Source organism: Eleginops maclovinus, chromosome 19 (genome assembly GCF_036324505.1).
Source record: "Eleginops maclovinus isolate JMC-PN-2008 ecotype Puerto Natales chromosome 19, JC_Emac_rtc_rv5, whole genome shotgun sequence".
NCBI lineage: Eukaryota > Metazoa > Chordata > Actinopteri > Perciformes > Eleginopidae > Eleginops > Eleginops maclovinus.
Genome location: NC_086367.1, coordinates 642684 through 714772, shown reverse-complemented (window position 1 = coordinate 714772; position 72089 = coordinate 642684). Strand labels below are relative to the sequence as shown.

At 43.0% G+C, this 72089-nt stretch overlaps 2 protein-coding genes across 4 annotated transcripts; one reads left to right on the top strand and one right to left on the bottom strand.

Moving 5' to 3' along the window:
* Nucleotides 1-25897: 25897 nt before the first annotated feature.
* Nucleotides 25898-57474, bottom strand: setd3 (SET domain containing 3, actin histidine methyltransferase). Of its 3 annotated transcripts, none has more exons than XM_063909077.1 (13): nucleotides 57349-57474; nucleotides 54630-54749; nucleotides 43060-43152; nucleotides 41504-41652; nucleotides 41321-41393; nucleotides 38083-38339; nucleotides 34665-34723; nucleotides 34075-34189; nucleotides 33893-33967; nucleotides 31383-31549; nucleotides 29569-29654; nucleotides 27462-27622; nucleotides 25898-27146 (listed from the first exon to the last, which is right to left on the bottom strand). In XM_063909077.1, exons 2-13 carry the CDS (start codon nucleotides 54730-54732, stop codon nucleotides 26691-26693), a joined length of 1794 nt encoding a protein of 597 aa, XP_063765147.1. In that variant the 5' UTR covers nucleotides 54733-54749; nucleotides 57349-57474; the 3' UTR covers nucleotides 25898-26690. The 3 variants fall into 3 exon arrangements, with proteins under 3 accessions (XP_063765147.1, XP_063765148.1, XP_063765149.1); XM_063909078.1 differs by lacking the exon at nucleotides 57349-57474 and adding an exon at nucleotides 56812-57333; XM_063909079.1 differs by lacking the exon at nucleotides 57349-57474 and adding an exon at nucleotides 54999-55022.
* Nucleotides 57475-57685: 211 nt separating this feature from the next.
* On the top strand, nucleotides 57686-62700 carry LOC134881092 (cyclin-K-like). The gene is given in 10 exon segments (XM_063908223.1): nucleotides 57686-59508; nucleotides 59603-59734; nucleotides 60219-60324; nucleotides 60535-60592; nucleotides 60896-61065; nucleotides 61138-61310; nucleotides 61390-61417; nucleotides 61511-61576; nucleotides 61915-62150; nucleotides 62152-62700. Coding segments are annotated over 10 exon segments (1212 nt in total). The 5' UTR covers nucleotides 57686-59475; the 3' UTR covers nucleotides 62362-62700.
* The last annotated feature ends 9389 nt before the right edge of the window (nucleotides 62701-72089 follow it).

Here is a 72089-nt window from a genome sequence, read left to right as displayed (position 1 = left end):
ATAGTGGCTATCTTCTACATGATTGTGGTTAGCAACATATTCGCTGACTCTCTCTTGCACACTCTGTTCTTTGGGTAATGACTCAAAATCTGCGAAGCTGGCACGAGCTTACTTCACCAGCAGCGGCTTCCATGACGAGTGCTTTAGCGATAGCTGCGTCTGCGTCTCTGTCTTGACGGAGTGCATCCAATTCAGCTTCAAGGCGAGCTTTCTCAATTTTTAGTTCCTTTTCTTTCCTGGTGTAGGCTGCTCTAGCCTTAGCTGCTTCAGCATTTGCTCGTGCCTGCGTAGCTGCCATGCTAATTGCTGAAGTCCGTGAGCCTTTGGTTCGGTGAGAGCCGAATACATGGGATCTTACCTCCAATGACTGTTCATTAGTGTCCTTTTGTTGCACTTCTTGCGCAGAAAGCTCTTGCTGAACCTCTTTATCTTCCTCCATCTTCTGATGAGAGGCTGCCATTTTACTGTACTGTTCTTAAAGCTAACAGCCAGCTAAACTCATCTCTTCAACAAATCCCCCAAGGAAGAGGCAGGTCTTGTAGTTAGCAAGGTTTATTGAAAAGAAGGTAAAACTGAAATAAATACAAATACAGCAGGTAAGTGTAAATAATAAGGTAAGTATTACAAAATATCCATACAGATAGATAGGACAGATAAGTAACGAAATGCTACACTTAGCTTAGCTTCCATGCTAATAAAGTCAATGGTAAATCACACAAAGGAATTGCTAACATTAGCTGAGTCATACATCATTTAGTACAATAACTGCATTACTGTGTCCACATGAATAAACTTATTTTCTAATGAAAAGTTTGCCTAAACTATTTATTTACTCATTAACTTCTTCTTTCTACAGGTTAATCAACACAAATGTACTTACTGGCAATGCCACACCAAAATAGAAAGATAATGTTCAGAGGAGCTGAGCTGACATGTGACCTTCACCTTGAACAACTGAAAATTACTATTCCCAGAACAGGAAGTGACATCATACCCCAATCTGAGAAATTACTGTGTCAAAATAAAAGTCACTATCAAAAATATATTTCCTGTGACATCACAGATACTAATACATTAAATGAACTACTAGAACACGTGCATCCCTCTTTTCACTTTAATCGTGTCACCATAAATCATTGCAGAAAGCAACCAGTCCATACAAAAGAAGTAGGAAAGCTATGGTTACAAGGCTTGACAAAAAAGTGCACAATGTTGCATCTTTACAACTATCAAGACATGAGGTTCCATGTCCACTAATGTACAAAACAAGATAAACATAATAAAATGGTACTCATCACATCAACAGTAAGTAGCTCTGTTTATAATATCTTCAACACTTCCAAGCATACATAAGGTGCTTTGAAAACAACACACATCCATAAAATGTAATGCTAAATGCAAGTAGAACATAGGAAAACAATAGCCGTAGTGAGTAAGCTTGTTTGAATGACCATAACATGAATGACCATGAAAACAGATCTGCATACCATACATCAGACTTCTTTCATGTTTAGCCTGTTTGAGTCAGTGAGAGAAATTACACTGCCTTGATTTAGCTATTTCAGCATAGTTTGGCTCGTAAGTGGTAAGAGCAATCCTGGGACACTCATGCAACTTCTCATTGGCATGGAGAAACGTGCTTTTGTTTTGATGGCATTCATATGGGAAAAGCTAGACTCACAGGTATAGGTAGATCCAAACATTGTCAGTATAACAAGGCCACCTTCCTCATTGTGGGGTACTGATACTGGCTAACATGGTTAGACCAAAAGTCTACCACACCCTCAGACTGCAGGAGCTGTTTTAAATCAAAGGAAGACTGCACACCAACCAGCTCCATCTGAAAGAGGCTCTCATCAATGCAAGACAGTACCTTGTTTACTTTTACACAGTCTGGATTAGACTTGGGGCAAAATGGGTCACGAGCAAACGGCAATACCTCAATTGGAATGCTGAAGCCGTGGAATCTGTCAGTAAAGTTTTCAATCAATTTTGTCATGAAGTCTGACATGACTGGTGTTATGTTTGCCCTGGGTGATGTGGTCATAAATGCACGGAGTTGTGGGAAATGCAGCAGTTTTGTTGTCATTGGGTCTGTTTTGAAGATCGTTAGCTTTGTCTTGAAGGCACAACGTCTTTCAACCAAATCAGCGATAGACTTTTCGCGGCCCTGCAGTTCGCAATTCAAAGTGTTCAAGTGTCCAAAAATGTCACACAGAAAGTTAACATCTGCCATAAACTGTTCACCCAACATGGCCTGCACTCTGCCGATCATAGCTGGAGCGCCATCAGTGACCAACAGGCACACTTTTTTAATATCCAGTTGACGTTCGTTAAAAAACGAGAATATCTTTTGAAAAGTAACCTCACCTGTGTCCCTCCAACGGAATAAGCCCCAGAAGTTCTTCCCTAAAGCGATCTCCATCAAAAAACCTCTCATATATGCATAGCTGGACCATGTCAGTACAGTCAGTTGATTCGTCCACAGCGATTGATATAAACTCCGCTTTTCGAAGGTTTCCAAAAGCTTCCTTACTTTTTTAATGGCTGAAGTGACGCTGTCTTACTTTTTGGTCAATAACCACTTCATCAATGACAGCAAGCATGCACTCTTTAATGGTCTCCGCGCCTCTTCTGTCTGGATAGTGTCCAGGCTACTCACAGGCAGGGCCGGTTCTTCCTACAGGCCATCAAGGCGACCGCCTAGGGCGCCAAATTGGCGGGGGGGTGCCCCCTAGTGGCGCCCTTAAGCACACATCTTTGTTTTAACAACATTGATTAACTTTTTTTTTTTTTTTTTAAAGCATGGGATATAAAACCCTCATTGAATTAAATGAACATGCCCCAACCCATATTTCGAGATTTTGCGCCCTGATTTGAGTGATAGTGTCGCTTTACGTTGCATTCTTTCATCACGGATACATTCGTTGCACAATAAACACACCGGTTTATTACTTGTTGCGGCTGGTGTAGGAAATGTTCATTTATTCGAGGCCCAGGAGTCGATTCAAAAGAAACGAAGTGAAGCCCCTCATATAAGTTTTAAAAGGAGTATTTAATAAAAGGATGCAGCAGTAGGTTTTACAAAAGTTTCACAGCTGTGGCTCAATAGCCGGTTCACGCGTCCACAGGCCGCTGACTGAGTGTAGCTCATCAGTAGTTACTGTCTGGCGGTCCGGAACTAAAGAGAGCTCGATTTCACAATACAAATATGTTTTATAGAACCACCCCTTTCCGACCATAAAATAAACAACTTCAAAATAAGACGTGCTCCGGTCTCGTGCTTTCATTGGTTGGTAGCGGGGACTGGATCCTGTTGGCCGCTTGTCACATGGGTTTCTCCGGGTTCTTCTATAGGCTGACGTCGTCGGGGGCGGGTCCTCTTATGACGTCACCGTCGCCATCTTGTTAGTGATGTCCTGAAGCTCTCATCTACGATATTCTATTATGCAATCCTTCTGAAGTTTATCAGTTATTAAACACGCAATATTATCATTGCAGCATCAATGAGTGAGAGGTAGAGGCGGTTTGTTTAGTATGTAACTCCACGCGTCCTTCTCCCTCTACTCATATATACAACACAATATTAGCTATATGCTATCTGAGGCTAAAACAACATCCGGTAATACTACCGGAATTGGACAAATACGATCCGTCCAGAAACAGTGACTTATCTTTTAATGTTCCGCTCTAATATATTGATTATTTCTAACACTGGCAAAGTAAATAAATATTTGTCAGTTCATTCATTCTGGAATTGGCGATTCTCCGAATCAACTTTACGTTTCGTTGGCTTGGAGAGAGACATCTTGAAGTTGTTGTTAGTTCAAGTACTGTCTCTGTGGCCCGCGAACCTTCCAGACGCATTTGTTATTTTGCCTGCTATGCTCTGTGCCGCAGGCAAAACAAGCTGAATTTTGCACGAGGACTGTAATTTGCCTGAGGCTCAGAGCGCAGCAGGTAAAACAATGGGCCTCATTCAAATGAATGGGGAAACCTGCGTTTTCGCCGCATCGCTGGATTTAGTGTGATTCAGACATTAGTTTTATTTATGCTATTACACAAATGCAATTTCGATTTGCAGGCAACCTCTTGTGGGCCAGAAAAAAGTTCAGAAGGGCCGGATTCAGGGCCGATAGTTCAATAGGCCTGCTGTAGCATCTTGCTGGAGTGGGTGCGTGATGCTTTCACATGACCAGCGGGAGACGTCAAGGCCACGCTGCCTCATGAAAGCCCTGTTTAGTAGAGGGCTCATGAATGACTAAACACCCAAAGTGACTAACCCCTCACCCGAAATAAATGGACCCTCCCCACACCGTGTCCCTCACGTATACCTGCTGACTTATGTGCATCTCTTCAGTGCCTGAGACTGAGCCCCAAATGGATCAACATAGAGGGAGCGTTTGTCTTGCGGATAGATGGCCTAGACAATAGCAACAGATATATAAGGAACAATTACCTCAACATGAGTTATGTGTAATCTCATCTAAATATAGCCAAGGCCCTTTACTGTGAGTGTCCAGTGGTTCTCATCACAAACCGCTCCCACCATGACATCATAATCCATCCACCTGCAATTATGCAATACAGTGCAATGACACTGACTACCTCCTTATTGTCCACAGTGTGATTACATTTATTATCACTTACCCTCCTCTGGCCTTTGTATTTTCTTTGCCAAATGGCTCTCATTTGGAATGAGTCTATTAAACATGCCCGTTTGCCTGATCTGTTCAAATCCCTCACCGTTGTGGAGAGGTACGCATTTATGATCTGTAATGAAATGGAATGGAATGTTAAATGTTCAATATGGGAAATGCCAATTTCCAAACACCAAACTTTTGCTCACCTCACTTTCCACAAGGGTCCAAGGACCATGGGGCTCCCGCATGTTTCAGGAGAACCATTTATATGGGTCTATCTTGCTCCACAAAATGTCCTCCTTTCCCCAGTCCAAATTTTATGAACCACTGTGGTGAGAAATGTTGGCAAATGACTTGCAGTAATAGACAACATCAACAATCGACAAAATAAGTCCATCATTACCAGTTTCCAGAGTGTCGGCTTGTATTTCTTGTACTTGTGGAAATGTAGGGCTGGACTGAGGTGGGGATGGGGACTGAGGTGGGAATGGGAACAGAGGTGGGGATGGGGACTGAGGTGGGGATGGGTCAGTAATGGTGGACGGGGAACCAGTTTGCCATTTGTGCGGAACACGTGGTGTTGGCTCTATGTATCGGCCGAGTTGGTCTATATTTACTTTATGCAAGGTCTTGCCATTCTTTGACATTATGTCAGCACTTTTTCCATCCATGCTGACGATTATAAATGGCCCGAGCATTGACGACGCCCTTTCATTGTTCCTGCCTTATATTTCGTTGTTCCTGCCTTATATTTTGCCGCAACACTTTATCGCCAACTTTGAAGTAGTCATCATGGCCCTGCTCCTCTCTCTTCCACTTCACTTTCGCCCTTACCTTTTTCTGTGTTCTCCTGGGCAGTAGTCCCAGTAGTGCCCAGGTAAGTTTTGAACACCTGGTGACAGGGATTCCTGACCAGCAAGGTGTTCCAAATGCTCATCAGTTATCTGTGGCAACAACGAATACACATGGCACAATTTCAGCACATCAGATTGGCATCCATGCAGTCAAACTTCATAATCTCATACACACAACACATATATGGAGCCCTTTACTACACACCTCGTACGCTTCGGGAACCTCAGTGGGATACCTGGCCTCCCGACCAAACATCAGAAAGTTAGGTGAAACCTTGTTGTCAGCTGCTTTTTGGTTCTGAGTGCAAAGAGTGTGGCCGGGAGGTGGCTGTCCCAACTATTAGGTTTCTCCGCCACCAACTTTGTCAAGGTCCTGTAAGGTCATACACAGAGCCGGTTCAGACCTCCATGGGGCCCTAGGCAAAATTCTACTAAGGGGCCCTCTTAACTGAACAGTCGCACCTGACACCCAGCGCTTCCATTCATCCCCCCTTTAAACATATTGCACTAGTGTCGCCACCTGTTAGTCTAACTCAAAATAAATACAGACCAAATCAGACCAAATTAAATCAAACTAAATGTGTAACAAATTACTCACCATTAAAAGTGTCCCTTTCTGTACTTTCTGGATGCAAAATCATCAATAATGTCATCATATGATATTTGCTTCCCCACATCATGGTTGATGCTCATGATGGCCAAACCACTCAGACGTTCCTGGGACATGGAAGATCTCAGATAGTTTTTGATCATTTTTAACTTGCTGAAGCTCCTCTCAGCTGAGGCAACTGTCACAGGCAGAGTGACAGCAATTCTCAGGGCTATCCAAAGGTTAGGATAGAGTTCCTCCAGACTTTTCTCACAAAGGAAAGAAAGCAGCTCAAAGGCAGTCATATTAGCTGATGGTAGGTCAGGTAAATTCTTGATTTCGTTTGCCAGATCAACTCCACTGATGTCACAGTCTTGGTTGAAAGTCAAGAGTTTTCTCAATTTCCATACACTGAGCCTTTAAGGAGTCACTGGACATCTGACATGCAGTGCTGAAGTTCAGCACTACTCCATATTTAGTCTTCCCCGGGTTCAGAGTTTCAAATCGTTCATCAATGGATGCTATTGTGGAGTCAACCACAATGTTGAAGAAGTTGACCTCAAGATTCCGCAGTGCATCAGCCACTGGCTCATCAGGTGCTTCGTAGCTAAAATGCTTTTTGCTGGTTCTCAGCCTCTTGTCCTTCAAAACAGCTTCCACATTCATTTCCTCACAAATGCTTCTGGCTGTTGTCTGGGCATCTGAGAATCCAGTGTCCCGGTATTGAGTGAGAAAGACTTTTGCATTTGAGATTAACTGCACAGCTACGTCAAGCTGCATTGAAGCAGATTGGAGGAGCTTGTTCACTGTATTTGTTCTTGACAGTATCTCACACCACACTACACAGCAAATCAAGAAGCGGTAAGAACCAACTGCCTCTGCAAGTGACTGTCCCTCCACTTTCGCCACAGGATCATTAATCTTCTGCCTGGCTTCCAGTAAGGCTTCTCGAATCTCAGAGGCCTGATACCTGACTGCGTGGACACTTTGAAGCCTGCTCTCACATCTTGTTTCAGTCCATGACTTCACTATTATGTTCACATGTTGTTTCAAGATATCCCACCTTTGTGTGCCAGCAGAAAAAAAGGTGAACAGCTTTTGTACATAGCCAAAAAATACAACAGCATCTTTGGAGGATTTGGCAGCATCTGCAATGACGAGGTTTAATGTGTGTGCACCACATGGAACAAACACAGCTCTGGGATTCATTCTCAACAGTCTGGCTTGTACTCCTTGGTGTTTACCTTTCATATTGGCCCCATTGTCATAGGCTTGCCCTCTGCAATTGTCAAATGGAATTTTCAGATCAGTCAGCTTGTCCAAGGTGACTGTAGACAGACTTAAGCCAGTTGTAGCCTCAACATTCAGTTCAGGCTGTCCCTTTAAAGCCACACTTCTGAGGATAATGGACATCTGCTCCTGGTGACTAATGTTAGGTGTACAGTCTAAGATAATGGAGAAGTATTTTGAGTCTCTCACTTGAGTCACACTAGTTGTGAGAATCCTGTCACTCACAAGCTCATTCTGTATGTCCTTACTAAGGTAATGAGTATGTGTCTCTCCGTCTTTAATTCTGCTGACATGATTTTCCAAAACAGGGTCAAATTTAGCTAATAATTCAACCTCTTTTAGAAAGTTTCCATTATCTGGTTGGAAGAGCTTATCTGATGAACCTCTGAATGCTAGGTTTCTTTCAGCTAGAGACTGTGTGATACTTATGAGGCGTGTAAGGACATCTCCCCATCTCTTTCTTTCAGCCTCCAAAGCTGTCATTTCTATGTGGTCAAGTGTTTTTCCACGACTTAAGCGCAGATCAAGTTCTCTCCACTTAATCATATTGCTTGTGTGTTCAGGACTAGCCTCATGCTGCTTCAGAATGGCGTTGATATTTGACCAGTCATTAACACCGTCTCCTATTATTTTGTGTTTTTTTGTGGAAAACAGTTTACAGCAAAAACATTACACAGCGTGGTTTTTCACTGAGTATGAAAGCCAGCTCCTGGTAATCTTTTCACCATTTGACAGCCGTCTGTTTAATAATCCTGGATGGAACCCTCTTCTGGACTTGTCTTTGGGGTAAGAAAAATCCACTCCTGCCTTGAATGGACCTCTGCGCACTAACTCAGTCCGCATAGAGTCCGTTAACTGGGGGACCAGTCTGCTGGATCATTCGGTGGAGCAGAGACTGTTGCTTTAGGGTCTGAGCTAGCTTCTGATGCTTGCTGTACACACGTACTTAACGGTGGCTGTACTGGACCTGTGCTGCTGCTGGTTGAAGGTGGCTCATCTGTGCCTGTCTTATCTGGGTCTGTCCCTCCACTGGCTGACTGACTGGACTCTGTGCTGCTTGTTAGGAACTTAAGCATAAGCATAGCACCTGTAAAATAAAGATCAGGCTACCATTAATTCAGCTCCATCAAATTGACTGCACTTGTTTTACCTTCATATTCAAGGTTTCAAGGTTTTATTGATCATATGCACAGCAGATACAACGTATATGTTGGCAATGAAAATCTTATGTCCCATGATCCTCCAACAACTCAACATACATGGTGCAAATAAGATTAATAAAATAGTGCAAAAAGAGAGAACAATATTTACAATAACAACAATAAAATATAGTACAACAATATAGTTCCTCAATTTCCCTCGGGATAAATAAAGCTTCTTGAATCTTGAATCTTGAAAAAGATAAAGATTTGAGGATGTGAAATATATACATTATGTGGAATACATTGAAAGTATTTAAATACTTTCAATTATATACTTAAAATGTAGGTGATTTAGATTATTATTTAGCCTATTTAGCACCATTGTCATAATATTTCACGAGTTTTATTTATTCACTAATATATCTGCATCTATATTTGCCTGTGGGCTATCCAAGCAAACAAAATTCAATCTTAGTAAATATTTATCCATTACTTTCCATTTTGTATAAGTGCAGTTGTAACTACACTCAGAGCGATTGATATAACACTCAAATTACAGAAGCTAGCAAGACGCACACGGAGACCGTCCGGGGTTCACCCAGGGCTCACCGCCCTGTTATGTAGGTCAAACACGGACTAGCCCCGTCCCTCCCACTCCCCCACCCGGAGATGGGGAGTTACCTGACTGCTGTTGCTGCTGTTCATCTTCTTGCACTTTCTTTTTTCTCTTTTCACTCCCGGAGGGATAACTCCGCTTCATCTTGCTGATGCCGTTGATGCACATCATCTGACGTGCGCGAGCAGCGCGACGGACGGTCACGTCGTCACATTTTTTCCTTCTTTTTTTCCCCCATGGGGCCTCTATGAGTTTGCAGGGCCCTACGCACCGTGCGTAGTGTGCGTATTGGGTGAACCGGTACTGGTCATACATACACAACATAGTCACTTATAGGATTGGAAAGTGTATTAAAAAAACAAACCATATACATTTACAATACCTTTGAATAGTCCCATTCATCTTCTATACCAAACCATTCGTTTGGGTAGGTAGGGCGAGCACAAACTCCTGTTGATCCCCAGTTTGTCACATATTTGATAGTTGATCTGACAGAAAAGGTTGAAACGTGAATATAGACCCCATGAGAATGAAGACACAGATGGTATGAAAAGGTGTGCTTACCCGATTGACAAACACTCGTCCATTGTCGGTCAAAAACCTTTTGGGCGCACCGAATTTGTAAAAAAAAGTCTAGAATACATTCAGTGACCTCATTGGCATTTTTACTCTGCAGTGGATAAGCCTCTGTCCACTAAAATAATCAATCATCACGCAGATGTATTGGTGGCCCTTTGCTGTTGGGGTCAGTTTGCCCACCAGATCCATCCCCACTAGCTCTAGTGGCTCATTTATCTAAGGAAAGAGGGCACGTTATATGGAAATATGTCCTCACTCTTGGGCGAAAAAATAATATTTTTATTCAGTCACCTCAGTTGGGATATAAGCCTTCTTAATTTTCAAGACATTCCTTCTGACCTGGCATTCAGGACACTCAGATATCTAAACAAAGGAGTCTACAGTAAATATGAAGATGCATATAATTGTTGAGAAAGTAAATCATGCACAGAGATCACTTACAAATTCAGATAAAGCTCACCCATTTTCTTTTGTCCTTGTCCAACCCAGGCCAGTAGTACCGTGAGGCAAAGGCATCGACCGTTTTTTCCATGCCACAATAGCCTCCATGCTCGCTAGCATGGAAACCCACAAACACCTGGTTTGCCTCCTCTGGCGAGGTGACTACTTTGGCGAGATAGTCACCCTGCTTCCTTTTATGGCATATGTAGTGCAGTGTTGTGAATTATTATTTGAATCCAATAGTAAAATTGACATGATTATATTGTTTAGTTTAAAAACAGTTAGGAGAAAAGTATTTACATTATTTACAGTAGATATTTGGAGAATGTTACTTCCTGATGGTAAAATTATTAGTTTGAATGTGATAATGTGAGACCTTTATTTTGATGAACAGGAAGTAATGTGTAATGCGTATTCGTTGTATAAGGATTCCAGAGATGAAGTCGCAAGTCGCAACCTGCTTTAGTTTAAATAAATACTACTTCTTTGTAATACTGTAATAGTGCATTTGGAAGTAAAGTTCCGTTCAAAGAAAACGTTTGATCATCATTAGAAGCTTAAAACTACACAACATTTTGGTGCCGAAACCCGGGAATTGAAGATTGAATTGACTGTGTCGAAGTTGGAAGCTAACGCTAGCTACATTGGCAGCAGAGATGGCCGAGCATTTTGAACGGATGAAGAAGAAGAGAAAGACGGTACGCACATCTACAACGAAGTTGTTGAATCGCTTAGATGAGGAGGTGATCAATGAGGTGCCCGACTGTGATAAACTTCGTGAAATGCTGTCAGTATTGTCGACCAAGGAAGATATTTTAATGGACTTAAACAAAGGCATTGAAGATGAAACGTCGACAGACGACCTTGAGACGGAGATTGCTAGTACTCAGGAATACCAGGACCGCATTACCACGCTGAAGGTTCGTGCCACGAGGCTCATTCAGCCTGCACGTGATAACGTGAGTGTGCGGGTGAGCAATGCAAGTTCGAACTCCGTGAGACCAGTGAGTAGACAGACAGTTAAACTACCGAAGCTGGTGATAGAGAAATACAGTGGAGAAATTAGCCAGTGGCAAGAATTCTGGTCTCAGTATGAAACGGCTATTCATGAGAATGATGCACTGTGTAAGAGGGAGAAATTTACCTATCTGAGATCCTATTTGACTGGAGCAGCAGCAAGAGCTGTTGCAGGGCTTACTTTGAATGATAGCAATTATGACGCTGCAGTTGAATTGCTCCGCAATCGTTTTGGAAGGAAAGACATTGTAATTAGTGCACACATGTCCAAACTACTGAGCTTAACCCCTGTGAAAAGGTCATCAGATGTTGCAGCACTCAGGCACCTGTACGACGAATGTGAAATACAGATTCGCAGTCTAGAGTCCATGGGAGTTCACAGTGACACATATGGCTGCCTGCTATGTCCAGTACTGCTCCAGCTTCTGCCGGAAGACATAGCACTAGTCTACACGCGCAAGTCAGACCCCAATGACGAATGGAAGGTGCCAGAGCTCATCCAGTTCCTGCAAAAAGAGGTCCAAAGCAGAGAGAGAGCACTTCAGCTTACCAGACCAGGTAACACTCAAAGAGACATTCCACCAAGTAATAAACCATTCAGTAGGCCAGCACCCCCTTATGAAAACAAACCTAAAAAATGGAACGTGCCCTCAGCTACTGCGTTGCACACAGCAAGTAATGCACCACAGATCTGCATATATTGTGACAGTGCTAACCATAAACCAGAACATTGTACTGAGAATTCTGTGTCTACTCGCAAAGAAAAATTAAGAAAGCTTGGAAGATGCTACGTGTGCCTTGGCCCAAAACACATAGCAAAATTCTGCAAAGTTAAAGGTGTTTCATGCCCTCTGTGTGGTCGCAGACATCACCAGTCAGTTTGTGAGCAAGGTGAAGCAAAGGCAGATGTGGACAGTGGCAGCACAGAGGCTGTTGTGTCCTCTGTGTCCAGCACAGCGAAACAGAAAGCTAATTCACAGAACACAGTGTTGCTCCAGACAGTGAAAGCATGGACAGAGGGCCCAGCAGGGAGAAAAATCGTACGCTGTCTGTTAGATGGAGGCAGCCAGAGAAGCTTCATTCATGAGGGTGTGGTGAAAGCCTTAAGATTACCAGTGGTAAGACAAGAAACGCTGCATCTACACACCTTTGGATCTACAGCTCCTGTGAAGGCACAGCGTAACATTGTGAAGGTCTCTCTGGAAAATGTGTGGAACACACAGCAAAGGATTGAGATTGAAGCTGTGGAAACCCCTCAAGTGTGCTCGGCAGTGATAAAGGTCCCCAGTGAACCCATCCAAGAGGAGCTCAGGAGAAAAGGTCTGCAGCTTGCTGATTTTCCACTGGACGGCCCTGATGACCCAGAACTGTCGATGCTCATAGGGGCAGACTATTACTGGAAAGTGGTGTCAGGCAAAGTCCAGAGAATAACAGAATCACTAGTGGCCGTAGAAAGCAGCTTCGGGTGGGCTTTGCAGGGGCCAGTTTCAACATCCAGTGTAACTGATGCTACTTGTATGCACATCAGCCTAGAAGAGGACACACAGATCTCAAAACAGCTACATGCCTTTTGGGAGGTGGAGTCACTGGGCATTGTTAATGAGAAGGCCCAGAGTGCAGTGGAAACTGACGCTCTACAGAACTTTGAACAGACTGTGACACACAAAGATGACCGCTACCAAGTTGAGTTACCATGGCGACCTGACAAACCGACACTCCCAGACAACTTCCGAGTGGCTAAAGGACGGTTCGAAGGCCTCAAGAGGAGACTCAAAATGGATGCAACCCTGTACTCAAGGTACAATGATGTCATACAGGATTATCTGCAGCAAGGCATCTGTGAGGATGTACCTGAGGATGTGTCAGCGGCAGAGCAGCCAGAGGCTGTGAGATACTACATGCCACATCATGCTGTTCTTCGAGAAGATAAGGTAACAACTAAACTGAGAATTGTATTTGATGCATCATCACATGAGGAAGGTTGCCCCTCCCTAAATGACTGTTTACTGACCGGGCCAAACCTTAATCCAAACCTGTTAGATGTGCTAATCAAATTCAGATTACATGAGATAGCCTTTACTGCAGACATTACCAAGGCTTTCCTGCAGATAGCTCTAGCAGAGAAGGACAAAGATGCTGTTAGGTTCCTGTGGCTACATGGACCTCTGACCAAAGATGCTGAAGGTGAGCGGCGGATTATGAGGATGAGTAGAGTAGTTTTCGGAGTGTCGCCCAGCCCATTCCTGTTAGCTGCCACCATAAGAAACCACATCAAGCAGTATGACAGTGAGCAGCCCAGGGCAGTGGAGGCACTGAGAGAGTCTCTCTACGTGGATGATCTGATCTACAGCTCAATTAATGTGAATGAAGCCCTTTCAGTTTCCTCAACAGCAAAGGAGATCCTGTCCCATGCCGGCATGAACCTGTGCAAATGGGTAACCAACTCACCACATCTGAGAGCCAAGTGGGCAGAGAGTGGAGTGGAGCACGCGACAGAAACAGACACCTGTGGAAATGTGCTGAAAGTGTTGGGGTTAGTATGGAGATCAGAGAAAGATGAGTTTGTGTTTGATTTAAAGGGACTGTTGAACATTTTAAAGGGCAAAGAGAACACAAAGAGAAGTGTGCTACAGACATCAGCTCGTATCTTTGACCCTATTGGTTTCCTTACTCCATTCACCATACGGGTAAAGTGCCTGTTTCAAGAGCTGTGGGAGAGGGGAATCAGTTGGGATGAACAGTTGCCCACAGATTTGGCTGAAAAATGGAATCAGTGGTGTGCGGAGCTGCCGAAGCTACACCTTCTAGCCATTCCGAGATGGTACCACATTGACATTCAGCCAAACTCACAGACACTGAAACTGCACGTCTTCTGCGACGCCAGTGAGAAGGCATACGGTGCTGTTGCCTATCTACAAGGACCGAACAAGGAAGGGGAGATTGTGACAAGTTTTGTGGCATCCAAGGCAAAGGTAGCCCCATTAAAGAAATTGACTTTACCACGCTTAGAGCTTATGGGTGCACTGATTGGAGCAAGGTTAGGAAATAATCTTCTCAAGCCTCTGAACATGGAGAAAAATCAGCTGAGTATGAGAACAGATTCGATGATTGTTTTCCATTGGATACGCAGTGCAGCACAAAAATGGAAGCCGTTTGTGTCAAACCGAGTGACTGAGATACAAGGTCTCACCAATCCAGAACAGTGGTCTCACTGCCAGGGTAAAACCAATCCAGCTGATTTACCCACCAGAGGCCAGAGCGTCGAGAACCTCATCCAAAGCCGGCTGTGGTGGAGCGGCCCTCCGTCACTATCACCAACTGATGAGGCAGAGAACATTGATGAGGACCGTGTTGCGGATGAGGTGAGCACTGAGCTCAGATCCAAGTTCCAGACAGCAGTACAGCTCGCTAGCACTCAACAAGTTGAACCACTGTTAGACTTACACAAGTACAGCAGGTTAAAGACAGTGTTAAGAATAACTGCATGGGTGAAAAGGTTCATAGCTAATGCCCGCTCCAGTCTGAAAACGCAGGGAGAGCTAACTTCTGAGGAGCTCACTGCAGCAGAAGTCTACTGGGTGAAGATGACACAAGAGCAGAGCTTCAGCCAAGAAATTTGTCAGCTGACATCAGGTCAAGACATCAAGAGAGATTCGAAAATCAGAGACTTGAAATCAGCTCACAAGTGTGAGACACCTACACCCACTGTGCTGAAGGTGGGAGATGTCATCCTGATCGGAGAAGACAATGCACCCCGGCAGACCTGGAAAATAGGCAGAATAACAGAACTGTTTCCAGGAAGAGATGGACTCATTCGTTCCTGTACTGTTCGTACTTTTACGGGCAGTGTGTTAAGAAGACCTGTTCAGCTGATATATCCTTTGGAGATTAATTAAGTGGACTGAATAGTAATGAACAATTGTTCATTGGGCGGGAATGTTGTGAATTATTATTTGAATCCAATAGTAAAATTGACATGATTATATTGTTTAGTTTAAAAACAGTTAGGAGAAAAGTATTTACATTATTTACAGTAGATATTTGGAGAATGTTACTTCCTGATGGTAAAATTATTAGTTTGAATGTGATAATGTGAGACCTTTATTTTGATGAACAGGAAGTAATGTGTAATGCGTATTCGTTGTATAAGGATTCCAGAGATGAAGTCGCAAGTCGCAACCTGCTTTAGTTTAAATAAATACTACTTCTTTGTAATACTGTAATAGTGCATTTGGAAGTAAAGTTCCGTTCAAAGAAAACGTTTGATCATCATTAGAAGCTTAAAACTACACAACATGCAGCAACCCATCTGATGGGCCCTTCGTATTAGTAAATCTAAATGAGTGAAGCATAGTTTGAAATGACAAGGCCTATCACTTACCCTTAATGCGATAATTCTTGCATCTTCTCTTTATTACAAAGCGCTCCATGGACGTGGAGCCCACAGGATAGGCATAATGCCTCAGGAAGTCTTCTACCTCCCTCACCAACCGTGGGTCCATTTCAAAAACCTTTCACCACTCTTAACTTCACTTACCTCACCTCTCCTTACCTCACCTCACACCACACAACACACACTCACAGCACACAACACACTCTCTCTATCTATCGCTATCTCACTCTCTCTCTCTCTCTCTCTCTCTCTCTCTCTCTCTCTCTCTCTCTCTCTCTCTCTGTCTGTCTGTCTGTCTGTCTGTCTGTCTCTTTCTCTCTCTCTGTCTCTGAATCAGCAAATTCGCTACAAGTCAAAAGTGTCTAAACACTAACAGCTATATATATCCTTTGCCACCTAATTTGCTAATTGACTTCATCCAGTGATCAATTTCAATGTCATTGTTACTGTTTTTCCCAATTGTTGGGAACAGCTACAAGCAATTTCTTGTTCAACGTCCCTGCCACCTGGCAACCACAACATCTGGTGGAAAAGGTATACAAACGCCACCAGTTAAACCGGCCACCAGTTAAACTGGCATGAATATTTCAGGTGATCTGATCAGGCCAGCGTGATCGTCGATTTTTAAAAGCCATATTATGTTCCAAACCACATCAAGCATTATTTCTGAAACAGTATGGAGCTCAAACGTTTCTCTCTCTCGGGTTTACCACAAGGACAGGGCCTTTTATATTAGACATATTCTCTCCAGCACAGCGTTAGCTCTGCGTGTTAGCGGTGCATGCTAACTGAAACAAAAGCCACACTACCCAGCAAACAAAAAAACGTCCCCAGGACGTCCCCTAAAGGTCCTCTCCGAACGTCCGCTAAACGGAATGGTGTAGGATTCCCCTAAGGTTCTGGGGACGTTCAAAGAACGTCCCGAGGACGTTAAAGGGACTTTCCAGGGACGTTTGGGGAAAGTCCTCTAGACGTCTTTTATGTAGTAATAATAATAATAATAATAATAATAATAATAATAATAATAATAATAATAATAAAAAGCTACTATAATAACTTATTTTGGTTATTATTATTATTATTATTATTATTATTATTATTATTATTATTATAACAACTACTACTACCACCAGGGTTACTGCTAATGGTAATAGCCTGGTTTATATGCGTTTCTTGAAAGCTAAAAGAAATACATAGATTCCAGATAAAATGTTTCTTTCTTTTATAACATTTAATCAACTTTTTGATTATAAGGATGAAATGAAGGGGTGCGAGGGCGTTAATATTCTTCCTGGTCCTCCGATGCGTCTTCCTCCGATATTTCCTCTTCCTCCTCCTCCTCCTCCTCCTCCTCCTCCTCCTCCTCCTCCTCCTCCTCCTCATGTTGACCACGATCGACACCGCCCACACGTATTGGCATCTACACAAATGGAAAAGAGGGCACGTTCAGATCGAATCCATCGGAAAGGTAAGAATTACAGAATTGAAGAAGATGCCGTGGAGCAGATGTATAAAGTTACATAAAATGGAAATATTCAAGTAGGGGAAAAACACTTCAGTAGCCTAAATGTAACTTAAGCCTACTGAGTTGCATTCCACCACTGCTAATTAGCTAACGTTACGTTAGGAAGTTAACCAGCAAACGCTAGTTAGCTAGAAAGAAGAAGCTTTTTTTAAGTCCAACACAAGTCATTTTTATATTATATTATAGGTTGCACCCTTTTAAGGTATGGGTGACGAAGGGAAAACATTAGAAAACCAACAAAGTGTCTCAGGCCGCCATGAGCTTTCAGCTGTAACGTTACACCTGTATGGATGTATCGGCACTCGTTTTTTTATTCATTTATTCAGGTTTTTCTTTTCGTTTGTCACCAATCTGTAGGCTATGTGTGCTTGAGAAAGGTACCTGTGCACGACCTGTCCCACAGTGTGGGGCATGCTTCAGTGTTACCGCTATACACTCTTCCACGCACCAGCTTTTGGTGTTGGGGTAGGCCTTGTGGCATGCACCTGTAAGATGTATGATAGAAAACACTACAACTCAGTAAACTACATAAAGAAAGCAAATAACATAAAGGTGAATTTTGTGAAGATTGTTGAAGGGATTTAAAAAGTGACATGACCAACAACCTTTAATGTATATTATTATATTTTCCAACTATAATATTTTAAATACTGATGTAATGCTGTTGTTACTTTGCAAGTCCAGGGTGTCACCACTTGATGGAACAACTGCAAATCAAAGACAGTGGAAAACAAAATGGAAACATATATATTTCTCATCAAAGGTCAAATATACTGTATGCAAATATATTTTCTCCAATCTTGATATAGCTATACTCACATTGTGGAGCCATTGGCAAAATGGGGATGATTTTCAGGAGTTAATACCCAAGTCATTTTGCTTTAGCTGGTTGATAAAGAAGATGTTGATGGTATTACTACCAGGGTGCCAGCCACCGTCTGACTTTCAAGGTGAGTAAAATTATCTAAGGTCAAAGTTTCATGAGGATGAGTTAAGCCTTTCCGAGAACCAGCACCTTATCGTGGTGGAGAGGTTTGTGTGCCCCGATGAACCTGGGGGCTGTGTTGTCTGGAACCTTGTGTTCCTGGTAGGGTCTCCCATGGCAAATTGGTCTCAGGTAAGGGGCCAGACTAAGATTGGTTCAAAAAAGACTCCATGAATAACACAATTGGAAGCGAGGATACCCGGCCCGGAGGAAGCCCGGGGTCCCCTTCTGGAGCCAGGCACAGAAGGAGGACTCGTCAGCGAGCGTCTTTGCCACGGAGCCCGGCCGGGCACAGCCCGAAAACGCAACGTGGGCAACACCTCCGCTTCTCCGTCCCGCGGGCCCACCACCTACGGGAAACCACGATGGGGTCGGGTGCGCTGCCAGAAGGGTGGCAGTGAAAGCAGAGGGTCTCGACGGACCAGACTCAGGCGACAGAAGTTGGCTTTGGGGACGTGGAATGTCACCTCTCTGGGGGGGAAGGAGCCGGAGCTTGTGCGGGAGGTGGAGCGTTACCAGTTGGATCTGGTGGGGCTCACCTCTACGCACAGCGTCGGCTCTGGAACCTTACTTCTGGATAAGGGTTGGACTCTATTGTTCTCCGGAGTTGCCCAAGGTGTGAGGCGCCGAGCGGGTGTGGGGATACTCACAAGCCCCCGGTTGAGTGCCGCTTTGTTGGAGTTTACCCCAGTGGACGAGAGGGTCGCCTCCCTACGCCTGCGGGTCATGGGGGGGAAAACTCTGACTGTTGTGTGTGCTTATGCACCAAACAGCAGTTCAGAGTATTCGGCCTTCTTGGAGACCCTGAAAGAAGTCCTGTATGGGGCTCCTGAAGGGGACTCCTTAGTCTTGCTGGGAGACTTCAACGCACACGTGGGCAATGATGGAGACACTTGGAGGGGCGTGATTGGGAGGAACGGCCCCCCTGATCTGAACCGGAGTGGTGGTTTGCTACTGGACTTCTGTGCTAGTCATGGATTGGCCATAACAAACACCATGTTCGAACATAAGGATGCTCATAAGTGTACGTGGTACCAGAGCACCCTAGGCAGAAGGTCCATGATCGATTTTGTTATCGTATCATCGGACCTGAGGCCGCATGTTTTGGACACTCGGGTGAAGAGAGGGGCGGAGTTGTCAACTGATCACCATCTGGTGGTGAGTTGGGTCGAGTGGCGGGGGAAGCCTCTGGACAGACCTGGTAAGCCCAAACGTGTAGTGCGGGTGAAGTGGGAACGTCTGGAGGAGTCCCATGTCCAGGAGGCCTTCAACTCACACCTCCGGCGGAGCTTTTCAGGCATCCCTGTGGAGGCTGGGGACATTGAACCAGAGTGGGCGGTGTTCAAAGCCTCTATTGTCGAAACTGCGGCAGGGAACTGTGGTCTCAAGGTCTTAGGTGCCTCAACGGGCGGTAACCCTCAAACCTCCTGGTGGACACCGGTGGTCAGGGAAGCCGTCCGACTGAAGAAGGAGGCCTTCCGGGATATGTTATCCCTGGGTACTCCTGACGCAGTTGCAAGGTATCGACAGGCCCGAAGGGCAGCAGCCTCAGCCGTGGCCGAGGCAAAGCAGCGAGTGTGGGAGAAGTTCGGAGAAGCCATGGAGAAGGACTTTTGGTCGGCACCAAAGTTGTTCTGGAAAACCGTCCGACACCTTAGGAGGGGGAAGCAGGGTACCATCCAAGCTGTGTACAGTAAGGATGGGGCGCTGTTGACCTCAACTGATAGTGGAAGGAACACTTTGAGGAACTCCTGAATCCGACAACTCCGCACTCTATGTTAGAGGCGGAGCTGGAGTATGAAGGGGGATCAATTCCAATCTCACGGGGGGAAGTCACTCAGGTAGTTAAACAGCTCCACAGTGGCAAAGCCCCGGGGGTGGATGAGATCCGCCCAGAAATGCTGAAGGCTCTGGGTGTTGAGGGACTGTCATGGTTGACACCTCTCATCAACATTGCATGGAAGTCAATTACAGAGGCATCACATTACTCAGCCTCCCCGGGAAAGTTTACTCTAAGGTGCTGGAAAGGAGGGTCCGGTCGATTGTCGAACCTCAGATTGAAGAGGAACAATGCGGTTTTCGTCCTGGTCGTGGAACGACGGACCAGCTTTTCACTCTCGCAAGGATCCTGGAGGGGGCCTGGGAGTACGCTCATCCGGTCTACATGTGCTTTGTGGATTTGGAGAAGGCGTATGACCGGGTTCCCAGGGAGATACTGTGGGAGGTGCTGCGGGAGTATGGGGTGAGGGGGTCTCTGCTCAGGGCCATCCAATCTCTGTACTCTCGAAGCGAGAGCTGTGTCCGGGTCCTCGGCAGCACGTCGGACCGATTTCCGGTGAGGGTTGGCCTCCGCCAGGGCTGCGCTTTGTCACCAATCCTGTTTGTGATATTCATGGACAGGATTTTGAGGCGTAGTCGTGGGGGAGGGGGTCTGCAGTTCAGTGGGCTAAGGATTGCACCACTGCTTTTTGCAGATGATGTGGTCCTAATGGCTTCATCGGTCTGTGACCTTCAGCACTCACTGGATCGGTTCGCGGCCGAGTGTGAAGCGGCTGGGATGAGGATCAGCACCTCCAAATCTGAGGCCATGGTTCTCAGCAGGAAACCGATGGATTGTCCACTCCAGGTAGGGAATAAAGCCTTACCCCAAGTGAAGGAGTTCAAGTATCTCGGGGTGAGGGAACAATGGAGCGTGAGATGGGCCGGAGAATCGGAGCAGCGGGAGCGGTACTGCAGTCGCTTTACCGCACCGTTGTGACGAAAAGAGAGCTGAGTCAGAAGGCAAAGCTCTCTGTCTACCGGGCCATCTTCGTTCCTACCCTCACCTATGGTCAGAAAGACTCACAAAAAGCAACGGAAGCTTAATTTAGAGCTGCATAATTTTTAAATAAATAACAAGAAAATCCTTTTCGGACCAAGAGGTCTTGAAAGGTGTAATGATGCTTATTGCAAACACTGTTTTCAAAGACGAGAAGAATGGTTCCGATGTCATCTCCACTCTCTCCGATGTCCAACTGGGGGCAAGTACGAAGTACGATGGTTAGAAGAGTGTCGGCTATGTGCGGGAACTTGACAGAGCAGCTGGACCGGGATCTGGCTAAGTGCCGGTGGTTTAGCATCCAGTGCGACGAGTCAGAAGTGGTACATCGCAGCTGATGATATTTATCCGAATGGTGTTTGAGGATTTCTCCACAAAAGAAGACCTCCTGATACTACTGCCACTGAAGACAACAACGAAGGGAGTTGACATCGCGGTGAAGAAGTCCTTTGTAGAGAAAAAGGTACCATTAGTAAAGCTGGTGTCGGTGACTACAGACGGGGCTCCCGCCATGACGGGCCGACATGCAGGCTTCATTGCGCAATGCAAAGGTGACACAGACTTCCCGAAATTTCTGCATGCATCATTCACCAGCCGGCACTATGTGCAAAAGTGACCGGCTTTGATCATGTGATGACCCCAGTCTGAAGATCATAAATGGCATCCGCTCCAAAGCCAAACAACACAGGACATTCAAAGTGCTGTTGGAGGAGCTGTCAGCTGAATATGGTGACCTGTAATTACACACAGAGATCCGATGGCTCAGCAGGGGAAGAGCTTTGCAGCGTTTTTTGCCACTTTTGGGTGAAATCAAAAGTGTTCTTACAATCCAAAGGGGAAGATACCTCACTGCTCGAGGGCACTGAGCGGATACTTGACCTTGCATTTTTAACAGACATCACTGGGAAACTGAACCATTTGAACTGTGAACTGCAGGGCAAAGGCAATACTGTTGCTGACATGATAAGCGCTGTAAATGCATTTAAAGCTATGATGAGCAAATTCTCTGTACATTTACAGAGAAAAAAAGTGTTGCACTTTCCCTCTGTGCAGTCAGTGCTGCATGACAATGCTTCTGCATCTGGGGCTTTCGACAAAGCTGCAGAAAGGTACTCTCAAGTCATAAACAGACTTGGGCAAGAGTTTAAGAAGAGGTTTTGTGACTTGGATCAACTTGAGCCATGTGTGTCATTCATTTCAAATCCTTTCATGCAAGTGGACATGACATGCATTGCTGAGCAACTAAGTGCAACCTTCTACGTGGATGCTGGACAGGTGGAGATTGAAATCCTAACGTTGCAAAATGACCTCCACCTCAAAGCCCATCAGGATGCACCAACTTTTTGGTGCCTTGTGGACACAGAAACGTACAAAGGTGTATGCACAGCAGCTATGAAAGTTGCTTGCCTTTTTGGTTCCACCTATCTCTGTGAATCAGCCTTTTCTGTAGAACAAACACAGAACACGCCTTACTGATGTACATCTACAAGACTCACTCAGAGTTGCAGTGTCAAATTATACCCCAGATTACAGTACACTAGTGGACAGCATGCAATGCCAGACTTCCCACTAACAGACATTTACAGGAAAAGAAAGAGACAACAGATGTTATCAGTGAAACACCATGGCAACGGTAAACTCAAATATTGTACAAAAATGTGAAAAATAATTTGTTTAAAAAGTGTAACAGATGTGTTGTTTTGTTAAAAATGCTTCAGATTTTGTGATTAATACAAATGTGACCTGATTCATTCAAAAAATATGAAAGAGTTGATGTTCTTTTTTAAACTTTACATAATATTATATTTTTATTATATATTATAATTAGTACAGACATGGGACAGAGTTCATGATTTGTTCAGAAATGTTACAAAGTCAGTGGTTAGTACAAACGGGATATGATTTGAACATGTGACAGTTAATGATTTCCTAACAAATGTTACAGAAGTGATACTTTGTACAAAAATATAACAGGTGTGATTTTGAACAAAATGCTACAAATGTGCTCATTCATACAAAACTGTCAAAGATATTTACAAAAATATCAGAGATGTGATAACTCTGACTTTCAAATGTTGAAATAGATTGAGAACATAAATAAATAATGTTTAAATATATCTGTGTTTCCTACCATAGTAAATCATTGTTAATAATTATTGTGAGGAATAATTAACATGTGATCAGACAGTATAGGAATACTTATTATGATTATTATTAACGATAATATTATCATTAAAGGTAAACCGTGCAAATATGTTATTCAGGAAGTTTGTATCAAACAAGTAGCCCTTTGTATTACTCAGTACCCATGAAGTAGCTCTCAGTCTCAAAAAGGTTGGTTACCATTGGCCTATAGTTTAACATTAGCAAATTACTCCTGCCGATGGCATTTACGCTTCAACTACCATAAAGCTGTGTCAATATGAGGATTTGCACAGAACATGTTAGTATCATATACATGTGTTTTCCACAGATTATTTTCTGCAGTAAACCAAGATCCAATGGAAAAATCCCGTTGCTTATAATCAGGGGAGACCTTGTGATGCGAACTTCTGGGTCAGCCTACAAAGAATAAATCATCACTGCCCCACTGTAAACCTTACCTATACATCTGAATTTTTTTTTAACTCAGTTGTGTAGCAGTCCCCTACTCACCTCCTGCATCAGCCTGAGTCTGGTGTTTAATCAGCTGCACTCTCAGGTCATCATCTGTCCTGTGAAAACTACCTTCTGTTTCCATCACCACTTTAAACTTCCTTAACTGCTTTAAATGAAGGCTGTTAAAAAACCTCGCTACAGTGTACACCCTGCTATGCTGTTGTTCTTCATTGGTCTGTAATCCATTAAGCAGCTAAAAGAGGGGCTTGACCAAATGGGCCTTGTGTAGTCCTCACCAGGCGAACCATCAATGTCTAGGTGCCTGATATGTAAGCGTGTGGTAATGCTTGATACAAAACAAAAAGGATAAGTGAGGAACCTTCACTGAACACATGGTCTGATGAACTTTGTGTCATGGTGACAAATTTAAAAACAATTAGTGTGTAAATCAACAGGAGATCATTTTTGTCCAACTCTATCCATCATGTCATTGCTTTAGAGCATAGTTCACTAACAGGCGGACCGCGGACCGGGTCCGGACCCTGACCCGGACCTATAATCAATACATTAGTAAGGGATTTTCATTTTGAGGGGGCAATTCCATTTTAACTGGCGCCAACAGGGGGCGAAGGAGACCAGTGAGCGATACAGGGAGATAAACACAAGAAGAAGAGACAAGTTAACGGGAGACAGAGAAGGCGCAGAGAACAGTGAGGGGAGAGACGAGTTAGCGGGAGACAGAGAGGTGAGTGGAGCACCAATGAGCACATGTGTATGAGAATGGCCCTGACACCATTTCAGCCCTGATTTTCCATCCTGGCCGGACAGACTAGAGCTCAGTTCTCTCACTGAACTAAAGACAGTCAGTGAGGGAGTGGAATATAAGAGGGACAGAAAGACAAACCTTAAAACTGTTCCATTGTTATGATGTGTTCGGACTGATATGTTCTATAATTGGCTGAAACTGTTAAAATGTGAAACGGTTAACAAAGAGAAAGGGAAACCCAAGCTGCTGCTACACTTTATTTAATCTTTCTAACATTAAGCTCTTTTAAGATGCACACATTTTCAAAAGCTATTTTATTTATTTTCTGTATTTTATTTTAAATGCAGCCCGAGTGCAACATTAAAATATCTACAGTATTATACTGTATATCTATATAGTTCAAGTGACACTGTGTTGTCCTCACTGCAGTGTAGCAACTGTAGCTATACTACTAGCTAACTCTGATGCAAAATGACGACAAGTCGTAGTGAACGTTTACTTGCTGTTTACTGTGGCTTCCAACATCATCCTACATGACAGAGTGAAAACTGTAACAAAGGAATAAAGTTCGACTGTTTTAGCATAAATGGAATATAGTTGTAAATATATGTAAATAAAACGTTGTACCTATGTGTAGTCTTTCCTTTTTAAACAGTATTTTAACATTAACTTATTAACATAACAATGAATTTGTACTTACGACATTGCTTCTAGTGCTAACAACCGATGTATTTGACGTGTATAGATTCTGTCTGTTTACTTTCCACTTTACAGGAAAATGGCCGTTTCTTACCCCAAACTCCGCGACAGCTTGTCAAAATAAAAGTCCCTTAAACATTTTGCCTTAATGGCAACACAGACACTAAATATTGTTGTTTTTGAATTGTACTTTGTTTGATGAGACAGGCAGTTGTTGATTACATGCAGACCAGAGGCGGCTGGCCCATAGGGGCGCTGGGGCTCTGCCCCACCAGCTGTTGAGGGGAAAAAATATTTTTTGCATTTTTCCCAACCCTTGATTGTATTGTATAGTATTTGATAGCATAAAGTCTAATATAGCTGTAAATTTTTACTTTTTCTGTGAAGCTGGAAACTGTGAAATTAAATTATTGTGGAACTGTAGTCATTTTCCCACTGTTCATTTGAATGCTTATGCTAGATTAGGCAGGGAAATCTGTTGGCACACTAGCCCCACCAAGATTTTTTTTCACCAGCCGCCACTGATGCAGACGTTGATACAGCTACTAGGTCACAGCTAATGTATATCGCACCCATTCGTAACGCGAGATAGACATTTTGATGTTCCGGACCTTTGCTTGAGAAAATTTTCTCTAACTGGACCTCGTTGAATTTGAGTTGAATACCCCTGCTTTAGATAATTATCCAGCAACACTTTAAACAGAACTGTGGAACAGTAGAAACACAAAGTAATGGACGTTTCAGATATAATGTTCACTTCATTTTCACTGCAAACCAAATGTTTCATAATATGGTAAAATGTAACTAGTAAGAATTATGGCCAAAATGACAGTTGTATGATTGGTAAAGAGACTCAGTCAGTTTCTGAGTCCATCCCTGCAGATAACACTAACTACAGACAGAGTCTACTGACAGAGTGCGTCCGATGGTTTTTATACAAAATTTGCAATGTGGAAATGGCCTCATTTTATGGCAGTCAAACAAAAATCCAACAGGGGACCACTATAATCTTTCCTCTGCTGTCTCAGTGAGTCTCATCATCAACAGATCATCACTGCAACATACACACAGTACATTCTTAAAGAAACTTCTGAAAAACACACAATAAAACTCAATTCCTAAATACTGAAACTACATAATGACTGAATTTAACATTTTGATTGATAAAAATCAATGAAAAGCATCTTCCATTTTGGCATGTCATACCATAACAATTACTATCAATTACAACAAGTGTTGTCAGGCGTATAACTTTATGTTTTGCTTGAAAAGATTTTAAGCAGGAAAAAGGAGCAGAGGGCAGTGATGGTCTTAAATCAGTAGCACAAAAAGCCCTGGAGAAAAGCATTGTCAAATCAAAGCATACAGGACATTTATGGAGACAAACGGCAGTAATAAACCAACCAATTCACAAGATTAGAGACATTTTGGCTTTGTGGAAATAACATTCACCTAACTGCTTTATTATTTTCTCTCACCTAACAATGTGCTGGAACCAGTTTGTGGTGTCCATCCTTTATTTCCTGCGTGCAGCTCTAATGCTAGTCGGACCCACCGGCGGCATTTTATACAACTAAGGAAAGCCGCGCTGGATGAACGTGCAATCTGAAAAGTTCTGCAGCTTTGAATTCAAACGTTTTCGCTCATTTATGAGAAACAAAAATAATAAATAGCATGGGCTGTGGCAGTGAGTGAAATACATTTATTCACAGTTTTTTGAGGGATCATCATCAGTTCAACTGGCACTCAGGTTGGCTACCTCCTTTTGGCCCTTCTGGGTTGAACTTCCTATCAAGTCCAAAGCTGAATCAACATCTTCCCCGACCCCCTCCTGAGTACCCTCCGATGTCGGCCCTCCATTAGCCTCTTGATCAAAACCATAGACGGCCTTGTCCCCGTTCAAGAAGTGGCTGTGCTCCTCCACTTGGATCTCCTGGCCTTCTACTTCTTCCAGCTTGCGTAGAATGATCGGAAGCTTTGAATCTTCGTCAGAATTCTCCAGCAAAGCGATGTCACTCTCCTCATATCGAGGCAACGGAGCTCCCTCCTCTAGCTTCTTCTCAAAGTGCAAATGCTTGGCCCGTCCACTGGCCGACGCCTTCTCCAAGATCTGCTTTTCAGCCAAGCTGAGTTGGATTGCCACGCGAGAATTTAGGGATAGATCTGGTTTCTCAAGCATGGAGCTGTCCTCCTAGAGGAGACCCGACCAGGAGGTAATGAGGAAAAAGGTAAGAAAGAAGAATGTGAAGATGGCAATACATCATAGGACGATAAATAAAAACACATTTCACTTCAAATATTCACTTCCTAAGTCCTTGTCGGATCTTTGTTAAAGCTCCTTCCAAAGACCTCAGGATTTGGGGGCAGAATGCTACAAGCAATTATCATTCTGCGTAACGTGTCAGAATGGGGCCACTTAGAGGTATCGTTCTGTTTCGAGCCCTCGGACAATCCATTTGGTTTAAACCGCACTTGAACCCTCGACACCTCGTCTATGTCCACTGACCTGTGAGGTGGTCTTGTAGGTCTTGAGCAGGAGAGCAGCCCGGGTCTCCAGGAAAGTCCACATCTTGATCTCGTTCTCCCAGCTGACAGGGAACTCACTGTTGCCCAGGGTGAAGATCTTGTTGACGGTACCGTCTCCGAGCAGGTAATCCTTCAGTTCCTCTGAAACCAGAGAGAATAAAAGCGTTCTGAATTCACCTACACATCTATAACATTTGGTGAAGTAAATGGGGCCATGGGCCTAAAATATCCCCCCACTCCCCCCGGGCTTGTACCATAACAAGTTTCAACTCGGGCTACATTTTGATCTCAACGTTTTTGTGACACAGTGGTGCTATGGTGGTAACAACATTGGTCTTCGGACTGACAGATAGAAATTTAAACAGCTGGCAGTTCTCTGAAGCTCCTCTGTGGTACAGTTCTGCCTCCATGATGATACACATAACACAAGCTCAGAACTATCACAGTGCTGGTGAAAAGAAACCAAAGCAAACTGCAAAACCACTAAAAAAAAAATAGTGAACGCAATTCACAGGCTATAAAAGCTAACTGGTGTGCGAGACGTGGACAGAAACGCAGCTAGTTGCTCCTTCCCATAAAAAAACATGTGAGTGTAAATGTGTGGGTTGTCAGAGTAGGCTTATTGTTGAGAATTTTCGACCTGATTCCAAACCAGACCAATGAAACACACCCAAACCTGGCATGCAGAGGATTACCTTTAAACAAAGGAGACCTGATATGAAGCAGGTTGTCAACCAAAACCCATCTAAAATAGACCCGAAACAATAACCATACGCAGTGAACAACACAGATCCAGTTACTTTAGAGTCAACATGTAGACTGGATCCCTACCCATCAACAAGCAGCCATGGGAGGAAGACTCTAAATAGTCCTAAGAATCGATGCACCTTGTATTTGTGATTGTGGTGCACCAAGAAATAGTAGACTTTCAAATGAATCCTAATGAATTTTTGATTAAATTGTATCACATTTCAAAAGGAGATAATCGCTGCTGGCTTCCCCCTGCTTCCAGTATTATTGTGAGGAATGTGTGAAGTAATACCTCAAGGGCTGGGACAGATGGTTGGTTCCCTTTTGGATGTCTGAACAATGATCAAGAAAAGCTAAACTCTTTTACTAACATCTCAAATGGCAACACGGGAGACACTCAGGTGGTGGGCTTTCACGTTGTAGAGGGTGTTGTTTTCTCTGGTTCAAAGATCGAACACATGCAGGAGAATGGACCAGCTAACTTTATAAGGGCTAACATTAAACACTTAGCTTTTTGCGTCAATGTTCTCTTCATACCCGGATCTAACCGTCTTAGTTTTGGACACACAGAAAGGAAAGGAATAATCATCTCATCAGAAGAACATTAGAATGTGGTAACTTCTTATTAAACTATGACTTCTTTCTGTGTCAAAAAGATGCCTGAAAGTCCTGAGCTTCTAACACTGAGGTGGTTTTATCCAGATCAGAACGTTAGTGCAGATCAGCAGCTGTGTGTGTGTGTGTGTGTGTGTGTGTGTGTGTGTGTGTCAGGTGTAAAATCAGTGAGTGTCTTCCCTGCTGCCTCTGATCTACGCACTGAAACACCTGTGTTACATGGGGAAGGTGAAGAAGCTGTATATGCACACTATTCCATCATGTCACATCTGTTAGGACACACACACATGACAGCAAAGGATGATACCCCCCCGACACACAAGGCATTGGGGCCGTTTTAAAAATTAACAAGCAGCTAAAGAGTGAATAATATATAAGCGTAATCCTGAAGATGTGTCCAATGACAGAGGCCTGGTGTGGTCGGGGATTTATGTCACTGTGCATACAGGCTGATGAATATTGTAAATCTCAGGGTGGATTGCTCCCTACACACATCTGGTGGCCTGCCTTGATCAATTAACCCGCTGAAGAATGGACAGGTCTTCCCGCATCTTTCTCCTCCACCTCCTCTCCTCCTCTTCCTCTCAACTGATGTACGGAGGACACTCCACGAGCCTCTCCGAGGATCGGCAGACACTTTGTGGCTTCCAGGTTCCACAGGGAATGTCCTGCTGTGTGTGTGTGTGTGTGGGCATGCATGCATGCGTGCGTGTGTGTCTTACCCTCTGTCATGCAAAAGACTCTGAGGAAGGCTAGGAGCTGGGCTGATATCGGGGGTTCATTACAGTGCACAGCAAAGACACAAGACCTGTAAACAACAAACAAAACTAAATATTAGTAATAGACCAAGAATAACAAAACGAGATGACTAACTTTCATCATATGTATCTACAGCCTCTGAAAAAATTAAGAGACCACTTTAGCATTATCAGTTTCTCTGCTTTTACTATTTATAGGTATGTCTTTGAGTTAAATGATTTGTATTGTATTCTATAAACTACTTACAACATCCCTGTGTTGAATTCAACAGACACTGGAATGGCTGCCATACATGTAGAGATAAGGATTTAAGAAACATTTGGAGTGTTTCATTTTTTAAATATTTTAATGCCTGAACACCCTGCTGCTGTAACACAAGAATTTCCATATTTTCGGATCAATCAAGTATCCATCCATCCATCCATATACGTTAAGAAACATTCTGGGATGCACATTTCCAGAAGTGGAGTCAGGACCTGGTTAATGTGTGGAATGCCTGTTTAAAGCCTTCCAGTCTTTAACCTCAGCCGGGACTCCAGCACGGGACTGAGGGCTATCACTTTATCTCTTAACTCTCAAAAAAGGAAATAGCTGCATTTCTCAGGATGGTGGACTGTTTGTTTGAAATGTGTTGCACGATGATATAAACAACTGAAAAACATAATGAAGGTAAAACATTTACCTGAAAATATTCCCTAACCCAAACAAGTATATGGTCTGCTTTTTAGTTTGTGTTTCCCTGTGTGGTAAAGTGAACCTTTATCCCCGTTGAATTTCACTTTGGCACGTATAAAATGTATTCCTGTATTATTATGATGCCTACTGACAGAATCACACCAAACTGCACTCTTTGTTTTGCCTGTAAACATATATTAATGTTACTGATGGAAGTCTTCCTCAGGATTCTGAAAGTCAGCAGTGAGCCGGTGACCCAGGACTTGGCAGAATCCATTCCCCATCATAACATTACTCTGAGGTTATTTGGAATGGGACAATATTTCCCCCTTATTTCAGCAAAGTGATTGATGTGGTGATCCGGAGCACAGGGTTACAGTATTATACTCACAAACGCATTAGAGCTGCCTCCCCACACTTATTCAATTGTTGCTGTGGCCCCCGCTCAGGGAACAGAACTCTTTTAAAAATAATGCTGTGTGATTCTGAAGACTTAGGAACAAGGGCTTATTAAAAAATGTGCTAATTTATAGTAAATTTCCATTCATCAGGCAGGAGTGAAGTGGAGCACAGCATTGATCTCAGAGTGTGAGCAGGGTGCTGATAGCAGCCGCTCAGCATCTCTCAGGCCCCACACTCAATCTGCTGCTGCTGCTTCCTTTGAAATTGATCTACGAGCATATCTGTCAGTTTAATGGAGCGCCGTGGCAATAACAGGGATTGTTTCATTTAATTTTCACTGTTGAGATTTAGACTGTCATCAATAAGAGATTAAAAGGCGTCTGATTAAAAATGCCAGGCAGAGAATGCAGCATATTAAGGGGCTAATGATAAAATGATTAAGCTTCTTGGTGATGAAAGTGTTGGGGTGGATGGTAAATTGATACTCAGCTAGATGGGGGGGGGGGAATTCTCCTTCAACATTTATATTATGTGCTTCAAACATGTCAAATGGGGGCCTTACTGGATCAAATATCTACAGTTGGAACACAAAGAGCAGCCAGCTGAGGGGTGACCCTGAAGCTCTGCTGGACCCACATGGAGAGCTTCAGAGGAGAAATGTTTGTGAAAGAGAAGGAAGGAAAAGAGGAGAGGGACTCACGCAGGTATGCCGGCTCGGGCCAGCACCTCAGCCTTCATGGCGTACAGCCGCTCGCTCTTACTGACGCCCAGCTTGATCTTCACTCGGTCGTGGGCATTGTCTTGAAAGAAGAAGCCGTTGTGGATGACAAACTCGGCATTTGATCTCGTGCCATAGAAGATGTAGATCTATAGAAAGGGATGATCAGAGGCATCAACACCTCCAGCATCCGTTCTGATATTTTTCGATGTAGTCGGCTAATAAAAATGTCAGAAATGATCATGAAAGTAGCACTGTAAGACATCACAGGTTTTAGGTGTTATTGAATCATGTCTTTTCTAGAACACGGTCAGACTTCATTAGGAACACCTTGCTCATACCGGCTTGGACCCCCTTCTGCCTTCAGAACCGCCTTACTTCTCTGTGTCTCATCAAGGTGCTGGAAACATTCCTCACAGATGCTGGTCCACATTGACCTGATAGCTTCATACAACTGCTGCAGATCTGTTGGCTGCTCACCCATGAGGCCAATCTCTGGTTCCACCACATCCCAAAGGAGCTCTACAGGGTTCAGATCTGGGGACTGTGGGGGCCATCAGAGAACAGTGACCTCATCGTCATGTTCAGGAAGCCAGTTGGAGATGATCTGAGCTTTGTGACATGGCTATCCTGCTGGAAGTATCCATCAGAAGATGGGGACACTGTGGTCAGAAAGGGATGGTCATGGTCAGCAGCAACACTCAAGTGGGGGGTGGAGTTCAAAGCCGTTTTTCCACCTACCTGGAGCTATAGCCGGAGCTGGAGCTGGAGCCGGAGCTGGAGTCGATAAAGATCTGGTTTTTCGTGTTTCCACCGCAGCGGCGCCGGCTTTAAGCGCCGAAAAACCGGATCTTTTTGGCCCCACTCGGCTGCCCGGCAAGATCCAAGATCCAATATGAACCAATACGTCACCCTCACTTCGGATGGGGGAGAATAACCTGAGCAATAACAGTTCATGGCGAGTGCAGCAAGTACAAGTTGTAACAAGCTGAGCAAAGTGACTAGAACCCGACCAAACACTTATAAAACACACACTTTATAAAGTCAGGCAACACTAACCAGTCTCAGTGTGATGCTGTTACTTTCACCTTACTTTAATGACCATCCGTTCAGTGGTATTGATCATTGGGAAGAGGGCAGACGTTCTCCTGTTGTTTTGTATTATTGCAGCTATCGGATGGAATCAATGCATAGGCTACACAGGTTGCTATCAGAAGGAAAATCATAACGAAAACTACGCCGGTAAAATATGCCTGTAGAAAACGGCTTATGCCACGATAGGATAGCAAAGTAGTCAAGATAGTCAGAGTAGCCTCGCTTGTTATGCTAACATCACCTATCTAATGCCAGAGACACTTTCATAACAGCGTTGTGATGCCAAACAGCCTCAATTCAGACTGAAACACATTCACTTATGGGGAGGGGGTATGCATCAGCTGCTCGTGTGACAGTCAGACAGTGAATATGAATCAGTCATAAGAGGGCACGTAAATGGTTACGGCATGACGCAAACAATGACGCAATGACGCAGCTCCACTTGAGCTCCTCTCGGCCTCTGAGCGGTGGAAACACAAGGGCTTGAACCAGAAAAGTGCCAGAAAAGCAAAAGATCGGATCTTGAACTGGATCCGGTTTGGTGGAAAAGGGGCACATGATCACTTGCCAAGAAAAATATCCCCCACACCCTAACACCCCCACCACCAGCCTGAGCCGTTGATACAGGGCAGGATGGATCCATGCTCTCATGTTGTTGACTCCAGAGACCCTATCGTCCCAATGACTCAGCAGAAATCTCATCAGACCAGGCAACATCTTTCCAATCTTCTATTGTCCAGTATTGGTGAGCCCGTGTGAATGGTAGCCTCAGCTTCCTGTTCCTAGCTGACAGGACGGGCCCCCGGGGTGGTCCTCTGCTGCTGTAGCCCCTCTGCTTCAGGGTTCCACGTGTTGTGGTTCAGAGAGGGTCTTCTATACCTTGGTTGTAACGAGTGGTTGTTTGAGTCACTGCTGCCTTTCTATCATCTTGAACCAGTCTGGCCGCTCTGCTCTGACCTCAAGGCCAGAGGAAAGTCTTTTTAAAATGCTGGACTCTTTTGCCTTTTTTGCCTGACACAAAGAAGCTGCCTAATAGTTATACACACCTTGATATAGGGTGTTGATCTCCTTATGCCACACCCTCCCTCATTACACAAATACACATAATCTGATATGCTTAGATCCAACACGCATTCAAGTTCATTCAACTTGGAGTTGGAAAATATGCATAAAAATTATGATATGGTCAAGATACTCACTTGCCTAATAATTGTGCACACAGTGTATATGCCACTCGTCTGAAAGCTGTGAACCTGAAGATTCACCTGAAATGCAGCTCAGCACTGTGTGTTAACTTCTACAAACATCAATAAACACACAAGTGTATAAGGGATGAAACATCCTGATTAAAGCTCATGATTCCATTCCCATGCTACACCCATCTCTATGTTGTTCACCTGCTCGTTCTCTTTGTAGTCCTGTAGGGCCACACATTCACAGCGGTCGTCCTCAAGGTTGTATCCCGTGGTGATCTGCAGATCAACATCAACTTTTACTGATTCAACCTTTTCCAGCGCGCAGTAAATACATATTGCTGATATTAAAACAACAGTATGGAAGTGCGAGTGGAGGATGTTACCAGTCCATTGGTGTGGTTACACATGTCCCACAGGGGGATGAGGGCCAGGGTGATGCGGCCCCCATCCTCAGTGGGGATCTGGTTCTGCCGTGTCATCACTGAAGACACCGCCCACCTGCACACACATCAACAGTCAGGGTCAAAGTTCACTGACACGCAAGATTCATACGGGGGGGGTTCATTGGCTCTAATGCGTGTATTACTGAACAGAGAAGCCTTGCATCAGAGGAAGATTTTCACCAAGACCATCAGCATAACAAGAGTTTGGAGTAAGACTTCATGGGACCTGTACTGATAGAATACACTGAGCTGAACCAATATGATGGTTAGATTTCACTGTTGGCTTCTTTTCCCAAAAAGTTTGACTTTAATTTGAATTATGACCAATAGGAGAACATGCAACAGTGCCAAACCTGTGAAAAAGAGACCTCTTTGATATTCTTGTCAGGGAGAAATTTGTGAAAAAACACACATATGTAGTAAATGACACACACACACACACACACACACACACACACACACACACACACACACACACACACACACACACACACACACACACACACACACACACACACACACACACACACCTGTAGTCATCAAACGTGAAGCTGTCCTTCAAGGGCAGCTTGCTGGCAGCGGGGTGAGTCTGGGGAGGGAGGAGAGGGAAAAGGGGGAGAAAGGGAAAAACACAAATCAGAACAAGGAATATTATTAAACAGGTATGCTGGGGGGGCTGCCTGACAGGGATGCCTAACAAGGAGGACTGGGAGTAAGGGGCCAGAACTCTGTGTGTGTGTGTGTGTGTGTGTGTGTGTGTGTGAGAGACACTGGCCCCCTCACATAAATCACTATCAACTTAATTTGTTGTGGCCAGCCGCCGTCATACATCTGCCTCATCAGTTTAGCCTGAAACAGGGGTAGGGGTGTGTGTGTGTGTGTGTTGATAATGCCACCAGTTTCTCCGTTCAAAGCCACAGCCACCACCTACAAGGGTTCAGTGGATGCTTAATGAAGAAAAGGCAGAGAAATTAAATGGAAAGAAGGGAAAAAAGTTCAAAGTAAGTAAAGAGCGAAAAGCAGAGTGATGAAGGAGTAGAAGAGTGTGTGAGGAATATAAAAGGTAATGCGTCTTAAGAATAAAGGAATCATGAACAGATTTGGAGAGTTGCTTATTTGTTGCTGGGAGTCAGATGTAGGGTTTAGAAATGTATCAGTACATTTTAAACAACCTTGTGTTTATGCAAACATGTGAAGTTGTGAACATTTTGAAAATCAAGTTATAACAATGCATCCATACGTTTATTTTAAGTCTAAATTGAACAGAAATCATATGTGGCTCTGATGGTAGTCCCCAAGGTTAGAGCTGAGACAGATCTCTGTCCCCCTGAGGGTCACAGGGACAGTTAGTGAGGACATGGATAGACCCACTGTCTGTTTTATCCGTGCATAAATACAATCAAATGACGTTTATACATCCTCCCAGCAATTCTGTCGTGTGTGTGTGTGTGTGTGTGTGTGTGTGTGATGTTGTTAGGTTAAACAGTGAGCAGCCATCTCTTTCCCACAGAAGAGCAGGATCCTCCTAAGGCAGAGGAGAGCAGGGTGTGTGTTACAGAGGGAACTGTTCCCTACAGCTCCAGGGTGATGGTGTGAACAGTCAGGGAGGGGGAGCCTCGAAGATGCCGTGATTTTTCTGTTCACTGGTTTGTTTGTCAGTCTGTCTGCTCAACCAAACACAAGCAACTATTGGCAAAACTCAGGTTGAGTAATGGGCCCCCAAGCATGATTTGTAGATGTAGTGTTCCAAAGAGGGAGGAGGGGTTTGTTTTTAACACTCTCCTTTCTATTTCATTAATCTTTTTGATAGTTTTAATGTTATTTGACCGTGGAGGACTCAGAGCAACATCAGCAACACAATCTGCCTCATTGCTACGTTTTTTTTGCTCTGATATATGGAATTTTTTAGACATACAAAATTATTATTGAATTTGAAAATGAAGAGATACATGTAATGTAACAAATTAATTATATTAGGCAGAAATGAGAAAAACACAGGGCAATAGAAATAACTGCACTTGTTATGATGAAGTGACATAGAAGCCAGGTGGAGAGAACTGAAGTCATAAACTAAAGATCTGAAATACAGATAAGCAACTTGTTCTACCCTGAGAGGTCACAAACATACACTAACTAGCAGTTTGGGAAAAGCGTACATGCAAGAGGGACATCTCTGTGTTGGGGGGAGCGCAGGAAGTGGCTGGAGCTGTCTGTGTTCATCAGCATACACCAGTCTGTGCAGCTGATCATACATTCCACACACCGGACCCACAGAGGACAGGAAGGCGGGTGGGGAGAGCGAGAGGCGGTATAGAGGAAGGTACATTCAGGTCAATTTAATTCCAAGCCAATGTGACAAGCTAATTTTCCAGCCCGGTCATCTGAGGAGGGGTGGGGGGGGCAGAGCCAAGGGCTACACCAGGAGGGAGGAGAAAGTGTGTGAGTGTGTGTGTGTGTTAAGAAAGGAGATATATCAAAGATGAGGGGACAGCAGAACACACACACCTCTATGAGCCCTTCTTACTCAGTTTCAAACAAAGCGCAATAGAGCTGTGTGTGTGTGTGTGACGGACTGCCTCAATAGTGACATTAGGCTCTATATATTGATCTTCTACAGTTCTTATAATAATTCTTATATTTTAAATCCTAGTTCAATGTAGAGATGGTTGCAGCAAATCATTTGCTTTGCCCACCTTCACATGTCTGTGGTCGACACACCCTCTCCTGCCACACATTCAGTGTGCGTGCACAACACTGCAATCACTGTTCATTGGATGGACAGCAGTCGAGCATTGGAACCTGGAGCAGAGCTCTCCCTCAGTGGGAGGAGGTCACGGGGAAGACAACATTGCCACCTAGTGGAGTCCACTCACACCGCATGGTGGAGTCATCTTCAAATAAAATCGGTTTCTAAAAAGAGAGATTTCATCATAATATCTGTCCTGAGATCTTATCATGCAACACATCAATTCCCCTGCCAGTTCATCCTCAAAACAAACACCTTACAAATAAAAAGCATTGTTATATTCATTCCAGAGCTTTTTGATATCAGGGCTTCAGAAGGAGTTCTGATCAAAGCTGGCTGCAGATTAATAACTGGAACATGAGCACATTTTGAGATTATTATTCCACTATCTGTTGTCTAGTCCTGGGAACCAGTATTTCATCACATACCATAATCACTGTTTCCAGATCTCCAGTGGTTGGCACATTACACTGGACTAAAAAAGTCTTTGTTTGATCATGTGAGAAGTTCACAAACTAAATCTAACTGCTGATCTTGATTATGGAAATTACTTTGTCATACATTCAATTAAAATGTTAATAGGTCGGGCAAGATTCAAAAGGAAGAAAACATATCAGGGACCACCATCCAACATATCAGAGCATCTGTTCAGCTGTGCTCTGCTCACATTCTGCAACTCAACCTATTATTTCTGTTCCAATGGCCCCCCCTCCTGGTCATGGAGGAGAATTTAATGCAGGAGACTACTATTCTCTTTCTGTGCTGCTACAGAAATGTGGGATATGCCCAGCTCCAGGTGAGTCCATGATATAGCAAGTCCACTGCTTACACATCAGTTTCTATCATGGTCTGGACAGTGAACAGCTGATCACCCTATCTAAGCCGAGTTGGTAAAATCCAATCCAATTGGCAACCCAATCCAGAGAGGAGAGTGTAGGCCAGCCGAGTTGTGGGGTGGATGTAGCAGACGCGCTGTTTTGTTTTGCATTTAGATCTAGAGCAACATAAGAGTAAATCTGGATGTTGCTTATAAAATCCAAATCTTAGTGTCAGTAAAACCTGTGCCAGTGAAAATGGTGCTGGGGTAACAGGATGGGGTATGAACTGCTTATTGTTTCTCTCCGGGCTTCCATATGAATGCTCACCCAATAATTGGTTTATATTTCAACAAATGACTGGATTTATAGAATGCATGTGCCCACCTGTACCAGTTTGTAAAAGTAGGCGTATTGGCGCGCAGTGTTTTTATACTGGCTCAGCACGTCCTGCACCGCCTGTGTGCCCAGCAGCAGGTGCACCTCGTCCTGCTGGTAGAACAGTGGGGTGTCGTACTCCTGAGGAAGACTCCGGATGTACGGCAGCCAGAATGAGTCTGGGTTGGCCCGCTCACACAGCAGGTGGAAGGCCAGCGTCACGTTGCCCATGGCCTGCAGGATCCGGTCCTGGCTGTACAGAGGACCTGAGGCAGAGAGACACAAATCAGTTCCAGGATCATACTGTACAGAGGGGAATCTGCCCACGCTAAAACAACCTTCTGCCTATCTCATGAAACATCTGTCATCAGAGCTGCAACAGCCTCCTACTGGAGCTGCTGTCTGCTGTTTCCAGGCTACAGTGTGTGGTCAGGAGGGTCTTGACATTGAAATTTTCACTCAAATGTAGTTATATAAAGTGCAGAAGTCTAAGACAGTATGTTTCAATCATCACTAAATAAATTCTTGCAAGAAAAGTAATCATCATTTTCTTTTAGGGAAGCTATTTTCCATATCTTTTCCCTCGGCTTTAAAGGTCTCCTATTATGCTCTTTTATGGCATATATTATAGGTCTCAAATATATTAAAAAACATGTCTCTGACGTGTTTTGCTCAAAATACCAAACAGATCAGGCATTTTAGCATGTCCGCTGTCCCTCCTTTTCAGCCCTGTTTTCGAAAGTGCTGATTCTGTGACTGTTGCTTTAAATTTGAGCAGAGCTGATGCTGGCCACGCCTCTTTGGAGCGTCATGATCTCTCATCTGAAGTGAGAAGTTTAACGGGAAACTCAGCTAAACGCTGCCTTGATTAAACGCCTGGCCATATTATGTTCCAAACCACATCTAGCATTATTTCTGAATCACTTCTCAGTGTTTACCACTAGAACAGTAGGGCTTTGACCTCGAACTTCGTTGTTCGAATATAATTCGATTGTTTAAAAAAATAAAGAAATTCGAACGAATTTTAGGGAGCCCTTAATATTCGAACCTATATGGGAATTATTTTTTATTAGTGTTGTTTTCAATTCAGATTCCAAGGTTTTTTTCACGCCTGGTGAAGTAAAACCGCGAGCTCATTATCAAGGCTATTATTGGTCATCTGGGCTCCTGTAGACCTATGACGTTGGCATCCTCCTGGTTCGCGCAATCGCGCTTATTTTAAAACAATATTCTAAAACAATGGCCGCGCCAACGACAACTACGCCTGATGAGGAGTAGGCTAAGCCTTAACCTACTTAGCCTGACTGGCTTATTTTTTTATTTATTTTTGATGAGAACAGTGGATAAAACTGTTTGTGTTTAATCCAGAGTCTGATAATAATACAATTAAAAAAACCAAAACAAGTGACTGTGTTTTTCTTCCGAAAGCATCATTGACTGACTAGGTGCACGTCACGAAAGGTTCCTGTAAGCTCGTGTATTTCCGATGGAGCGTTAACTGTCATATGTGGGACCCACACTAATGTTGTACATATTACGGACACCCGCCATTGACTGATACACTGCCCTCTGGTGGACAGAACATCGAACTGAAGTGTGATACTAATATTGGTCTTACTGAAGACATTTAATGGTCAAAATATTATTAATAAATATTCGAATACATTCGAACTTTAATATTAATAAACAAACGAACTTCGAATATGATTTTTGGGCAAAAGTCAAAGCCCTATAGAACAGTGACATTATATGTATTACAGCAACTCTAACTAAGTCCCTCCTGCAGACATCCTATGGGGTCAGATCAGTCTCATAATTCACGAATGCTCACAGAAGGATTCACACTTGTATTTCATGATCCGCAAAAGCATTCACACTTGTATTTTCAATGCACACACAAATGTGTTCTGTTTCACATACATGTAAATAAAATCCAAATACAGAAAAAAGTTTTACATGTGTATTTGTGATCCACACATATTTGTTTTCCGTGTCAAACCGCTGAACCTGCAAACAAAAAACGCTTTCTGTGTATGGATCGCTGTGCATTCTTGTGGTGTGGGTTTTTTGAGACTCCCCTGACGGTAACCTGATTCGTACTTGTCATTTTTTACATCTATAGCCAATCAGATGTCTCCTCCACCACGAGGGTATGATTTCTTGCGGTCGTGACGTAGCACTTCATATACGCATTTTGCGCTGTCGGGAGCTGACAGGTCAACTTCAACATTGCATCTATACGTGATAAGTGTCTCTGCGTCAGGCCAGGCGCCAGGATATAATGACTGAGGTGGATATTATTATAATTTTTTCTTCAGAAAATAAAGTAATTTAATGTACCCATGCAAAAAGACTGAACAATTAGAGCATACGGTTTCAACATTTAAAACATTTATTAACCAAATCACAAAAATAAATCACAGAAACCTAGAACAGCACAGTGCTAAATACAGTATTGAAAAATCAACTTCATTGTAAATGTGTCAAAGACGCAATGTTGAAGTTGACCTGTCAGCTCTGGACAGCGCAAAATGCGTATATAAAGCGCTACGTCACTAACGCAAGAAATCATACCCTCGTGGGGGCGCGCTCATGTGATTGGCTTAGAATCGAGGAGACATCTGATTGGCTATAGATGGAATAAATGACAAGTACAAATCGGTTGAGCGTCAGGGGAGTCTCAAAAAACCCACAAAAGAATGCACAGCGATCCATACACAGAAAGCGTTTTTTGTTTGCAGGTTCAGCGATTCGACACGGAAAACAAATATGTGTGGATCACAAATACACATGTAAAACTTTTTTCTGTATTTGGATTTTATTTACATGTATGTGAAACGGAACACATTTTTGTGTGCATTGAAAATACAAGTATGAATGCTTTTGCGGATCATGAAATACGTGTGAATCCTTCGGTGTGCATTCGTGAATTATGAGACTGATCTGACCCCATAGACATCCTGCTCAACACACAGACACAGAGGTGCTGGGGGGGGATTCAGCTCGCGACTGCATATTGCGGACGATAGGTTGGGATGCGTCACGTGGGCGGGATGTAGCCAGGAGTTCAATGTAAAGCCCGCCCACATTTCTGATATGACATCATAACCGAAGCAACACTGGATCAGGTCGTTTGTTACATTTTGCATAATAGGGGAACTTTAAACGGTAAGCACTGACCCGACTCGCTTTATTTATAGGGGCCAAAATGTTACAATGTTTTAATTGAATCATCTCACGCCCTTACCCATCACAGAGTTCTGGGCTGACTCCACAGTCATTAGCATCTTCCTGGGAATCCATAGGAAGAGTTCCTCTGCCTACACACACACACGCACACGTACACGCACACGTTGATTAACTGGTATTTGATGGAGTGTTTGGAGTGCTGGTGAATCCTCAAAGGATATCCCCGCTGGGTGGAGCTCACCTTGATGTCTCTGGTGGCCTGGAGGCCGTAGCCCTCTGTTCCAAAGTTGGCCACTGTGAAGCCGTCACAGGATGCCCCGTTCTCCTGAGCCCAGGACATCAGGTCTGGGAAGCTGTCATCTCTGCTGCCGTCAAAGAGTATGGACATCCCTGAACACAAACACACAGTACGTGACATCTCTCTTTCATTCTCATCCCCTAACTGATACCTGACTTTAAATCAGGGCTGCCCTACAATAAAGGTTTGTCTACTAGACCAATACTCGTCATATCAGGCGATCAACTAATCGGTGCGCATTTATAATATATAATGATTATTAATATAAATTAATCATTTTTCTTGGGTTTCAGTTTCAAGGCCTGAGAAAGAACGCCAGGGTTTCCCACAGCGCTTTCCTGTTAAGGCGGCCGCCTTAACAACACGGGGTTGCCGCCTTGACTAACGTCACGTCTCCAGAAAAAAAAAAAAAATTATATAGATATAGGCCTATAGCGATATTTGCCGTTTTACTCTTTCATGTTTTCTACCTTTCATTCCAAACCGTGACTGACAGTCTATCTTCTCTGCAGAACGCATTTTAAAATAAAAAACAAAAAACAAATAAAAGAAACGTTTTAAAATGTGGGGCTATGCCTCCAAATATGCCTCTGAATCGCGTGATGCGTCCGAACAGCGGCATCTAGTGGTATATGTCATTGTGCTATCATCGTTCGACCAACATCCTTCAAAACCAGCATTTTTCGGAAAGACTACTATTTGGATAGCTGACAACCTGTCGAATCTACTATTTGGATGGCTGACAACCTGTCGTATCAAGGTAAGATTATTATTGAATTCTATACTAGTCTAATAATAGTCTGTCAACTGTTCACTAGTAGGCTACCTGGATAAGCGTAATGTTTTCTTATCAAGGCTAATTGTGTTTAACGTTTACACGTGGCTATATTATTATAGCCTAGCCTGCCTTTGACATTTGCACGTAATTTTCTCTCGCAATGTTCACAGCCAAATGGATCGAAAAACTCAGCCCAAAATCGCCGGCTTCTTCATAAGACGTAGCCGGCCGACTTCCGGCCCCCCCCCCCCGGAGATGAGTACGTCCCCCCCCCCCCCTCACCACCTTGACTAACACATTTTCTGGGGGAAACCCTGAACGCTATTATAACAGCATGGTATATTGAGCTTCATATCAAATATAAAATAAAACTGTAATAATGAACCTTAGAAACATCATCCTTTACACGCTCAGAAAGATCCCTCACTTTGGATTTCCTGCTCGACAAAATGAACTGAAGGACAAGGCTCAGCTCTGAAAGGAGTCTCACGCGTCAAAGCCCCCGCAGCGCCCAGGCGGACTTTTATTTTCTTTTTTCTTTCAGCTCATGGATTAATGAAAAATTTGTTGAGTAAGACTTTTTTAGCAGACAAACGTTGACTATTTGGGGACAGCCCTACTTTAAATGACTTGAAATATAATATATCTGATTACTTACTATTTATAAAATCTTGGGGAATAATGTTTTTAAAACATTAATTTGAAATAAATCGTGTCTCACCCTTCTGTTTCTTGCGGATCTTCTCCACCAGGCCTCTGATCTGGGTGTACTCCTCCCACTCTTTACCAGCAGAGGGTGCTGCACTGCTGCATTCTGGGGAACAAAAAAAAACAACTGCATGTTTAAATTAACCGCACAGCCAACACATCTTAACAAGGACATGTTAACATAAAAATACCACACATGATGTATCCAAACCATGCGAGGAGCAAATCAATACTGAATCACACCGTGTGCCGATGACTCGGACTCTGAAGTGTGTGTGCCGCTGAAGTCCTCTCACTGCGATGAAACCCCCGCTGAACTGTTTTAGACTGATGCACAAACCTGGATATGACCACTAACTACCAAACTACATTTAGGGTACAAAACTACGGCCCAATTCCAAATAGCCCCCTACCCACTCCCATCTGTAGTGACACTCACAGCTAAACAAGGCTCCCTTCTTTCAGGGGAGAGGGGGGTGAAATTAAAGCGGCAAGCTTTGGGACGAGATCCCCTCTCTCTTTCCATATCAACCGTTACATATCAGATCTCTTTGACAAATAATCATATATAATAATTTAAATTAAACCCAAACGATCTTAAATGACATTTCCGAGAACCAGCAGCTTATCGTGGCGGAAAGGTTTGTGTGCCCCGATGAACCTGGGGGGTGTGTTGTCTGGAACCTTCGGCCTTTCTCAATACCATGAATGCAAAGAACGGACTTGTGTACTTGGGGAGAACGTTCTTGTGAGTTGTTCTTGGAAGAATGAACTTGCAAGTTGACGAGCACACAGAGTGCTGTTGGCGGCTTGAGACGATGCGTACTTGCTGGTATTGCGCAATACACAATTGTGAAGCTTCTCAACTCCGAAAACGTTTAAGCAGATTTTGAATTCGCCATCGATTTTCGTAAAACTGCTAATATTTGAAATCCAAACCCTTGATTTCTCGCCTCAAAGTGAATTTGTAGTGATGAAATAGCATACGAAAATAGTAAAAACGTACCGTTGTTCAATGGTGTCGAGTAACTTTCCGCTCCTCGCTTGAATGCCGAAATGAATGCTGGGATATATTCGCTGCCGAGTATATTGAAAGGCACTATTTTTTTTTCCTGTAGGTTGTTTAACCATGGCAAATTGTCTCAGTAAAGCCAGACTAGATTGTTAAATGACGCTATGACAAAAAATTGGAACGAGGATACTCACGAATAAAGCTACGGCACCCTTCGTCTCTTCTCCCCCCTACGGAAATCAGCGATGGGCAGTGCGCAAAAGTGTGCAGTACAGAGGACTGATCGGCCCGGGGGATTGGATTTGGACTGTGGCTCACATCTTTGGGGAAGGAGCGAGTTTGTGGGCGTGATTGTTACTCATATGTGGTGAGTCTACCAACTTACTGCACACTGAAGACTTCTGGATTAATCATTTTTTTTAAAAATCTTTTTTTGAAAAATTAGGTTATTAAACAGAGACTATTACAGTAAAATTGCATAGTTTTGTATTTGTTCACAAAAAAAACACCCTATGACAATAAAAAGTTGAATTAAATGTAATATATATGTATTAGAGTTAAACAAGATGTTGAATGAAAAACATTTGTGATATATAATGTTAACAATTGTTTTAGTCATCCATCCAAAGTGTAAGTGAGATCAGAAATGGGATCCGTAGACGGGCTTTGGCGTTGTTGATGTTCTGGGACAGGTACCACAAAGCGTATTCTTCAGTCGTAACCAGTCGTGAGTTCTTCATTGACCAATCGGCTTTCATTAGCCAGATGCTAGCAGAACCTGGGTCGCAACTGCCCAACCTGTAAGAAAACAAAGGCTATGACCCCCAGATTATTCCACTTTTGACGAAAAATCCCTGTCGACCCTCTCGGAAACCACAGTAGTATTTGGATTTTGTAGACGATATGCTAGGAGAATGATGTAGCTAGCCGCCTAGCTCCATAGGGGTCCATGTATTCTGCACTCGCCCGCGATCGCCCCCTAGGTGAACTGCAGCCAAATTCGGTACAATGGGGGTGAATAGAGAGTGAAGGGGCTTTCCGTAGACGGGCTTTGACACAAGTTAGCATCCGATGCATCCTTGGTAAAATGGGCGTGTCGAGAACATTTCCGGGAATGCATCCGGGAACTTTATCCGTTCTTGGTGAAAGCGAACTTGGGTTTGGGACAGTACTTGGGCAGCAAGAGATGACGTTTCACATGAACACGAGCACACAGTACAGACAAGAACGCATATTGAGAAAGGCCCACTTGTTTTTTCTGGTAGGGTTTCCCATGGCAAATTGGTCTCAGGTAAGGGGCCAGACTAGGATCGGTTCAAAAGACCTCATGACAAACACACATGGAAGCGAGGATACCCGAAAAAGCAACGTGGGCAACACCTTCGCTTCTCTGTCCGGCGGGCCCACCACCTACGGGAAACAGCGATGGGGTCAGTGCGCTGCCAAAAGTGTGGCAGTGAAAGCAGAGGGACTCGACGGACCAGACCCGGGGGGCAGAAGTTGGCTTTGGGGATGTGGAACGTCACCTCTCTGGGGGGGAAGGAGCCGGAGGTTGTGTGGGCGGTGAAGCGTTACCAGTTGGATCTGGTGGGGGCTCACCTCTACGCACAGCGTCGGCTCTGGAACCTTACTTCTTTTTTTTTTTAACTTCTTTTTATTGAAAAATATAGGTTATAAACAGAGACACATCAGTACACTTACATGAGTTTTTGTTTTTTTTACACACAAGAATCCCCCCCTCCCATCCCATCCCATCCCACCCTGACTGGACCAAATAATAAAAATATAAATAAAATTATATATATGTATATAGAAGTTTTACAATACAGATAGTTAGAATGAAAAAACATACTTGAAATTGAAACATAAATATACAAATATGATTTCTGTGAAGGATGGCACGCTTTCAAAGCTATATCATGACAACCATTGTGATTAATATAGTCAGGTGTTTACAGTGTAGCTTGAATATAGAGGTGGGGAAGTAATTACTCTAGATTCAGCTAAGATGTCCACTCACTACATCGGTAAGGCTTGGAGGTTACTAAAATATGACATTAGTGATCCCCACACTGAGAGGAATTTGTTAGAACCTCTTATTGTGAATTTGATCTTCTCCAGGTGTAAAAACATCATTACATCTTTAAGCCACTGTGCTGCAGTGGGTGGAGCGCTTGATTTCCAAAGCAGTAAAATTTGCCTACGTGCCAATAAAGATACAAATGCTATGATGTTGTTTTCGTGTCAAGTTTGTTTCTACGTCAGGTACACCAAATATGGCAATCATAGGGCATGGTTCTAAAGTCGTCTCTAGAACTTCAGATAATACATCAAATATAGTTGACCAGTATCCTACTAATGTATTGCATGACCAAAACATATGTGTCAAGTCAGCTACATTAACATGACATCTTACACATTTGCTATCTACATTAGGATAGAAAGAGGATATCTTAGCTCTACACCAGTGTATTCGATGTACAACCTTGAATTGGATTAAACCCAGTCTTGCACAGGAAGTGCTGTTGTTCACTCTTGTTAGAGCTTTAGTCCAAACCTCTTCTGAAATCTCAGTTCCAAGTTCCTTTTCCCATGCATTTTTGATCTTGCCTATCTTAACATGATCAAGTAACATAATCAATGAATAAGAATGCGCTGTAAAACCTTTCAACCAGGAAGGAACTTGCAAAAGTGAGTCCACTAGGGACTTTGTCGGGAGAGCCGGGAAGTTTGAGCTATGGCTTTTAGCAAATTGGCGAGCTTGAAAGTAACGAAATAAATCAGTTTGTTGAAGGTCATACTTGGAAATCAAATCATTGAAACTAGAAAATATCCCATTCTCATAAAGATCACTAAATCTTTTGATCCCTTTCCTATGCCATCCTGCAAAGGCCTGGTCTAATTTGGCTGGTAGAAATGTATGATTATTACACAGCGGGCTCTGAATCAAAAGTGTTCCCCTTGTGTTAGTATGCCATCTAAACTGAGTCCATATTCTAAGGGTAGAGATGACCACGGGGTTATGTGTAAACTGCAAAATCTTGATAGGAAGGCTAGATGAAGCCAGAGCATGTAGAGAGGTCGACATGCATGACCTGCACTCCAACTCGCACCAATCTGTATCTGGAGATTGCACCCAATATGTTATTTTGTGGATGTTTGCTGCCCAATAATAGTTCCTAAAATTAGGGAGGGCCAACCCACCCACTGCTCTTGGTCGCTGGAGTAAGTCTTTACCTATCCTAGGAATTTTACCATTCCATATGAACTTTGAGATTAATTTATCTATCTGATGGAAAAAGGATTTTGATAAGAAAATAGGGAGACATTGAAACAGAAACAGAAACCTTGGTAATACATTCATTTTGACACAATTCACTCTGCCAGCTAAGGTCAAATGTAAGATATCCCACCTTTGTAGGTCTGATTTAAGTTTAACAATAAGGGGGGCAAAGTTCTCATCAAAAAGATCTTTGAAGGCAGGAGTTATTTTAATGCCTAAATATTTAAAACCTGACCTTGATATATGAAATGGTAGTGCCTGATTTGGGATTTCCCTCGCTGATTTATTTACAGGTAAGCATTCGCTCTTTGATAAATTAAGTTTGTAGCCAGAAATCTGTCCAAAAGTGTGTAGCAGTGAAAGTATGTCATTGATACTTGATAGTGGGTCTGAGATGAAAAGCAGCATGTCATCTGCATAAAGGGATAGCTTATTGTCCACTCCCCATCTGGGAATACCCTTTATTGAGGGTGCAGATTTTAAAGCAAGGGATAGTGGTTCTATTGCTATTGTAAATAAAAGTGGACTAAGTGGGCAACCTTGTCTAGTACCTCTAGATAAAGTAAAGCTTTGTGAGCGCAGCTGGTTTGTGACCACTGATGCCTGTGGGGAGAAATAAAGAAGTTGGATCCACTGGCTAAACGTTTTACCAAAACCAAATTGCTTCAAAGTAAAAAAAAGATAATCCCATTCCACGCGGTCGAATGCCTTTTCCGCATCTAAGGAAACCAAAACTTCTGGTACGATGTCAGGTGAAGGGCTGTATAGTACATTTAAAAGACGTCGCACATTAGAAAACAAATACCGCCCTCTAATAAAGCCCGTCTGGTCTGTTGAAATCAGGTGTGGCAAGGGTGCCTCCAATCGCATAGCTAACATTTTAGAGAGTATTTTAACATCAGAATTTAACAGCGACACTGGTCTGTATGAACCACATTTACATGCATCCCTACCGGGTTTCAGCAAAAGTGTAATTGATGCTTCAGTAAGGGATCCTGGCAATTTACCTTGGGACATGGAGTGGTTAAACATGTCTAACAGCAGGGGGGCTAGCTGACCAGAAAACTTCTTGTAAAAATCAATTGGGAACCCATCGGGTCCTGGGGCCTTCCGATTTTGCATGGCAGAGATGGCTGAGGTAACCTCTTCATGGCTCAGTGGTTGGTCTAGTTGTTTTGTTTGGTCATCAGAGAGGGTGGGAACTTGTATTTTATCAAAAAAACGTAAAAAAGTGTTGTGTCTTTAAATGATTCTGAATTATACAAATCAAAATAGTAGTTTTTAAAGGTAGAATTTATTTCTAAAGGGTCTGTGGTCAGCTTTCCTGTAGTATCTTCAATTTGAGAAATGTGTTGTGATGCAGATTTAGATTTTAGTTGGTGAGCCAGAAGCCGGCCTGCCTTTTCACCATGTTCATAAAACATCCCACGTGATCGCATAATAAGTTGCTCTGTTTCTGAAGTAGACAGTAAATTATACTGAGTCTGAAGATCTATCCTCTCTTTGTAGAGTAAGGGACTTGGAGATGCGGCACATTGCCTGTCTAAATCAAATATTGAATCCATTAACTGTTTTTTTTTCTCTTTCTCTCTCCATTCATAAAGGCTGAATATGCTATTATCTCCCCCCTAACAACAACTTTAAGTGTTTCCCAAAGTAATGATGGAGAAACTGAGTCTGTTCTGTTTGTTTTCAAAAAACTATCGATGGCTAAAGAGATTAAAATGCAGAACGTCTCATCTGATAATAATGCAGTATTAAAGCGCCATTGAGGACGACTAGTGTTAGTGTGCTTGAAAGAGAGATGCATAAGTACGGGGGCGTGGTCTGATTCTACGATGGCACCATATTCAACCTTCTCTAAGGAGCACATCAGTTTTTGATCAATGAAAAAGTAATCAATTCTCGAGTATGAATGATGGACATGAGAAAAAAATGAAAAAGTTTTGCTTTGAGGATTCAAAACGCGCCATGGATCTACACATGCCGCATGCCCAAAAAATTCTAAAAATGTACTGGCCATTTTTGATAGGGTCTGTACTTTAGGGTTGGATCTGTCTAAGTTTGGGTCCATGACACAGTTAAAGTCACCCCCTAAATCAAAAAATGAGAATTTAGATCTGGTAGTTTACAGACAAGTTGTTGCACAAACCCTGCATCATCCCAGTTAGGAGCGTACAGGTTCACTAGTACAACAGGGGTATGGAAAAGCCGTCCAGAGACAATAACATAACGACCTTGTGAGTCAGATATAACACCAGAACAGGTGAACTGAATTTTCTTGTGTAGTATTATTGCTGTTCCCCTTGCTTTAGAATTAAAACCAGAATGAAAGATTTGTCCTACCCATTGTTTTTTTAAACGTAGTTGGTCAGAATTACGTAGGTGAGTTTCTTGAAGAAATACAATATCAGCTTTCAAATTCTTAAGGTGAGTAAATATTTTAGATCTCTTTACTGGACTGTTGAGCCCTTTAACGTTCCATGATGCGAAACTGATCGTTGACCCCCCACCCCCACCCTGTAAACTGTCAGTCATAGCCACACAATAAAGTCAAAAGTGTAGTGTACATGACTCGTTTTGTGCATAACCATGTAGATGCCACGCCTCCCTCCCTCAACAGAAAACAACATAATGCAATCCAAAATATGTACAGTATATAGAAAAGACAAAAAGATCCAGTCATTAACCCCAGATTCCCAACACTCCTTTTGTCTGCCAAACTGGCAGCGCGCAGGATTCCTCCCCCTTCTGAACACTTCCAACAATTCACCTTAATCATCTAAACTTTGCTTTCGAGGTCTCCTTAATATTAATGGAACCAATAAACTCCAACCATAAATCAAGGTTCAGTTTTCAGTCATATGAAATAAAAATAACACTTAGACATGCCGTACTAAAACAACAAGTTAAAAAGTCTTGTGACGGCCGGCCATTGTTAATGTATGATAACGTTGCTAGTCAAGAATTATGCTACACTGAGTTAGCCTGAGTTAGCCGTGGCTGCTACTTTACCCGGCGTCATTGATATTCAGTGTTCAGTTAATCCTCATGTTCCGGAACATCAGAAATGTCGGCCTTCCTCTCAATCCTCCGAGCGTAGAACGTCTCAGCATCCGATGGTGTCTCGAACATCAGCGTCTCTCCTCCATAAGACACTCTTAGGCGCGCGGGGTAGAGAAGCCTGAATTGAATCACTTTCTTATACAGAGCTGATTTGACGGTCTTGTAAGCTGCCCGTTTCTTAGAGAGGTTGGCACTCAGATCAGGATATAGCCTCAATGCGTGTCCCTTATACAGCATCTCGTTCTGCCTAGCCCAGCGTAGTGCTTTCTCCCGGTCTTGATACTTATGGAAAGCAACAATGATTGCTCGAGGTGGCTGGCCATCTTTGGGTCTTCGCATAAGAGCACGGTGGGCTCGGTCTAGTTCAGGCGGTGTGGCAAACACCCCCATCCCCTCAACCCCATCGCGTCTTTCAAAAGCGTGGAGATGAAAGTCACCATATCGCCGTTGGGCTCACTACCCTCCGGCACGTTTATTATGCGGAGGTTTGCTCTTCGAGAACGGTTCTCCAAGTCATCAACGCGGTCTACTAGTGCAGCATTCGCAGCCTGTAGTTCAGATATGGTTTTCTCCACTTTATATAGTGCTTCAAAGTTCTCACCTGCAGTGATCTCTACAGATGTAACTCTGTGTCCCAGTGTATCCACCATTTCTCGAAAACCAGCTATAGATGACTAGATAGGCGCCAGAGAGGCGTGAATGAGTGCAGCCATGTCCTCTTTAAGATTTTCACGCTGCTTCTCCATTTCTGCTGTTAGCATCCCAGCGAGTTCGTTAGTAGCTGTAGCCGCGCCATGTTAGCCACTTTGCTACTAAGAGTTGATTTCTTCGGCTCTGTATCCCCTTTGGTTTTCTGAGAGCTTGGCATGTTCTGAACGTGTGGTTTTGGTAACAAATGAAATAAAATACTTAACTGAATATATATACTCGACTTCCGTTTGTATAACAAGGAGTTTTAAGGTAGTTAAATTCAAGGTATCAGGAGACACTCGTTCGCACGTCTGATCACTACATGTTCCAAACCGGAAGCCGGAACCTTACTTCTTGATACGGGTTGGACTCTATTCTTCTCCGGAGTTGCCCAAGGTGTGAGGCGCCGAGCGGGTGTGGGGATACTCACAAGCCCCCGGTTGAGTGCCGCTTTGTTGGAGTTTACCCCAGTGGACGAGAGGGTCGCCTTCCCTACGCCTGCGGGTTATAGGGGGAAAAACTCTGACTGTTGTGTGTGCTTATGCACCAAACAGCAGTTCAGAGTATTCGGCCTTCTTGGAGACCCTGAAAGAAGTCCTATATGGGGCTTCCGAAGGGGACTCCTTAGTCTTGCTGGGAGACTTCAACGCACACGTGGGCAATGATGGAGCCACTTGGAGGGGCGTGATTGGGATGAACAGCCTCCCGATCAGAACCGGAGTGGTGGTTTGTTACTGGACTTCTGTGCTAGTCATGAATTGGCCATAACAAACACCATGTTCGAACATAAGGATGCTCATAAGCAGGCATTTAGGCAGGTGGGCGTCTGGGCGTCCTCTGGACCGCTGAATGTGATCAAAATTTGCCGATTCAAGCCGAAATCTCGCAAAATCGCGCTAAGCTCACATCTCGCGAGTGACTCGCGGCGAGTCGCGAGACTCGCATTGCATTGGTCGACTTTCCGTGACGCGGCGTGGACGGGCGCTGTATTGGTGAAATATCTGATATCTCTTTAACCTTTTTCGTGGGAAGAAAGTGCAGGTTAGCTTGAAACTTTTAACAATCTTTACAAACATGACAGAAAGCCTGATAACTATAGGAGTATTTCAGAGTTTTTCTGGCTTTTTTGGTGGCAATAACTGTCGATGAACCGGGGGAAAAACAACAACAAAAACGTCAGGACGATGCGACCGGCGAGAGGAGGGCGCATGACGGAGATCAAAATTTGTATGGTTCCTTTGAATAATAGGGAGCCTTTACTTTTAAAAGATCGATAAATGGATGTTGTTTGTGGAGAACAGTGTACTTAATTCCCATTATTGACATATTCACAGTTGATAATGTCCTTTATAATATTTGATTGATTTGGTATGAAGGCCAATGAAAAGTAAGGCTAAATATACAGTGGTATGCAAAAGTTTGGGCACCCCTTAGGAAAACCACTGCATCAGTTTGTCACTTGCTGAGCTTTTGAAGCAGCAACTTCATTTTAACATATGTTATACCTTATGGTAACAGAAACATCTCAGTAGTGAAATAACTTTTATTGGTCAAACAGAAACATGTTTATGTGCATTCAAACAAAAATAGGCATGTGCATAAATTTGGGCACCCCTAAGAAATAATTCCATTAATATTTAGTATTGCCTCCTTTTGCTGCAATAACGGCCTGTAGACGCCTCCTGTAGTCACAGACAAGTCCCTTAAGCCTGGCAGGTGGTATTTTGGCCCATTCTTCCACACAAAACGTCTCCAGTTCAGTCAGGTTTCTTGGCCTCCGTGCATGGACAGCCTTCTTCAAATAAATCCATACATTTTCAATGATGTTAAGGTCTGGGGACTGGGATGGCCATTCCAGAACATTGTACCTGTGCTTCTGCATGAATTCCTTGGTGGATTTTGATCGGTGCTTAGGATCATTGTCCTGCTGAAAAATCCAACCCCGGCGTAGCTTCAACTTTGTGACTGACTCTAGAACATTCTTGTCAAGAATCTCCTGGTACTGTAAGGAATTCATGTGGCCCTCAACTTTCACAAGTTTTCCAGTACCTGTGCTAGCCACACAGCCCCATAACATGATAGATCCTCCACCAAATTTTACAGTGGGCAACAAGTTCTTTTCATTGAATGCAGTGTGTTTTTTTCGCCATGCATACCTGTTCATGTTATGACCAAATAACTCAATCTTGGTCTCATCTGACCACAGTATTTTGTTCCAAAATGCTTCTGGCTTGTCCAGATGTGCTTTTGCATACCTCATGCGACTCTTCTTGTGATTAACACTCAGGAAAGGCTTTTTGCACATCACCCTTCCAATGAGCTCTTCCTGGTGCAAAGTACGCTGGATTGTGGAACGGTGAACAACTACACCATCAGCAGCCAGATGTTGTTGTAGTTCTCTGGAGGTGGTCTGTGGCTTCTCTGTGACCATTTTCACCATCCTTTGCCTGTGCCTTTCCCCTATTTTTGTCGGCCTACCACATCTTTCCTTCACACGGACTGTTCCTGTGGCCTTCCATTTCACAACTACGTTTCTGACTGTGGAGACAGACAGTTTAAACCTGTCAGATAATTTTTTGTACCCTTCTCCTAATTTATAATGTTGGATTATCTTAGCTTTCAGGTCAGTGGAGAGTTGTTTTGAGGTCCCCATCTTGCCACTCCCTAAGAAAGAACCTAGGCCAGGCACAGCCAGCTATTACCTATGTTAAATAGCCTTTTTCATGATTGGTTCCACCTGTCTTTGTAATTGAAGGTCTAATGAGCTAATCAAAGCAATTTTGTGCAGCAACCTGTCAGCTATAAATCCGTACAGGTGTTGAAATGAATGCTATTTATAAGGGTGCCCAAACTTTTGCACATCCCATTTTTTGCATTTTATTTTATTATAATAAAACTATGTAATGCTACCCTAAGAATTTTGGTCTGGAAAACACTAAAACGTCTACATCTTTGTAGGAAAACAAATGTTGTTGCTGTGATCTTCTATTATAAAGGAAAAGCAAATTGTCATGAAATCTCAGAGGGGTGCCCAAACTTTTGCATACCACTGTATACATATACATATATATATATATATATATATATGTATATATATAGATATTACTGCAAACTGTGGTTCAAAACTTTGGGTCGTGATTTATTGACAAAGGAAAAAGTGGGTCCTGAGGCTTGGGTGCATGAGATGGTTTGGAATGGGGCCTACATTTAGGATTGGGCAACTATCTCTGGTGCAGACGGTCTCTTTGGACCTAAGCAGCTGATTTGGACCAAATGGATGGATTCCTATCCCCACTTCGCCCTTCCACATGATTCACTGAAGCATGTAAACCACAGATAGAACTGAAGCCAGAAACCTTATCATTATGTGGGTGAGCAGGAGCAGAAAAAAACCAAATAGAACACATTGTGTTATTGAGTAAGATTACAATCTACTGGAAAAAATAAGTTTAACTTAATATTCTATGTGTGCTGACAATATTTGATGTGAATAGAGTGAAGGAAAAAGAAGGCTGGATGCAGGTGAACGTACTCTGCAGCAGTTCAGCGATCAGGTTCATCATCTCCTTGGGGGTCACCACCGGGGTGGCTCCTGAGCCCGACTTCTGAATCTTCACTCGACTCTTCTTTCCCATGTTGCTGGTGGACTGGGCTGAAACGACAAACCATCATTACTGAGAGAGCGAGTAGATACAGGCTGAGAGCAAATAAACTAGGTGCTGCAGCGGAAAGAAAAGTAACCACAGTATCTCATTTTCTATCTTTTTTCTAATTAATTTGTTTTTCAGGTGACATGTTGTGCAAAATACAATTTTTCATGGTTTTCCCCTTATTAACTATGACACAACTACACAGGTTATAGTGTCCACGTTATGTAGCTACAGGTATCGCTTGCCTTTACCTGTGTGACCTGGTGCTAGCTCTTATGTGAAGAGCTATACTGCCCCCTCAACAATTATATCTTGATCACTTTTGTCTCCATTTTCCTCAGGTGTGTCCAGGGGAAAAGTGGACTTGCCAAGCCACTCTGCTCACAGTTCACGACGCTGCGAGCCCAGCCGGGCCGGGCCTCTGAGCAGTTCACGGTCCAGGGGTCTTTGCACAGTGCCAGCCTAGTGTTTGCTGTTTCATCATAGCCTGTACACGCTGCTGTCTACGGTAATGATTAAACATTCCAGCTTTCTGTTTCTTCAAAGATTTTAATGTAGGGTTATATTATTCCCAGTCTGGTTGGTTGCGGTATGTCAGATCACAAATAATGTGTCACCTGTTTTAGAGATGACAAATACTTTTCAATAGTAAATGTGTGCTTTTCTTCTTTTTTATTATTGCTTTGCCACTTTTGCTGTAGCACTTTCAATGTCCCCGCTTGCAGGACTAATAAAAGGAATTCTGATAAAACAACAGTAAAGCATGTAGGCCCCCTGAATATAATGATCGCTCTGATTCAGACTCCTTAGCACTAACTCACTTTCTAAAAAACAGCAAATTAATCACTTCACATTACTATATTATTACATGATGTTACGGTGAGCAAATAAACACAAAAGCTGGCCACAAAGAGTGTCCGATCTTCTGGTCCCTAAACATCACTGTCACCAACATCACAGAGTATTCTGACAGTAACATCATAGAACGCATGTTACATAATGTAATGGCAGGATCAATAACCAATATCAGATTGATGATGCCAATGAATATACAATTTCCTTATTCTGTTATGTTTTGGTGTTATGGCTTGCTGCTCTATTTGGCATGAATAATCCCAAAATGTTTTTTTCCACTAGCAAGTGTAATCACCTCTACTGCTATGTGATGAGAATAAAGCATTTGTCTGATACTACATACAGTATGTCTAACATCACCGTCTTTTACCTTTTAAACAACACATAATGACCCTTTTTCTTTATGAGTCGGTCTTCAGCTGGTGAACATTCAGAGAGTATAAAAGTAAGCTAAAGCGAGAAGGAGCAGTAGGCTGACAGGTCTGGCCAGGAGAACCCTACTGCCAGAACGACCCTGTTCTCATGCCGGTGGATGGGGACGTAGATGGACATGATAGATATTGTTTATTTTAGGAAGGTATGTTGTGAAATGTGTTGGTATTTTAATACATCTTGTTTTACAAAAGTCCATAGGCTTTTTATTTCTTTGTAAGACAATTGTACAGAAGGCAAATGCAAAAGTGCAAATATTAATTTGATGACAGTAAAACAATCTTTTATTATTTAACTGTGAGAAGCTGCCTCTGGTTCAAACAGAGAACAAAGATTATGGACAAAAAACTCCAGGAAATAGCTAAAGGGGCTAAAGGCTCCACTACTACCTTTAATATTACACCTCAATATTCAAACTTTAGTCATTGAAAATGTTGATACATGCAGCTTTACCTATTTGTATGCACAAATAATTCCGTCTGTGAGTTAAAGCTGGAAAACCCAGTTCAAATGGTAGTATGGCGTAGTTAAAGTTAATAATGTTAGTATTACAGTAGACAGTCACGGATAAACTGCAACACTTACTTTTTAAACATGTAAAATCATCTAAGCAAAAAATAAATATTTCTGTAGATGTTTTTGTTATTGTAGCTGCACAGAGTGTGTTCTTGTACAAGACTAAGAAAGATAAAAAGAGCATAAATAAAGATGGATAGACTTGCGGGGACAAAGTGCACTAAGAAAAGCTTCACACTCCTCTGTGAGACTGTTACTGACCTTAATGCCTCTTCCAGCCCTCGTTGGCAAGTCTCACATGTAGCTAACTTCACATGTCAGGAAACTTAAAACTTAAGCAAAGTAACGTTGTTTGTCAGGACTTCATTTCCAACGTAGCATAGGTAATGTATTGCCATGGTTTTTAGTCCAACCCAGAGTTAGGGTTACTAATGTTACAAGTTAGCGCCACGGGTCATTTATAGCATGTTGTATTAGGCCAGCAGCTAGCGTATTAGCATTGAAGAATCACGCCCATCCGAGCAGAGCCGCAATTGGAGCGCAGAGCGAGGCGGGCTACCGTACACTGGTTGCTGTCTGAACCAGGCTAGCTGTTAGCTACTCAGCTGTCAAGTGACAAAAGGATCAGCCTGAGTTTTAGAAGGGACTAATCTACTGGATTGGCAGGCTACTTAGCCATGTCTGCTAAAATACAACTACCTCTATGCAATATGCACGTGTGATTACAGAATAACACTCAACACCAAGTCAGGACTATACTTAACCGAAACAAAAGCTATTTCTAAAATTCAGTCATACCTTTTTTTAAGTGACAGCAGTAGTTCCTCTGTTCCTGCAATGAGCCCAACCTTGACTATATCGCGCGTGTGATTGGAGTAGTGTAAACTACGCCCACAAATACATCAGAGCATGCTGGCATTCTCGTTGGTTGTAGGGAAGCATACTCGCAGATCATGGCATTGACTGGTTGAAACTGCTAATTTATGTAAATTTGACTATTTCCCTCCCCCTACGCGTTACAATTGGACGAACACTTTTAGACTGATTAAATGACCATATATGGTTATGTTGGAGCTACGATGATTGGTTGAAAGACGTGTCAATCAGTAATGTTTCACAGTGTAGTCCGGTGGTCTTTGTTTGGATGGATTGGTTCGCTTGCAGTAGAACTAGACCCACAAAGGAATAAGGATATTTAACTTTTTATACTCTGATAAACATTTCATTTCACACGACTGTCATTTTTGTATAAAGGCAACAGCCATTAGGTTCAACATAGTGGGTTGTGGATATGAGTAATAGGTTCGGTCACTTTCATTGCCGTACAGTACAGTAGATGTGACAGTGTTAACGGCATCTGTCGTTCGCCAACTGGCCAGAGCTGTGGCTAGCAGGTTCGATGCTGTTTTATTTCACACAATTACAAGATAAATATTCAATCCGAGCCTGAAGTCCTGCAGTTAGCGGGACCAAAAAGATCTGTCCACCCTGGACCTCTTCACGCCCCTGTTATTCTGGGACAGGAAGGATCCGGCCACCCTGGAACACATCAAACCATGCTGGTACTGGGACAAGAAGGACCTGGCCCACACTCCGTCCCAGTCAGACGGGCTGGACCCTGCCACTGAGGCCCGGTACCGCAGAGAGGGGGCTCGCTTCATCTTTGATGTGGGCACACGGCTCGGACTGTATCCTTATGTGTCAAATATAAAGGCTAGTTAAAGTAGCAGAACCTAGCTATAGCACCTACTAACTATGCAGATACTGGTTGTTTAAATCCTACCATGCAGCTGTGTAACACTGTATGTCACACACATTTCATTAGGTGGTTCTTGATACTGGCTTGCATTGTGCAGTAAGTGGCTTTCAATACATACACTTACAGAGTAAAGCAATGCATCATTTCACAAAGTTGTATTTTTAGTTATATTGCGGCTAGACAAAGAGACTAGCTATACTATTAGTTGTATTGATTAAATGGTATTATAAAGTTAGATAGTGTGCGAGAGTTGGGAGTTGTACTTAGATCTTGTATTTGAGTACAAGTAGAAGTACTCAGATCTTGTACTTGAGTAAAAGTAGAATTACTCAGATATTGTACTAGAGTAAAAGTAGAAGTACTCAGATATTGTGCTTGAGTAAAAGTAGAAGTACTCAGATGTTGTACTCTAGTAAAAGTAGAAGTACTCAGATCTTGTACTTGAGTAAAAGTAGAAGTACTCAGATCTTGTACTTGAGTAAAGTAGAAGTACCAGAGTGTAGGAATACTCTGTCACAGTAAAAGTCCTGCATTCAAAATGTTCCTCCAGTAAAAGTAGAGAGTACTCTCATCTACATGTACTTAAAGTAGCGACAGTAAAAGTAGTCATTGTTTGATTGGTCCATTTCAGAATAATATCTCTGATATGTTTTATAATTATTGATCATTAAAGTGTTCTCAGAGCTGGTAAAGGTGCAGCTAGTTTGAATGGCTTTGTATACTGCAGGGTAGCTGCTGAATTGACTCCAGGTGAACTAAAGTCTGATTTAAGGGTTGATTATATTTACCATCATTAATCCAAATCTGTAAAGAAACTAAAGTTGTTAAATAAATGTAGTGGACCTCTGAATGGAAGTCAAGTAGAATTACAAAGTAGCAGAAAATGGAACTATTCAAGTAAAGTATTTCCTAATTGTACTCAAGTTAATTTCTTGAGTTAATGTGCTCAGTCACTGTTACACACCTGATGTGAGGTGGCGGGCTCTGTTAAACACCCATCCACATGTGAACAGTTTTTTTGTAGGCAGGGTTTTCTCCTCCCTTCTCCACTGACTGATAAATGACAACTGTTAAAGTGTTGGAACTCCTCCGTCAGACTTAACCTCTACGGGTACAGGCACTATGACACACTGGCTACTGGGATTGTTTACTTCCACCGCTTCTACATGTTCCACTCCTTCAAGCAGTTTCCTAGATATGTAAGTATGTTATACCTGGTAGGTGCAGGTGAAATCCCTCCACTGTGTTTCATGTTATGAAGTCTGGTTCCTAACCTGGTGCACATGCCTGCAGGTGACAGGAGGATGCTGCCTTTTCCTGGCAGGCAAAGTGGAGGAAACTCCAAAGAAGTGCAAAGACATCATAAAGACCGCTCGCAGCCTGCTAAATGACATCCAGTTTGCCCAGTTTGGAGATGATCCCAAGGTTTGTAGAAATTATTACTTGGTGCTGACACTATAGCCAAAAAACATATTATTATTATTATTATTAATAATAATAATAATAATAAATCTCAACTCTTAATTCATGACTATTAGTAACTACATTACCTGACCTTATTCTCAGAGAGCTGATTAAACCCTGGTTCTCAGCACATGGTCTCTACTCTGCACCAGAGTGGCTTTGTAAACCACCAGGCATTAAAGGCCTTGGACATTTACATGAAAAGTCAGTAGTCACGATGAAAGCGCTACAAACCTTAAAAGACAGCTTTGGTCAGCAGGTTTTATAATGAGTGTTATATTATTTTACTTGCAGTGCCTTGGAGAAACAGGCCCTCCTGTCTGCATTATGTAGTCAAAATATGTATTTAATGCTTTCAGACCGCTTCTTCCTCTAACTCTATTTATCCTTTGAGTGCTGGATAGTTGTTTCACCATTTGCTTAAGGAAGAATGATTTTCTAACAGGAGGAGGTGATGGTGTTGGAGCGCATCCTGCTGCAGACCATCAAGTTTGACCTGCAGGTGGAGCACCCCTACCAGTTCCTGCTACGCTACGCCAAACAGTTGAAAGGTACCTCTGTTCCCTTCGAGCTGGTTTTAGGGTTTCTCGCAAACATTAAATAAAGACAAATATATTGAGAAGTTGGACCAGAAATTGAAAGACAACTTGACTGTAGTGTTTGGTTAGAAAACATTCAGTCATTGAGGAAGTGCCTGATGGGGTGTCCGGGGGGGCTGGGGGTTTTAAGAAGCTGATGTTAATAAAACCTGTGTTTTTCAGGGGACAAAAACAAGGTGCAGAAGCTGGTTCAGATGGCCTGGACCTTTGTGAATGACAGGTGAGCTCAGGAAGCATTGCAACACACCTCACTTTGACTCTAACCTGTGTAACCAATCCTAACCAGCTACGCTCCTTCCAATGACTTATTATCTTCTTCCTCCCTCCATCCCATCATCATGCTCTGATTCAGAGTGAGCATGGAGAGGAGGGCTCACAGCTGTACAATCAATTAAGATTTTCCCCTCTTAACTTGAAAGAAGAAATACTAAATCAACATGTGACTGTCAATGATGATATTATGGGGGCCACAAATCCACCAAATAATAGGCAATCAATAATACTCTTTATGCTGGTCCTCCAGCCTGTGCACCATGGTGGCCCTGCAGTGGGAGCCGCAGATCATTGCCGTGGCCGTCTTGTATCTGGCTGGACGTCTCTCCAAGTTGGACATCCAGGAATGGACCTCCAAGCAGTCGTCCCGGCGCTGGTGGGAGCAGTTTGTCCATGATGTGCCTGTTGAGGTGCTTGAAGGTGAGAACTGTCCCACGATCCACAGAACTTCCAACATCAGAACCCTCTCTCATACTGTCCTCCCTCTCAAAGATATCTGCCACCAGATCCTGGACCTGTATTCTCAGGCCAAGCAGCCGATTCCTGATGGAGGGATAGGGACAGCTGAAACCCCCCCACAGCTTTCCCCGCTATCCCCTCCTGCCCCACCGCAGGCCAAGAAGGCCTCCCCTCAGACCAGCCCCCGATTACCAAGACCAGCCCAGGTGAGAGGGTGTGTTACATCTCATGTAATGCCTCACAGGCTTTCCTGACTGGTCTGAAACTGTGTTTTTTGCATTTCAGCACTCGCCAAAAGATGACAGCAAGCCCAGTGAGTTCAAGCCCGGAGCAAACCCTGAGTGTAAGCCCATTCCTATTTTCCTTTTAACATTGTTTTTCTTCATCAACACCTTTTATTTTCCAGAGCTGTCAAATCTAGAACCTCTTCCACCTCCGCCCCCCCCTCCTCCTCCAGTCTCCATAAACCCAGGTCAGTGTCTTCTGCCGTTATCCTCATTTGACCACATTAGTTTTAAAACTGGAATCAAATGCAGGAAATAAATAAAGCAATGAAATAAGAGGTTCACCACCATATTTACATTTAGCAACCATATTCCTGTTCATCCTTCCTGCTCCTTCAGGGTGATACAGGTGGACCTTTGTATTGTTGTAAAAGCAACCTGTATCATGTGTAACGCTGTAATAACTGTGGTATTTATTATCTGTGGATCTGCTCAGTCTCCTCCCTTTGGGTATGATAGATAATTCCTCTGCGTTGTACAAACCTCTTTATGCATTGACATTCACTTAATCTCTTTTCTCCCACAGACCATAAACCCCCTTCCTCCTATCTACCAGCCTCAGATCTCTCATCCAGACCACCCCCACCACCTTTACCCCATTGCCCACCTCCACCACCTCCTCTTCCAATGGACCTACCCACCTCCAGCTCCCTGGTGTCCAGTGAGGGCTATCAGAAGCTTCAGTCCATGATGAGGACAGAGGCCTCCTGTTACACCACTGCCCCCCCGGCCTGTGCACCACCACTGGGTTTCCACCATTACCCCCCCCGGCACCACCCCCTTCCACCCTCCCCCACTCTCAGCCTATAGCTACTTGCTGGCTCCTCCTCCCTCAGTCATTGGGATGGCACATATTTTAAATAGCGGGTACCCCCCTCTACCAACAACTGCTGGACACAATCAGCTAGCCCCCCCGCTGCCTCCTGGGATGCCCCCAGTCAGTGGGCTGAGTCGGGGTACGTGGATGAGATGAGGATCAGGAAGGTCACAGGGAGTATTGTAATGTGTTCCTTTCGATCTCTCTGTTTTGCACATTATGTCATTACGTGTTTTTATGTAAACTGTTTACACATCTGTTTTATCGTCTGCTAATATAATGTCTATATTTGCCTGGTGTCCTATCAACTTATTTTGGTTGTTCAAAAGCACAAGAAGACTTTCACTGTTATCTTTCCATACGAACCCAGCAATGTGACAGGCAGCTTCTTCTTGTTCATCTAACAGCTCTGGATTAATTTCACACAGATTTGATTCCTTTGTCAAATGTCTTTCAACTGGTATATAAATAAAATAAAACTAGTTCGGGAAAAGATCATTTTTGTAAAGATCTAATGTTGTGAATGTGTCGTGGATCCGAGACTTTTAACACTCACAACATTAATCAATAGAAACTCATTAAGACACGGACACAGAAATAGATGAGGTTAAATATTATATTGTTATGTAACAAGCATAATACTTTGAAAAAACCACGTTGCTTCCAGCGGTCAAACACGCGGGGTCTCCCCCATTAAAGAGGATTCATCTCGTTTATATAGGAAGCATCCTGCCTTTAACGCACACACACATTCCAATCCTCAAGCATCAGCCTGCTCTGTGAACATATTAATAGATGTATAGACTTCTGTCTTTTGACCTTGGGAGGCGACAGGTCAGTCTTACTGTCCTTTAAGGTAAAACATATCAAAGATGCTTGAGGAATTGCAGAACAGATGCTGAACATATTTAGACACTTGCTTAGAGAAACTTTGGGAATAACATTAGAAGTATATAACTTAGATTGCATTAACAAATGCATAAGCACACCGTCTCATAATTTTATTTAAACTTTTTCTTTATAATAAAAACCTAAAAAAACAGTATGACTAAAGGTGTGTAGAGGAAGATACAATATTTTAAAATTGTTCCTGTTAATGTAATAGATATAGATTATGTAGTGCTAATACAATAGTCTTTATAATCCATCCATCCTCCCTCAGTCATTAGGATGGCACATATCCCAATGACATACATGTATGTATATATCTAGATATATATCTGACCTATAAAGACTATTGTATTAGCACTACATCTATGACATTAACAATTTAAAAATATTGTATCTTCATCTACACACTTTTAGTCGTACATATGATTTTGACACTTCCAGGATGATTGATAGATAGATATATATCTATATCTATATACACAGCGTACACTGCAGAGGAATGGCATGCATGGGTGACGTCCAGGAAGGAAGCCTCTCATAAAGCCCAGGCACAAAAATGCCTGCCAAGAGTTTGCCAGGGCCCATGCTGACAAAGATGAAGACTACTGGAACAATAGTCTGGAGTGGAGACCAAGATACATGTTTTTGGAACCGATGGCTTCAAAACTGTATGGCGTCGCAAAGGTGAGGAATACAAAGAAACATGCATGGTGCCTACAGTGAAACATGGGGGTGGCAGTGTCCTTATGTGGGGTTGCATGAGTGCTGCTGGTGTCGGGGAGCTGCATTTCATTGATGGCATCATGAATTCACAGATGTACTGCTCTATACTGAAAGAGAAGATGCTACCATCACTCCGTGCCCTTAATCGTTGTGCACTTTTCCAGCGTGACAATGATCCTAAACACACATCTAAGGCCACTTGTGGATTTCTGAAGAGGAACAGGGGAAAGTGATTCAGTGGCCAAGTATGTCTCCTGATCTGAACCCAATTTGAACACCTATGGGGAATTCTTAAGAGACAAGTTGAGCATCACTTTCCATCCAGCATCCAGTCTCTAAAAGAGGTCATTCTTGAAGAATGGAAAAAGATTGATGTAGCAAAATGTCTCCAACTTGTTCATTCCATGCCTAGAAGACTTGGTGCTGTCATTAAAAATCACGGAGACCAAACAAAGTACTACATGTAGTAGTTTTTGTTGTGGGGTGTACTCATTTTTGCATCGCCCTTATTTGAATAACACTGAAATGTGTAATCTAAGTTATTATTAACCTTACTTTCATGTTATAAGTTAAACAGATGTTATATAAAACATTTTGAAAATTACCTAATTACTGGCAAAAAAGAAATAACTGAAAACAACGTTAAACAAACAAAGGAGAATCCCAGTTGGCTAAACAAAAACTAAATCAAACTAAACTGGACTAACCAAAAACAGCAAATGGCATACACAAAAACAGCAGCAGGTGAACCTAAAAGCAATGGTAAAAGCAATCTGGTGAAAAATTAACTACCATGAGGCACAAACAATTGAGGTTCTTTGCTCTACTCACCACAGGAACAAAGAGTCACACAAGAGGCACAAACTGCAAGGAAACAGCAAGTGAGCTTAACAAAAACTAAAAGTAACTGAGACATATTTTGAGAGAGACAGCCTACCTGCACCACCGGCCATGAAGGCAGAGCCAAAGGAAAGAACAATTGCAGCAGGTGCAATTTATACTCTGCCCTAATTAGGGGAGTGGTTGGGGGGGAGGAGTCAGGCCCTGAGCTGCATTCCCAAGCACCCCACTACACGTGCACTGATCTGATGCTTCTTAACATGAGAGCAGTTTAACAGCGGAGTGAAGACATTAAACTCAAGGGAATCACTCCTCAGTTTATACAGTGTTTTGTTTCAATTCAAGTATCATATCTGACCAAGAAAGTGGAAAAAGTCAGTTTATTCATTTATTGGAAACATTGTCCAGCCATGACGCTGGAGAAAGCCATTGCCATTGCACGTTCACATGAGCTATCACAGCAGCAGCAGCTAAAGACCATGCTAACCCCTGCTGCTAGAGCATGATAACACAGATGGAGAACAGGCATATGCGGAAGTAGAAATCGGAAAAGCGAGGCACAAACTGAAGTTTAAAATGGACACTGGTGCTCAGACTAGTGTTATACCAACAGATACATTCCGCAAGATATATGGAAGTGTGATACTAGGACCCCCATCAAGCAAACTCTAAGATTATGGTGGGCACAGGATAGAAGCTGAAGGATTTTGTAGACTGACGTGTAAACACGGTGAGAAAACAGCCATGGTAGGTTTTGACATAGTCTATACAAATGCTCAACCTCTGTTAGGCATGTCTAGATTTGAACCTACTCAAAAGGATACATGTAGTTGATGCAAAGCCGATAACACACACAAGCATGACGGAAGAGTTTGCTGATGTGTTTGAAGTAGGGCTGCGTACCGGTACTGTACCGTGACAATCGATTCGGTACAGGTCCAAAATACCGGATCATGAAGTACTGTATCGATATAAATTTACACCAAGTATATGCTTATTTTGTGACTGAAGATGTGTAAATCCTACCACAAAGAAACATTTAGCACTGGAAAAGATGTATAATGCCACGCTGAAACTTCAAATCAGAGCCATCTTTGATTTGAGATCCTCTCGCCACAGTCTCACGAGACATTGCGAGAGCTTGGCGGATCCAGCGTTCTGATTGGTCAAAAAGACTCAAAAGCAGGTCAGCCTTTTTTCTTTTGCTGGCATTGGCGGCCTTTGTTGCTTTGTGTAATTTTGCCGCGTTAGTTAAAGGCTTGTTCACACAAAGGATGTGAAGTAACAAGTTAATGCTTCCAAATATGGCTTAGGAGCTGTCCTGCTCCAGGAAGAGAAACCAGTCGCATACGCATCAAAGACACTAACTGAAGAAAAATTATGCACAGATCCAGAAGGAGCTATATGCAGTGCTCTTTGGATGTAGGCGGTTTCACCAATACCTGTACATATCATAGAAATGTATCGTAGGTCTTAATTAATTATATATAGGTCAAGTAAAAACTTCCCTGGTTTGATTTCCCCAGTATGTTAACTATGGCTGTCTTTCCCAGGCTTTTGTATAACCTTTAATACAAAAGACTGGCAAATTTATCTTCTCTAGAGACAGGAGGTTCAGGCAAATTATCATACAGATGTTACCCGATATATTAAACATGCCTTATGTCCTTTGTTTTAGAATCCTGTAATGTAAATTGCTTTGTTGTATGCAGTTTGCCCCTCTGACCAGATGTTCTAATTTGATTGGCTGTTCCCCTTCTTCCTTCCCTTTAAGAATCTGGTTTAATGTTTGATCGGGGTCAGATTCTTGTACGACATAGGTTGTGCAGGTTATCTGGCTTCCAGCAGGAATTGATTCTGTTAAATGCTCTGCTCTTTATTAAATAACACAACTTTGATTTGAAGCTTGTAAATGTGTTCTTTTCTTACCAGAAGGTGATAAAGTGTGGAATTTCCACAACAGTACGGACGACAGGTGATCATCAAGTCAGATCATAAGCCGCTTGAATCAATCATGCATAAGCCCTTGGCAGCTGCACCAGCGTGTCTGCAACGCATGATACTGCAGTTACCGAGATATGACATCACTATCATGCACAAACCAGGAAAACAAATCCCTATCGCAGACACTCTGTCCATAAAGCCACTAGAGGGTTATGACCGCTCGCTGAGTGAGGGCATGGATTACCAAACACACGATGTGATCAGCAACGGTCCAGTAAGCGACCGCAAAATGGTGGAGATCAGTGCCGCTACAGCCAGAGATGAGCAGCTCTCAGTGCTGAGGGTGATCAAAACAGGGTGGCCCGAGCAAAACAAAAAATGTCCATCTGCTGTCTCAGAGTATTGGAATCATAGGGATGAGATATCATAGACAGATGGCATCCTACTGAAAGGAGAGAAAATCATCGTGCTGCACTCACTCAGGGCTGAAATGCTTTCATGCATTCACACAGGACACTTAGGGATGGAACAGTGCAAACAACGGGCAAGAGATGTGCTGTTCTGGCCAATGATGGGTAAGCAGATAGAGACACTAGTAGGGTCCTGCAGCACCTGCCTTGAGCGATGCAGCTCACTCCCGAAAGAGTCTATGATGTCACAACCAATTCCAGAACAACCTTGGCAGGTAATAGCCATTGATCTATTCACATGGAACAGTAGTGACTATACAGTTGTAGTTGACTATTATAGTAGGTTCTTTGAGGTAGAAAAAAAATCACCAGCCTCACATCCTCAATAGTAATCCAAAAGCTGAAGGCCATGTTCGTTCGCTTTGAAATACCACAATGGACCTTGCTACAGTTCACAAGAGTTCAAAGCTTTTTGTCATGCATGGGCTTTACACATGTCACAAGCAATCCACTGTATCCACAGAGCAACGATCTAGTAGTAAAAACTGTTCAGTCTGCCAAAGCCCTCATGGACAAATCACACGCTCAGAGAACTGACCCGTACCTCAGCTTGTTGGAATATCGAAACACAACAGTGGATGGTTTGAAATCACCAGCACAGCTACTCATGAGCAAGCGTCTGCACTCCATTCTCTCGACCACTGAAAAGCATCTACAACCAGAGCTTGCCTGTAGCAGCACGGTTCACAGCAGGCAAGAACTGTGCCAAACACTGACCTTAGAAAATCTAAAAGGAGTAAAAGGAGATGCATGAAAGAACTAGATCAGCAATTTGAAGTGGACAGACACATGAAGCCTGCACATTTTCTACTAGAAATGATTGCTGTCCGTCATGAATTCTGTGATGCGAGTGAAACTGAGCAAGGAAACATTTTTGTCAAATTTATTCTCTGGGAATCCAGAGTAACTCCTCTGAAACAAATCCCTTTTCCAAGACTGGAGCTTGCCGCTGTTACACTAATACTATAGGATTCCACCCCCAGGACAGATATCAGTACGGAAATACATCCACGTCCAAAAAAAGAAAAATCTATTTTTCATTGCTAATAGGGTTGCAGTCATCCTCAACTGGTCACAAGAAGGCCAGTGGAGGTCTAACCAGGTTGAAAATAACCTATACAGTGAAATTAAAATAAGAAAATAAATATGTTGTTTGGTTAGAATACAAACACTAGGTATTGTTATAAGTGTTGTTAAAATGTCGAGTTCATGCAAAGATAAAGATTAAAAGCTATTTCATAACAGATAAAAAAGGGAGTGTGTAATAAATATTTAAAAAGACACTGATGGATAGTTATAAATATTGCGTTATTGTAAGGGTAATATTAGTCACTCATTGTCAGGGTTGGGGAAACAGGACCCAAGTGCAGTAAATCCAGGGGAAGCAGGTAAGGGTCAAAAACAAAAAGCGAGCTTTATTCAAAAGCTGTTGATGAAAACATGAAGCAAGGGTAACACAGGACATGAAAAACACTTAGCTCCAGACATGAAGGGCGACAGGAACAGGCAGGTATCATGGACAAGATCAGGGAAGAAATGATGATGACCGAACAACAGACAAAAGGGAAACAGGGACTAAATACACATGGGTAATCACAAGACGAGAGACAGCTGGAAGGGGGAGGAGAAACACAGGGGCAACAGGTGAACACAATAACGCAATCAGGCTCAGGAGGGAAACGCAGACAGGAAGTGAAGCTTAACATGACAGAAGTGGGGAAAACATTTCAAAATAAAACACACAACACAAGGACATGACAGATACGAAACAAGGATCATGACACTCATTGGTTGAGGTGGAGTGGTTCAAGTTGGCAGGAAGTGAATGTGAAAGGCAGAGCATGAGTTAGTGTTACGTTGTGTGACTTGACTGACAAAGAGTGTGTGAAGTTTGTGAAAGTTTACGCAACTGTGTCGTTGGTGTGTTAAGATTATCTCCTCGAAAGTTTTCATCTGGATACTCTTCTTCTACGGGCTGTCTGCAAGGAGCTGGATACACTGTATTTGTACATACAGCCCTCATCCATTGGACACTAAAAACTCTCTGATTAGGATGCTGTTCATAGACAAGCAACAAGAGGACTCAAACTGGAGACAGCGCATAGAAAAGGAGAGTCGTGATTATAGGAAACCTATGAGACAAAAGGAGGAGTCTCCACTGCCACCCATCCCCCTTATCAACACCTTTGAGGATACTCCCTTCAACACCCAAACCGCCATCCAGCTCTCTGAGCCCAGAATCCCCCTACCAGCAGTTCCCTGACCGCCTATTCTCCTGCCTGAAGGAGGTTCAGGAGATTCGCAAGCTGACCCTCGTCCCTCAACGGCGCCTATTACAATCACTGAAGCAGACACATGCACCAGCTCCCCCGTATTCATCACCATGCCTACCACAATCATCCAAACCAAAACGTGCACCATCTCTTCCCCCTTCGAGACCGCATTCGCTGTCTCCAGAGCCTGATAAGGATGTGTGTGCACAAAAGGCAACAAGCTCTCTCAAATCTTTCCAGGGCAAGCCGGGATCCTACCTGCCAATAGCTTTGCAGATATCTGTGTTGACAGGTTATAGATTTAGAACGATGAATCAGCTTAGAAACAGAAAGCACTCAACTGTTAGTGTGAATTTATCAAATTTAGTTGTGATTCCACGTCAGCCAGAGCTTGTCACACAGAATCAGACTGATAGTGTATTCAACAAGCTGAAACTAGCTTTATTAAATGTCAGGTCGTTAGCAGGAAAGACATTTTTGATCAATGATTTTATCACCAAGCACAATCTGGATTTTATATTTTTAACTGAAACTTGGATAGACCAAAATAACAGCACAGCTGTTCTTATCGAATCAACCCCTCCCACCTTTAGTTTTTTTTGAGTTAGGCTAGAATGCATAAGAAAGGGGATGGAGTTGCTATTTTGTGTAATGTTTCCCTTCAATGCAAGCTGACCTCTTATGGAACATTCCCATCTTTTGAATATGTGGCCCCTTCAGCTGAAATGCTCCTCTCGAGCTATGTTCCTAAACATCTATAGACCCCCCAAATACTGTGCAAGCTTTCTTGATGACTTTGCTGAACTGCTGTCTATAATGTATATTGACTTTGACCGTCTAGTCATTGTTGGTGATTTTAACATCCATGTTGACAGGCCCGAGGACAGAGGTGCTAAAGAACTGTTCTGTGTTCTTGATAACTACGGACTGACTCAGCATGTAACGGTCCCGATGCACAACAACAGGCATCAACTTGATCATCTCAAAGGGTCTGAACATCACTAAGGTTGCGGTGACTGATGTTGCACTCTCTGATCATTCCTGTGTTTTCTTTGAGAGCTCTATTTCTCTTCACACAAATGTTCAAAACGAGTTACCACAAAAAGGTATTTATCTGAAAACACAAGGGAGATGTTTGTTCAGAATGTTTCCCCAACACTAGCCCTCGCTAACATCTCAGTAAATGAGTTATTCAATCTTTTTAATTCAAAAAATAAAATTGTTATAGGTTTATATAGGTGGTTTTCTCCAGGATATTTGCATTCACTTTCACGTTCAACGTTTGTCATTTTGGTAGCCAATAGGCTGTCTTCCCTGGGCTCCAGTTCGCTCACTATACCAGGGCTGGAATTTAAGCCAATGGTTCCCCGGTTGCTACGCAAAAAGTAAATATTTCACCAATCAGCGTCGTCAAATTTTATGGTTTGGGGGCCCGTAGTACCAAAATTAGAGCAGTGCACCTTGGCACGTTACGGACATTTACCTCAGAGAGGAGCAGCATGGCGATGTCGAGTAGCACTAATGTAGTTCAGCTAGCCCCAAATTCAATTAATTCTCTACACCTGTATCCCTTCGAAAGAAGAATATTAGCGGAAAACTAATTGCAAAAGAACTTGGACCAGACAAGCCAGAAGTGAATATAACCCAACAGGCATGAGAAAATGAGAAAACCTACAAGAGAAGCTTTGCGAGAGGTTGGTTCGATCGAAAGGCTTGGCTAACCAGTCGTGGGTATGCCAATGCAATCCTTAGCTTCCCTTGCTTACTTTTAAAACAAGTGCTTATGATAGTTTATTGACACAGACAGGGCTGACCGACCTGAAATGTGTCAGAATGCATTAAGAAACATGAGCGTGCAAGGGTGCATTTGGAAAACTGTGTGAAGCTAGCCATGCTAGGCCGAATTAGCATAGCAACACAGCTAGATGAGGGACACCACATTGCCATAAGAAAGCACAACGAGGAGAGGGACAGGAATCGCCATATGTTGTCAGGTCTCGTTTTAAATGTATTGGCCTACATAAAATAGCGAACAACAAATATGAATCGATATGTGTGAAACATTGAAATGTACCCACACACAAATTTATCATTGTGAATAATTTGGGATCTCCAGCTGGTCACCCTAAAATGCACCAGAATGCAGGAAATCACATCTGTGAAATTCAAAATTTTCGCTGGGATAACCCCCAGACCCCCCCCTAAAACAGCCCCACCTACAATATTTTTCACCAGCTGCCACTGCCTCCCAGTGTCAGTAGCCTCTGAATTTCTATCCACCAGGGCCTGCAATGAATTTGCTTCCTGCTTCACTGACAAAATTCAGAAAATCAGAGAGGCAGTCGGTGTTTCTGTGTCAGGTACAGCAAATGTGTTGCCCTTGTGTCCACTTAAAATCAATGACACAATTCCATCTGATTAATGATAAAGACCTAGAGGACATTATTCAACATTTGAAGTCCTCCTCCTGCTGCCTTGAGATTACACCTACAAACTTTTTCTAAAATGTTTTTCATAGCATGTCCTCAGAGCTACTTCACATAGTAAACAGGTCTCTCCTCTCAGGTGTATTTCCACAGGCCCAGAATACTGCAGTAATTAAACCGTTCTTAAAAAAGAATAATCTGGACGCTTCAGCAATGAATAATTACAGGTCCATATCAAACCTCCCATTTCTAGGTAAAATCATTGAAAAAGTAGTTTTTAAACAGCTGAGTAATTTCTTGGATGCAAATAACTGTTT

Bases quoted from the DNA above. Each gene is read 5' to 3' on its own strand.
- setd3 (XM_063909077.1), bottom strand. From the start codon at position 54,732: ATGGGAAAGAAGAGTCGAGTGAAGATTCAGAAGTCGGGCTCAGGAGCC. The intron at 31,550-33,892 runs GTGAACAACATA...CCCTTTCTATAG, and splicing joins ACTACAAAGAGAACGAGCAG to ATCTACATCTTCTATGGCAC. The intron at 27,623-29,568 runs GTAAGACACACA...CTCTGGTTTCAG, and splicing joins AGTCTTTTGCATGACAGAGG to AGGAACTGAAGGATTACCTG.